General features: G+C 42.3%; 1 protein-coding gene across 2 annotated transcripts; it reads right to left on the bottom strand.

Moving 5' to 3' along the window:
* Positions 1–26912: 26912 nt before the first annotated feature.
* Positions 26913–66899, bottom strand: HMGCR (3-hydroxy-3-methylglutaryl-CoA reductase). 2 transcript variants are annotated; one of them, XM_060235819.1, is made up of 20 exons: positions 66816–66899; positions 62392–62584; positions 59650–59761; positions 58958–59045; positions 56521–56605; positions 55012–55117; positions 52326–52432; positions 51123–51239; positions 50174–50325; positions 49196–49440; positions 48915–49087; positions 37145–37339; positions 35412–35570; positions 35143–35300; positions 34925–35030; positions 33800–33970; positions 30728–30868; positions 30479–30637; positions 28925–29079; positions 26913–28798 (listed from the first exon to the last, which is right to left on the bottom strand). In XM_060235819.1, exons 2-20 carry the CDS (start codon positions 62554–62556, stop codon positions 28744–28746), a joined length of 2649 nt encoding a protein of 882 aa, XP_060091802.1. In that variant the 5' UTR covers positions 62557–62584; positions 66816–66899; the 3' UTR covers positions 26913–28743. The 2 variants fall into 2 exon arrangements, with proteins under 2 accessions (XP_060091802.1, XP_060091803.1); XM_060235820.1 differs by lacking the exon at positions 66816–66899 and adding an exon at positions 66553–66632.
* Between the last annotated feature and the right edge of the window lie 5190 nt (positions 66900–72089).

Genomic DNA, 72089 nt, shown 5'->3' with positions numbered 1-72089 from the left:
GTTACTAATACTATTCTTCCAGAAGTATGGGAGAATTACCATATGGCATTGTATGGGACATCAGATGAGGTGGTTTGCTCCCCGGAGGATTGTCAGGAACTGCCAGAGTGGCCTCCGGTTGAGCCTTCAGAAATAAAATCTTTAATTGGAGCCCTGAAGCTTAATAAAGCACCAGAACTTGACTTAATCCCGGCTGAACTAATTAAAGAAAATGCTGATTGGTGGGCTCCAGTACTTGCCAAATTATTCTCTGAAATAGACAGGACAGCGAGGGTACCCATGGGCTGGGATACTGGAATTATTGTACCTATTCATAAGAAAAGAGACAGAAATGATCCAAATAATTATAGACCTATTAGTCTTTTAAGTATTCTAAGCAAATTATACACCAGCCATCTTAAAGAGAAATTGTGGGAGTGGATTGAGTATAATAACATCTTGAGAGAAGAACAGGCTGGGTTTAGACCGGGATGTTCCACTTTGGATCATTGTGTAGTTTTGGAACATCTTATTACCAAATATTCCTTTAATAGCACCGCTGCTCTATACGCTGCCTTTATAGATTTCAAATCTGCCTTTGACATGGTACAGAGGGACATACTGTGGGAGAAATTGAGAGGGATGGGAATCGATCAGAGACTACTGGCATTGATAAAAGCATTATATAGGAACACCAAGATCAGGACAAGGATAAATCCGAAGGGACATCTTACGAAAGCTATTAAAGTAGGGAAGGGAGTTAAGCAAGGCTGTATCTTGGCCCCACTCTTGTTCAACCTCTTTATAAACGATCTGGGGGAACATCTAAGTGGTCCAGAGGTGCATGCTCCAAAGATTGCAGATAGGCATATCCCGCTCCTGCTATATGCGGATGATGCAGTGCTGATCTCTAGGACCCCAATTGGGCTAAAGAGAGCAATGAAAATTCTAGCGCATTACTGCCAAGCTAACCAGGTTGAAATAAATTACTCAAAACCAAAAATTTTAGCCTTTGCAAACAGGCCTAAGGTATATCATTGGGAGATAAACGACAGGGCTATTGAACAGACACACTGCTTTAAGTATTTAGGGGTAGTTTTTCAGGCCTCAGGGGCAAGGAAGGCACACGTGGACTATGTCACAACAAATGCAGCAAAAAGCTCAGGAGCCATAGAGAAATTTTACTGGACCACCGGGGGGCAGAATGTTGTGAGGAAAAGCCCCCTACTTTTCATACACATGGACATCATGATCGCCAGTGTGGTTGCCAGGGTGCCTGGAGATTTGACTCTCACACATCTGCTCTAAGAAGTGGACTTTGCTTACAGTTTCTAAGGCTTATATGGCAGCTTTGCATTCTACATCTCTGAAGAGTGTTAGCCAGAACTACAGACATGCTCCAGCTGCTCCTTGTGTGCCCAGTCTTGGCCACTGCAGTGGAAGAAGCCAGGCCACCATGTTTCCAGCCTGGCTCCATGGACCTAAAGCTAACAACAGCAGAATCCATCTTGCTTTCCTGACCCAAGCATACCCCACCAGGCTGAACTCATTCCTTCTTAGTGGGAAAGTCACACGTACACACCCTAGCCTGCAAGCAACTCATTTACCTCATGAATGGATTAATAGCTCCACTGTTGATCCTAATTGCTCAGCAATACCAGAACAATAAATCTTGCCCAGCAGAAGATGAGATAAGAGGAAAGACATCTCCTGTCTTCATCAAGCCTTTTGTCTAACCCAGGTGGTACCTAGGCCAGTATTTGATTCCCTATTGTCACCTTCCCAGCTAATCCCATTTAACCTTAAGTATCCAGCCATTCCCATTCTCACCCCAGTCTAATACCTTACTTACTTTACTTTACTTTATTCGATTTATATCCCGCCCTACCCCACCGAGGTGGGCTCAGGGCGGCTTACAACAATAAAAGCTAACAAAGGTCGATTTAAATACAATTAAAATTATACAATAAAATACATAAAAGCCTAAAAATACATAAAACTCACATCGATATACACTATGCTACTATTACTTAAATCAGTCCTTCAAATTTCCAATATTCGGTAATCTGATGTTTAAGTTTTAATATTCAGGCATTCTGCTCACAGTTAATTATATGCCAACCGGAAGAGGGTTGTTTTACAGGCCCTGCGGAACTGTTCAAGGTTCCGCAGGGCCCTCACCTCCTCCGGGAGCTGATTCCACCAACAGGGAGCTGCAATCGAGAAGGCCCTGTCCCTGGTCGCTTTCAGACGGGCCTCCTTTGGCCCAGGGATTATAAGGAGGTTCTGAGACCCCGACCTCAGCACTCTCTGGGGGACATGTGGGGAGAGACGGTCCCTAAGGTAGGCAGGTCCCAGACCATAAAGGGCTTTAAAGGTCATAACCAGCACCTTGTACCGAACTCGGTATGTTATCGGCAGCCAGTGCAGTCCTCGAAGCCCCGGCTGGATGTGCTCCCGTCTAGGGAGCCCTAACAACAGCCGGGCAGCGGCATTCTGCACTAGCTGCAACTTCCGGGTTCGGCACAAGGGCAGCCCCATGTAGAGGGCATTGCAGTAATCCAGCCTCGAGGTGACCGTTGCATGGATCACTGTTGCCAGGTCGTCGCCCTCCAGGAAAGGGGCCAACTGCCTTGCCCGCCTAAGATGAAAAAATGCGGACTTGGCAGTGGCTGCTATCTGGGCCTCCATAGTTAGCTTAGGCTCCAGTAGCACCCCCAGGCTCCTAACCCTGTGTGCCGCTGACAGAGGCACACCATCGAGGGCCGGTAAGGGAATCTCCCTCCCTGGACCACGGCGACCCAGGCAAAGGACCTCTGTCTTCGTCGGATTTAGCTTGGAGCCGCCCCAGGCAGCATTGCAGCTTGGAAATTTCCAGCTTCACCAGACTAAGGTGAAGTTCATTGGTCAAAACTGGCATCCAATTAGGTGTCAGCAAGGAATGTCCTGCCTCCTTGGTCATCATAGAGCCTTCCCCTGCTCCTCCCCAAGACCTCCCAGCACCTAAGGGGTCTAAGAGAGTCTATTTAACCTCTGACCCAACTCCACTCATGTGTGCATCTAACAGTATCCCAGTTCCACTGTCTAGATCCATCCCCAATTCTGGCCACAGTTTTGGGTCCATTTCCCCTGTCCTCTTATGTCGCCATTGGAAACCTTCCCTGAAGACGACGATGGTAAATATGACCCTGTTTGTCTACCCATATATGTTACCCCTATCAGTCTATCTGTATTTCCTTAGACCTGTGTGAATGTGTGAGTGTTTTGTATTTTTACCTTGTATGAAAGAAATATTATTCTAAATAAATTACAATTGGTTTTCATTAAATTAGAGTCCATTTTTATTGAGCATCACTCTCTGAATGGTTGAGCCTGGTATACATAGATAAAAAAGATTCCTATTAAAGCCAAGTGTCCATTAAACTAATTCCCCAACCTCGTTTTGAGGGCATTTGGCCTAACAATGTGGTGGCTGCAGTCAAGGTCTTTAAGGCCAAGGCCCTCACCCAAATATTATATGGGGCACCTTTGAGTATAACACCATATCAGCATCTCTGACAGTTAGCGGAGAAAGTGCAATCTAAATCCCTTAGGCATATATTACAAGTCCCTCCATGTGCTTCCAACTCACTTATCAGAGTAGAAACGGGTATGGTTACAGTGAAAGCAAGATTGTGGATTGCTGCTATTCTCTACTGGTACAAACTAATGACCCAGCCCACCAGTTTGGCGGGGCTGATAGTAAGAGATTCGTTTGTTCCTCTGTGGATCAGAGAAACGGAGTCCAAGTTGGGTTATTATGGACTATCTAAACAATTTTTGCTCAATATGGAGCATAATCTGGTTAAACCCTTCCTTAAACAGAGGATCTTGGATGTCGAAAGACAGCATGATCTGAATCAGCTTAAAGGTTATTTACCAGGAATAGAGGAGCTACATCAAATAACACTGATGCCGTACTTGCAAAATCTTGACAAAGCAGAGTATAGGAGAGCATTTACTCTTCTCAGATTTGATATGTTACCATCAGCTATTATTGAAGGCAGATACACAGGACAATTATACGAGGAGAGATTGTGTATCTGTGGGGACAATAAGCCGGAAGATAGGGAGCATGTATTATTCCAATATAAATTATATCAGCGCATTAGGGCCGATTATATACTCCCGATCTGTTCCAGTGTCCCTGGAAGAAATATTACATTTCAGCTAGATAAATTATTGGCTGATAGGAACAAAGGAACCACTTTATGTGTGGCAAAATTTTCTTCGTGAGCTATAAGTCTCCAGAAGCAATTCCTAAGGGAAATACCCAATTGAATGCCTTGGTCCTGGAATTTAACCAGTGTTTTAATCAATGTTTAATCAGTGTCTCAATTTAATCAGTGTTTTTGGAAGGAAATCATATTTTATACTGTGTATGTTTTATTCTCATTATAGTATTACCTGATTGTATTTTATCAAGTTATTCATATTTAATTGATTGGTCTTTGACCGTATTAAACTTTGACTGACTGACACGACCTGCTGCTCGGCATCTCTCAGTACAGGTTGTTCCCATTTCCCACCAGCTCGTCTTCCCAGGACATCTCACTTAACTCATCTATTATGATGGTTTCTTCATCCATGGAAGTAGCGGCTACGTGCTCCCTTTCGCTGATTCTTTAGGGCGACTTGCGATCTTCTTTGATGTCGGTGCACTGGGCTTTGAAGTAAGGGGGGGCCCTCAAGGTCACTCCAGGCAGTTAGTGGCCAGATGGTTCAGGTCCCCAAATTGAAAGCAGCGTTGTGGGGTGGTCGGTTTGTTGGCTCCTCCCGTGGGGTTAACTTTTTCTCCCTCTGGCTTTGCCCCCAACCAAGATTGGGACGGGCTTGTTATAGAGCTCGATCCAATACGCTCGCATTCAGGCCCCTCTGGAACTGCTCGATTTTCATCAGCTCGTCCCACCTCCGGACTTTGGCCATATTTGCCCAAAATTTGGCTGCATACTCATGCACCGATTTGACCCCTTTCTCCATCCCATGCATTATCTTGTAAACCTCTATCATGTCACCCCACAGTCGATGTTTCTCCAAGCTAAAGAGCCCCAAGCGTTTTAACCTTTCTTCATAGGGAAAGTGTCCCAACCCTTTAATCATTCTAGTTGCCCTTTTCTGCACTTTTTCCAATGCTATAATATCCTTTTTGAGGTGCGGTGACCAGAATTGCACACAGTATTCCAAATGAGATCGCACCATCGATTTATGCATTATGATAGGACCTCCTCTCTTGTCACCTCAATCTGACTCAGATCTTTCAACACCCTTTCCAAAATTAGCTCTGCGTTGGACTGACATTGGGCTAGAGGGCGCCTGCAAGAAGAGGCCATTCTGGCCCTCAAGTGGGGCGGCGGGGGTAGGGGGCAGATGGCTCCATTGCAGACAGGGCAGGGTAGGGTAGGCTGGCACACACAAGTGGAGGTCCCGGCTGCAGTTTGGGGCTGGGGATCAGTGGAGAAGTGATGTTCATCTGCAGGGGTTTTCTGGCCTGGTCTCACTGGTCACCCGACCGAGGGGGTGGGAGTTACGCTTGGGCAGCCTCAGCTCGCCCTACGACAGGAAGAAATCTGAATTGAAGGTCTTGTAGCCCCAGAAGTCAATTGCGACTTGGTGGCGCCTTCCACCCCCACCCCCCTTGTCCCGCTGGGCTTGCCTAGCTGGATCATGCTACAGGTAAGGGCAGGAGCGGCACGTATCTAAACCTCTGAGTGGCTCCCCACCAGAGCTGCTGGAAGAGGGGTGGAAAGGGATCACCTTTGGGCAGCTGTGGGGAGGGGAAAGGCTGTATGGCAGTGAGCTGGCAGCTTTCCTCCTCAGCGGTGGTAGGAGAGAAGGCCATGGAGGTTGGGGCCACTATGTGCTCCCTGAAAAAAATCAGGGTCCTCCAATTCTTCAAATCCTGGCTACAAGGCTGGTTAGCACCTAGGCAAAAGGTTGGTTAACTTATAGAAAAGGATTCTGGGCCCTAGAGCCAATCACAGTCCAATAGATGATGATGTAACCTCTTTCCCACATTACAGGGGAACATGACCATAGCTGCAGACTAGTGGTCTCATTTTCCCAGTGTGCAAGGCTGTGTCTTCAGCTGTAAATAATTTGCCAATAAAGAAGCTCTGTTAAGGATGGTATGGGCTTCATCCAGGGGCAGACAGTCTGCTTGAAGGTCACTATCTCCGTGAGAAAATATTTGTGCAGCCAAGAGGCCTAGTCAGGGCTTTTCTATATAGGCCCTCTTGACCAGAGATCTGCAAATAACTAAAAGTCTTTACAAGCAGTTTCTGTCAGAGCTCTCAGCCCCACCTACCTCAAAGGTGTCTGTTGTGGGGAGTGGAAGGGAAAGGAGATTGTAAGTCACTCTGAGACTCCTTTGGGGTAGTGAAGGATGGGGTATAAATCCAATCTCCTCTTTCTCCTCCTCTTCTTCCTCATTATATGCTTCCTGTGTGTAACTCTGACATAAAATAAATAATAACATAGCAGTTTTAAAATTTATTTTTTTTGTATCCCACTTTTCACCCCATGGGACCCAGAGCAGCTCACATAATTATCCTCTCCTGTGTTGTATTTTCACTACAACCCTGTGAGATTCATGGAATGTTATCCAATCATCTTTTTCCTTAACATTTAACAATGCTTAGTATTTGTATTGTGCTTTCATGCAGTCTGTGACAGCCTGTGTGTATTATCTTGTAACAACCCTGCTTCTGAGAGGGAGTAGCTGGCCTAAGGTTATCTGGAAGTTCACGAATGTTTGAGTTTTGAACCAGAATGGCCTCATTTGGACATTAATCTCTTAGCTATTGCTCTACATCAGTCTTACAAATTACATGTAGCTGTGCAAGATACATAATTCTGGAGATAATAGTGGATCTCCAGGGCAGCTTTATGACATTAAAACTGAATGGATTTTACAGGCTAAAACTCCTTCTTTACTTGTGGACCCACATTTGTCTGGGACTTCCATTGCATAGGTTTGTAACATGCTGTTTTCGATATATATTGTGTACGTGTGTGTGTGTGTAATTTTTATGTAAACAAACAAACAAACATTGAAAAGGGTAAGGTAACATAGAAATATCACAACATTTCACTTATATATAGTCATTTTTTGGTCAACAAGAGTGTAAGTAAGTGAAAGAAACCATTTATAACAGTCAATATTATCTGGTAAATTGTGACTAATAACATTTTTCTATTTATAAAATTGTTAAACAAATCTTATGTTATTTATATACTTTAAATTATTTATATACTTTTGTTTTGGCCTGCATATAATTACATTTTAATTCCTAACATTTCTAACCTTGATTCATTGTAAGCATAAACATTATAGACCTGCATTGCTCAGTTCTGTCTCTTAATCCTTGGGCTTTATCATTTTATTCTTATTTTAATCTTTAAAGCTTTCCAGTCTAATTTTGACCAATATATGCAAAGAGACATTCAATTTTTCTTGAAATAGTTACACAATTCCACACGGAGGGGTAAGAGGGAGGGCAGCCTTTTGATGGAGGGGGTGGGCCAGGCCAAGTGTGGAAAGCAGGCCACACCCTCAGCCTGATGCTGGCCCCGTGCGCTGTCTCTGGGGTTGGTCAGAGGGAGGGCCAAGCAGCAGCTACTGAGGACCCAGCGCTGCCGCCGCTTGCCTTCTTTGACCATCGGATTGCTTTACTCTTGGCTTTTTTCCATTCCATATGAAATTGTTTATAGTTCTCTGCCATTTTTTAAAAACCCTTTTCTTCTATAAAGATTGGCAGCATTTGAAACCAAACAGTAAGTTTTGGTAAGGCATTCATTTATATGGCAGCAATTCTGCCTAGCCGTGAAATTTTCAGTTTGTCTCATTGTTGCAGATCTTCAATTATACTTGTCCAATCTTTTTGGTAATTATCTTTATATAGATTTCTGTTTTGTCCTGTTATGTTGATGCCCAAATATTTTATTGGTTTTCTGGTAACAAAGCATCCAGTTCAGTTCTGTATTTCTTCTTGTTCGTCATTGGTTGTATTTAATAAGATTATCTTGGTTTTCTTTTTGCTCAGTTTATATCCAGAATTAGTTCTGAAGCTGGTTATTTGTTCCATTGTGTATTTCAGAGAGGTAAAAGGCCTTGTCACTGTTATATCAACATCATCTGCATAGCTTTTCATCTTATATTTTTCCTTATCTTCCTTTATTCCAGTGATCCTATTATCTTGTCTATCTGTTGATGAGTGGCTGGCCAGTCGCCACCCCTGACCAGTTGTCCGAGGCATTGGGAACCGTGGCTGGGTGATTACAACAGAGCCGGCTGAAGCTGAATCCAGCTAAGACGGAGGTCCTGTACCTGAGTTGGGGTGGGTATGGGCATCAAGCTCTCAGCTTTAGACTGTGCCACATTGATGCCAGCCCAACAGATAAGGAGCTTGGGAGTGACCTTGGATGTCTCTCTTTCCATGGAGGCCCAGATCACAATGGTTGCCAGGTCTGCCTTTTGTTATCTTTGGCAGATCAGGCAGCTAGCACCATATCTATCCCCCCAGGACCTGGCTACAGTGATCCATGCAATGGTCACTTCCAGACTAGACTACTGTAACTTGCTCTATGCTGGCTTACCCTTGAGACGGATCCGGAAACTGCAGCAGCTCGCCTGCTGACTGCACCACCTTTATGGGTGGTCATTCAGCTGGCGCTCTGCAGTCTGCACTGGCTGCCCATCGAGTACCGGATCCGCTTCAAGGTTCTAGTGCCAACATTTAAAGCCTTATGTGGCCTAGGACCAACATACCTGCAGGACCGTCTCTTTCTATATATGCCCAGGAGGTCGTTACGTTTGACCTCCCAACATCTGTTGGCCATCCCTGGCCCAAGAGACGCCCGCCTCGCCTCAATTAGGGCCAGAGCTTTTTCAGTCCTGGCCCCAACCTAGTAGAATCAGCTTCCTATTGAGATCTGGGCCTTACCTGGTTTATTAGCCTTCCATAGAGCCTGTAAAACGAAGCTGTTCCACCAGGCTTTTAGCTGAGGCTGTGTCTGACGAGGAACTTCAAACAGAGACGGATCATAATGTTGCAAAATTAATCAATTTATTTGAAAACAATCAGTCTACTATAGAAGCAAGTTGAGTTTGATAACTCCCAAGGCCATGCCTTGCCTTTTTGTGCATTTCAGAGAAAGGAAACACAATAGCATTTTCACACGTCCAGAGACAGTCGGCGCTTCCCATACTCCCTTATCTTTCTCCCAGGAAGCTACCCACTAGTTGCCTTGGGCATGCTAACTTCAAAGGCCCAGATGGCTTCTAGGCCGAGTGTGAAATTCCTCTCCCTGCGGTTTGGGAATTGCTTTGGGGAAGACTACAGGTTGCTGTTCTCACGGTTAGTAAAAGCAGGGTCACAGCAGAGTACAATATGGCGTTAGTCATGTCAAGCAGTACATTACACATATCATAATACTACAACTAAGTTACACGTCTGACAGGCTGCAGGCGTCTATTCTTGATCTAGTTGGCCTCCCCGGCCAGCACTGTGCTAGAAACTGGAATAAAAACTGCCATCCCTATGAGATATCATGATGTGAGATGGCTAGGCTGGGCAATATGTGATGTCATGGTAATCTGAGTGCTGTTGAGTTGTCTGTATTTTATTGTTTTGTTACATGTTGCACTACGCCCTGAGCCCTGAGGGGAATGGATGGAATAGAAATTTACTAAAATAAATAAATAAATAAATTTTATTGGTCATTATTTCCATTGCTAGAATAAATAGTAGCAGTGATATCGGGCATCCTTGTTGAGTTCCTTTGGAGATCTCAATTTTTCATGATAAAGAACTGTTCACTAGGACTCTGGCATATTTATTGATGGGTGTAAATACCTTTAATCCAATTTAAAAATTAATTTCTACAGTCCATGTTTTGTAAAACTTTAAGTAGAAGCAGCTAAAGCACGTTATCAAAAGCTTTTTCAGCATCCAAAACATATATGCTGTTTTTCAACCTTTCCTTCTAGAATATTCAACTGTATTAAAGAGATATCTGATGTTATCCTTCATATATCTTTTCAGAACAAATCCCGTTTGATCTTGATGAATTAATAATAATAATAATACATTTTTATTTATACCCCGCCCTCCCCACCGAAGCAGGCTCAGGGTGGCTTTACAGAATTAGTTCTGGAATAAATTTTCTTAGTCTCTCTGCAATGATTGTTGCAAAGCTCTTGTAATCTGCATTTAGCAATGAAATTGGTTTGTAAAATTATGGTAGAAGTGGATTGTTCCCTTCTCTGTGTTACAGCAATATTGGCTGCTTATCATGTTCATGGTAGCTGCTTTTTTTCTTGTAAATTATTCATTAGTTTTTGGAGCGATATTGTTAAAATATCTTCAAAGGATTTATAGTATGTTACTGTAAAACCATCTGCAGCTCTTGTACTATTGAGCAAGCCTGACAAGGCAAGCTGTGATGCAGCAGGAAGCAAGAATGAGGGAGAAGGAAGCAGATGACAGCCAGTTGCTCGGAAACCTGATAGAGCCCTCCGGGGGTCTGATTTGGCCCCTGGGCTGCATGTTGGACATCCCTGGTTTAACTGGTAGTGACTTTCCCAGTGCCAAGAGCATCCCAAGAAAGAAAGTGTGGATTTTATACACCAGATTTGGTATATCTTGGGAAAAACAGACAGAAGAGACAAGCACAAAGGATATTTATGTTTTACAGGTCTGGATGGGTGTTGATGAGAGCACTTTATTTGGAAAAACAAAGGAACTGGGACACAATCATGTGCAAATGTTACACCCGCTTACCTGAAGTCATGGACTCTAATAGCAGGTTATACTGAAGCTAGTTGTGAAGTTATTGAATGCATGCTAACTCTCCTGTCTAGCTGGACTGCAGGTAGGAAGGGAAAAAAATCAAATGCAAATCAGATTATATGGTTTAACATCAGAGCACCCCACCTGCAATAAAGCGCTGGAATTAATTGTCATGTTATTTTTCTGTCTGTAAAAATTACATGGCCACCCAGAGAGAATACGGGCCTATATAGATAGACAGATAACTTATGTTGAGCATAAGGAGCAGGATTGCCTAGGAATAGTAATAGTCAGTAGTCAAACTTGGGAGATTAACAGCACTAGCAGTAGACATTTAATATCTCATGAAAAATTCCTATGGTCAAGTCTTATAATTGAAATATGTACTGAGTTGTGCAACAAATTCTGGTTTGAAAAGCCTGAAGAAACAGAAACTTGCTAGTGTTAAATCTACACCTGAGTTCGCCAAACTGCTTAAAAATGGCATCTGGATATCAATATCAGGCTGGTTTTTAGAAAACATTGATTCTTCAAACTGGACTGCTATGAGTTTACAGCATTGCCTGTCACACAGAAGCAATGAGAATTGGTTTACCAGCAACAACAACTACTGTGTATGTCTTCTCAGTTATTAAAGAGTGACTCAATGCATAGTGTCCAATGTTATGGGCAGATTTCAAACTAATTATTTGGCACAATATGTGACACCTCCTTGCCTACAAAGAAGACCCATTTAGATTTACAGGGCAAACACATTTAACTTTAGCCAGCTAAGCATCATAGTATGAACCAAATGAATGATACTGTTTAGAAGACTCATTACATTCCATATCTCAGCTGATGTCCTCTGGGGAGAGGTACTATTTCATACATTTTAGAGCTTTGAATAGAAGTGTTGCAGACTGTACACCTTGCATTTTATGGCCTTTTAACCCTACTGTTCATATTCCCACCCCCACCCCCCATCTTCCATAATAATGTGCGTTCATATAGCTGCTTACTGAGGAATCACTGCATGCATTGGATGACATGGACACTAGGTCACAAAAGATAATGCTACAATTAAACTCTTAGTTATTAAAATGCCACAAGACTTTTTGTTTTTTGTTTCAACCAATTATGTCTGTAGCACTGTAAACAAAACAGTAAAATAAGGACATTTCCTTCATTCCTGTATGTAGCCCATGCTATGGAGTTCTGTTTTATTAATTCATTCATCTGAATTAAAATAATCTATAAAGGAGATACAACCATATCTATGCAGAGCTGAAGTCCTATCTATAGCACTTTACATATTTGCTCTCACTGTAAGGGTCTAGTAATGAAGTGTTGAACATCTGACTCTGCACAACTTAAGCAGATACTTATTTAGATATTAATGGAGATCCATGTGAAGACTTAGTAGGAAGGCAAATGCTTTCTGCTGAAGCTACGGTGGTCAGAGGAATAAAACCCACCCACCAACATAGAAGGCAGTGAGAGCAGAGCAACCAAAGGAGCTTAATGCTGGGAAGCAGTCAGTTAAGCCAGTTTGGTGTAGTGGTTAAGTGTGCGGACTCTTATCTGGGAGAACAGAGTTTGATTCCCCACTCCTCTACTTACAGCTGCTGGAATGGCCGTGGGTTAGCCATAGCTATTGCAGGAGTTGTCCTTGAAAGGCCCACAGTTACGAGGGGGCCTGTGGGGGCACAGCCTCCAGTGCCTCGGCTGCATCCTTCTCCATTCTGCCGTCATCATACACTGTTGCTTCTGCTTGCTTAGGGGCTGGAAGAAATCTCTGACCCCTCAGCAAGCAGAAACAACGGAGCACTTTCAGCGCCCAGGACTGAAAGTTAAGCTCCACCTTGCTTCTGCTTGCTTAGGGGCTGGAAGAAATCTCTGACCCCTCAGCAAACAGAAACAACGGGGCACTTTCGGAGCCCAGGACTGAAAGTTAAGCTCAAAGTTGCTTCTGCTTGCTTAGAGGCTGGAAGAAATCTCTGAACCCTCAGCAAGCAGAAACAACGGAGCACTTTCAGTGCCCAGGACTGAAGGTTAAGCTCCGAGTTGCTTCTGCTTGCTTAGGGGCTGGAAGAAGTCTCTGACCCCTCGGCAAGCAGAAACAGTGGAGCACTTTCAGTGCCCAGGACTGAAAGTTAAGTTCCCTGTTGCTTCTGCTTGCTTAGGGGCTGGAAGAAATCTCTGACCCCCCAGCAAGCAGAAACAACTGGGTACTTTTAGTGCCCAGGACTGAAAGTTAAGCTCCGTGTTGCTTCTGCTTGCTTAGGGGCTGGAAGAAATCTCTGACCCCTCAGCAAGCAGAAACAATGGAGCACTTTTAGTGGCCAGGACTGAAAGTTAAGCTCCACGTTGGGCTGACATTGGGCTAGAGGGCGCCTGCAAGAAGAGGCTGTTCTGGCCCTCAAGTGGGGCGGCAGGGGTAGGGGGCGGTGGGGGTAGGGGGCAGATGGCTCCATTGCAGACAGGGCAGGGTAGGGTAGGCTGGTGCACACAAGTGGAGGTCCTGGCTGCAGTCCAGGGCTGGGGATCAGTGGAGAGGTGATGTTCGCCTGCAGGGGTTTTCTGGTCTTGTCTCGCTGGTCACCCGAGTGAGGGTGGGAGCTGCGCTTGGGCAGCCTCGGCTCGCCCTCTGACAGAAAGAAATCTGAATTGGAGGTCTTGTGGCCCCAGAAGTCTGTTATGACTTGGTGGTGCCTTCCACCCCCCACCCTTGTCCCGCTGGGCTTTCCTAGCTGAATCATGCTACAGGTAAGGGCAGGAGACCGTGCGGCACGTATCTAAACCTCTGAGTGGCTCCCCACCAGATCTGCTGGAAGAGGGGTGGAAAGGGATCACCTTTAGGCAGTTGTGGGGAGGCTGTATGGCAGTGAGCTGGCAGCTTTCCTCCTCAGCGGTGGTAGGAGAGAAGGCCATGAAGGTTGGGGCCACTATGTGCCCCCTGAAAAAAATCAGGGCCCCCCAATTCTTCAAATCCTGGCTATGGGGCTGTTGAAAGGGCAGTTGCTGTGAGAGCCCTCTTAGCCCCACCCACCTCACAGGGTGTCTATTGTGGGGGTAAAAGATATAGGAGATTTTAAGCTGTTCTGAGTCTCTGATTCAGTGAGAAGGGCGGGGTATAAATCTGCAGTCTTATTAATTTATTTATTCATTACTTCACATTTCTATCCCACCCTTCCCAGGTGGGCTCAGGGTGGGTCACCTCAAGAATAAAACAAATAACACAATTTCTAAAACAATTAACTCAAACTTAAAACCAAACAAACCAATTGACTAATTATTAAGATTACAGCCATTTCAAAATCCTGGTCCCTAGCTGAACAATAACAATAGGTCATGGGTATCAAACATGTGGCCTGAGGACTGAATTAGGCCCCTGGAGGGCTCCTATCAGGCCCCCGAACAATTGGCTCTTGTCTGCTTCCTTCTGCATCTCGACTTGCTTTGGAAGGCTTGCTCAATTGCACAGGAGTTATAGAGCAAAACCTTGATTTTCTCCATTAGTTGAGACTCCTTCCCCTCCTGGTCCCCCTGGGGAGAGAGGGAAAGAGCCAGAGCTTTCTTTGTCCAGTCCTCTAGATCCCATGGGAGAGATACAAAGAAAGTACCTTTAAAGCCAACAAGTGCTAATGTTTTAAGCATGTTTTATTTTAAGTTTTTTAAAAAAATCTTTAGTCATGTTTGTCTGTGTCCTTTAAAAAATTTATATCTCTGCTACCTATTCTTAAATAGGTACACACATGGCCTGCCCAGCCTGATACAGCCCGGCCAGATCTCATTTATGTCAGATCCAGCCTTCATGAGTTCAACACCCCTGCAATAGATGATAACCAGTTGCCACCCCAAAGTGGTCCAGAATATGACAAAGCAATTATTGGTGTTCAGTGATGTCCACCTCCTCAACAGCTCTGATTTACAGACCCTGTGGAATTGCAGTAGTGTAAGGAAAAGCCCCCTACTTTTCATACTCATGGACATTGTGATCACCAGTATGGTTGCCAGGATGCCTGGAGTTTTGACTCGCACACATCTGCTCTAAGAAGTGGATTTTGCCCACGGTTTCTAAGGCTTATGTGGATACTATAAGCCTCAGCTTTGCAGCAGCATTCTACATCTCTGGATGGGTGTTAGCCAGAACTACAGACGAGCTTCCAGCTGCTCCTTGCATACCCAGTCTTGGCCGCTGCAGTGGAAGAAGCCACGCCACCATGAACTGTACAGGCAAACAGTTTTCAGCCTGTTTCCACGAACCAAAGGCCAACACTGCCAGAATCCTGACTCCATATCCAACAGCTGCTTCAACTTCTGCATAAGGCAATCAAGCTTATCTTAGGCGTGGATCCTGCCAGACTGCCTAAGCCTTTGTCCAATGGAACTCAAGACAAAGACTGGTGCCAAGAAGAAGACTAAAGAAGAGGAAGACCATCTTCGGTCAGAGCCAAGATCCTTTGTGTAAACCGGGTGTTACCTAGGCAATGATTTGGCTCTCTATTGTCACCCTTTTAGATAAGTTTAATAGTCTTAAGCATCTCCCCACCCAGTAATCTCTCCCATTCTTCTCCCCAACTGTCATTTTGGAGCCTCACCCTGGCCCATTGCAACCTGAAAGTTCAACCAGGTATCCATGGACCATGCTTGTTCATTGCTCAGTCATGGGCACCCAATTAGGTGCCACCAATTAACTTGCTATTGGCTACTGCAGAAGTCCAGCCCTTATGGTCACTGCAGAGCCTCTCTTTTTCTGAGGTCATGTACTAGCTGACCATCTGTCATCCACCCCTGTACCTCCCATCCCCTAAGGGCTCAAGGTAGTCTTTATAACCTGTGACACAGCTCCCCACATGTGTGCATCTACCAGTATCCCAGTTCCACTGTCTAGTTCCATCCTCGATTCTGGCCACAGTTTTGGGTCCATTTCCCCCATCCTCTTGTCGCCATTGGAGCCTTCTTGAAGACTATGATCGGTAATTATCACTGTTTGTCTACCCATGTGTTGTCTCTATATCTCTATTTTTCCTAGGACTGTATTTATGTTTCATGAGCACATTGTCTTGTATGTATGCCTATATTTTCTAGAATAAATTTTGTTTTACTTAATTAGAGTCCCTAATATTTTAAGCATTACTTTTCTGGACGTGTTAATCCTGTATACACAGGTAAAACGATCCTGAGTGAGCCAGGTGCCCACCTGACAATTCCCCAACCTCGTTTTGAGGGCATTTTGGCTTACAGTAGACTCCACAGGGCCCAGATCTCTGGTGGGAGCTTGCTTTACCATGCAGGCAGTATTCCCTCTGAGTTAGTGTGAGCTAGCTCACAGTTTTTTAGCCTGAAGCTCACACATTTTTGTTTTAGCTCAGGAAATGTGGCCTCAGAGCAAACTAATTTATGCAGTAGCTCACAACTTTAATGCCAGTAGGTCACAAAGTAAAAATTTTGCTCAGAGGACTCCACAGCCTTAGAGGGAACATTGCCAGCAGGGGCCAGGACAGAAAAAGCCCTGGCCCTAGTTGAGGCTAAGTGAACATCCTTTGGGACAGGGAAAATCAGAAGATGTTGCTCAGCAAAGGAAAAAGTTCTCCTGGGGGTATATGGGGAGAGGCGGTCCCTTAAAAGAATGGACAGTTGAGTTCTGACAGTTGGAAGTGGTCAGTTGGAGGTAGGGTTGCCAGGTCTGTGTTGGGAAATACCTGGAGACTTTGGGGGTAGATCCAGAAGAGGGTGCGGTTTGGGGAGGGGAGGGGAATGCCTCAGCATGGTACAACACCATAGAGTTCACCCTTTAAAGCAGCCATTTTTTTCCAGGGGAGCTATCTCTGCCAGCTGGAGATCAATTGTAAAAGGGGGAGATCTCCAAGCCCCACTTGGAGGCTGGCAACCATAGGTTAGAGTTTGTTGAATGAGTAGCTGTACAGGATAGAGGGATAAAGAACTCAATTGGGATTTAATTTTTAATTAAGTATATACTACCTGAGAAACTGAATATATACCACCTGAGAAACTGAATATAGATGGTCCTCAGTAGCTGTTTATTTCTAACAAGTTTGTTAGTCTGCCAGAACAAATTTAAAAGCTAACATCTCATATCTGGGTATCTGTTTATACTTTCCTTAGTTTGTATTAATGTCTTAAAAGAAAAACTGTCTTGTCTGTCAGGCTTACCTCACAGCACAGCTCTCTAACATAGGATTAGGTGGATATCACATCCAAGCCAGATCGTTCTAGAACATTCCCACTGGCCTCAGTGCAGCAGGGAGGTGGGAAACTGACAAACCCAAATGTTGTCTGGTAAGGCAGATTTTATGAAAAGATTCATCGCAGGAAACATCACAGATGCACCTTCTGATAATCATCTGGTACCATCTAGTACATCAGTCTTACCTGCAGTCATAGCATGATGCCTGTGCTGGAATTAGCTTATATGTGTACATATTCAAGTGCTTTAAGCCCTTTACATAAAAAGGAACTAATTTTTCCCTTAAAATATTAGTACATGGAAGAATCTAGTGTAAATATTAATGTCCAAAATGGACATGATTATGGCAAGACAGAGGGAAAAAAACAAGGTAAAAGTCTTTTTCTCTTTGTAACAAAGTTATGATGATGTCAGGGGTGGCCAAACTGTGGCTCAGGTGCCACATGCAGCTCTTCCACAGATATTGTGTGGCTCTTGAAACCTGCACTTGGCCAGCTTGGAAAAGATATTTATCTCTTTAAATAATTTTGCCACGCCAGCCAGCAGCTTGGAGAATGCATGTAAAGTTAAAGTTTTATTTCACCTCTCTCTCCATCTATTTTCTTTCAACATTAGTTTTTTTTTGTAATAAAACAATTTTATTGGTAACGTATAGGTAATAAATCTACAACTTTAAAAAATTTATCTACCCCATATATTACTTTCCACCCACCCCTCCCCCCGTTACTTGACCCCCGCCAGTGTTATTTACTTAAAAAAACAAATATTACAGGTACCCTTAACTATTAAAACAAAAATTTATATTCTTCTTTTTAAAACTTAATCATTATCAAAAATTGTCCAGTGTCCTTTTATTTTCCACTCTTTTTCTACATATCTTCTAAACTTTTTCCACTCTTTCTTAAAAACGTCTAAATCATAGTCTCTTAATATTTTTGTTAATTTGTCCATTTCACTCCATGTCGTAACTTTTATAATCCAATCCCATTTCTCTGGTATTTTTTCTTGCTTCCACAACTGTGCATACAATGTCCTAGCAGCTGAAAGCAAGTACCAGATTAAAGTTCTATCTTCTTTTGGAAATTTTTCCATTTGTAATCCCAATAAGAAAGTCTCTGCAACTTTCATTACGTCATATCCCAATATCTTAGAAATTTCTTGTTGAATCATTTGCCAATACTGTTTTGCTGATCCCAAAAGACTCTACAAACCCTAACGATTTGCCAATACTGTTTTGCTCTTTCACAAGTCCACCACATATGGTAGAAAGAACCTTCATGCTTTTTACATTTCCAGCATCTGTCTAGCATCTTGTTATTCATCTTTGCTAATTTTTTTAGGAGTCATATACCATCTATACATCATCTTAAAACAATTTTCTTTAATACTTTGACATGTTGAGAGTTTCATAGAGTTCTTCCACAGATATTCCCAAGATTCCATCTTTATTTCTTTATTTACATTAATTGCCCATTTGATCATTTGAGATTTCACTGCTTCATCTTCTGTAGACCATTGTAGAAGTAATTTATATACTTTTGAAATTAATTTATCATTGTCTCCAAGCAGAACTTTTTCCATTTGTTTGCTCTTTCATTCCTTCAGTTTTAATATCATTCTCCACCAAGCTCTTTATTTGTTGCATTTGAAACCATCATATTTATGATTCAACTCTTCAGCAGTTTTCAGTTCTATTTTTCCACTTTGTATTTTTAATAATTGATTATATGGCAGCCACCTTTCTTCACTTAGCTGTTATTTTTATTACTTCAGCTGGCACTATCCATAACGGTCTTCTCTCATCTCCATATTTCTTGTATTTCATCCATGTATTTAATAAATTACTTCTTATATAATGGTGAGAGAAAAAACCGTCCATCTTCTTTTTTCCATAATACAAATATGCGTGCCAGCCAAATTTATTTCCGTGACCTTCCAGCACTAAAAGTTTTTTGTTTAACAGCGTTATCCATTCTTTCATCCACACTAAACAAACTGCTTCATGATATAATTTTAAATCTGGTAGTTGAAATCCACCTCTCTCTTTTGCATCTGTCAAAATTTTCATTTTAATCCTTGGTTTCTTCCCAGCCCACACAAATTCTGAAATTTTCCTTCACCATTTATCAAATTGTTTGCCATCCTTTACAATAGGAATAGTTTGAAACAAATACATTATTCTTGATAAGATATTCATTTTAATTGCAGCTATTCTACCCAGCAATGACAAATTAAGCTTGTTCCATTTTAGCATATCTTCATCCATTTTACGCCATAACTTCTCATAATTATTTTTAAACAGATCAATATTTTTCATTGTTATCTCCACCCCTACGTACTTTACCTTAGAAGTGACTTCACAGCCCGTTAGTCTCTGTAATTCTTGTTGCTTGTTCATCTGCATATTTTTACACAGAATTTTTGATTTTTCTCTATTTATACAAAGTCCCACCAACTCCCCATATTCTTGTATTTTAGCTAACAGCAAAGGTGTAACTTGTATGGGGTTTTCATTTATAAGCATTATATCATCAGCAAAAGCTCTGTATTTGTAAGTAAATCCTTTTATTCTTAAACCTTCTATATCTTTTTCCTCTTGGATCTGCATCAGTAATATTTCAAGAGTCATTATAAATAACAGTGGTGAAAGCGGACAGCTTTGTCTAGTACCTTTGCTAATTTTCATATCTTCTGTAAGATCTGCATTTATACACAACCTTGCACTTTGTTCAGAATATATTGCTTTTATCATTCTTATAAAACTTTCTCCCAGCTCCATTTTTTCCATTACTGCAAACAAAGTCCCAACTTAAATTTTCAAATGCTTTCTCTGCATCTGCAAAGAATAATGATACTTCTTTTTCTGGATGTCTTTCATAATATTCTACAATATTTACAACAGTTCTAATATTGTCTCTTATTTGTCTTTTGGGAAGAAACCCTGCTTAATCTTCCTTTATAAAGTTTATCAAATGTTGTTTAAGCCGTTCTGCCAAGATTCTTGTAAATATTGTATAGTCATTATTTAATAGCGAAATTGGTCTATAATTTTTTACATTCATGACATCTCTATCTTCCTTGGGTAGACAAGGAAGCTTCTTTCCATGTGTTTGGTACATTCCCTGTTATTCTTATCATATTCATCAGCTTCTGCAATTTTGGTATTAATTCATCTTTAAAGGTTTTAAAATATTTAGCTGTATATTCATCTGGCCCAGGAGCTTTCCCGTTTTTCATTGTGTTAATTGCTGCTTCAATTTCTATTCTTTCAATTGGATCATTCAAAACTTTTCGCATATTTTCAGTTAAGGGCTCTATTTTTATCTTTTGTAAATACTCATCCATCTTCTCTTTCTTTATTTTAACACCTTTAAACAATTTGGCATAGTACTTAAAAAATTCTCTTTTTATCCCCTCTCGAGTAACCACTTCTCTTCCATCTACCACAATTCTATTTTCTCTCTTTTTCTTCAATTGCCAAGCCAAATACTTTCCCAGTTTATTTGCTCCTTCAAAGGATTCCTACTGAAGTCTTTTCAAACTCCATTCCACTTCTTTATTTAACAAATGTCTTAATTGAGTTTGTAATATTGTAATTTCCCTTAAGATTTTCTTTTTCCCTGGTCTTTTTCTCAACTCCCCTTCCTTTTTCTTTATTTCATTTTGAATGTCCAACAACTGTTTTTCTTTCATTCTCTTATCTTTATTATTCAAAGTAATCAACACTCCTCTCATTACTGCTTTATAAGCATCCCAGACCGTCTGAAAATCAATATCCTCTTTATCATTCACTTGGAAAAAAGCTTTAGTTTCATTTTTTAGGTATGTCACTGTTTCTTTATTCTGTAGCAAATCTTCATTCAATCTCCATCTTCTCAATTTCTTGGACAATTTTGTAATCCACGTTATTGGGTTATGATCAGCCCCAATTTTAGGTAAAATCTCTATCTTCCTTGTTATAAGACCTAAATCTTTGGTTCCCCACAGCATGTCAATTCTAGAAAAAGTTTTGTGTCTTGCTGAAAAAAAAGTATAGTCCCGTACTTCAGGGTTGAATTTCCTCCATATATTTTCCAAATTTTCTTGTTTAACCAATTCAAAAAAAGACTTTGGCAATTTCCCTTCTTTACAATTATTTTTTTCCCCTCCAGATCTATCCAATGAGTTCTTAACTGTTCCATTAAAATCTCCCATTAACAACAACAACAAACAACAACAAATTTTATTTGTATCCCGCCCTCCCCGCCGGAGCAGGCTCAGGGCGGCTAACAACATAGTTCAGGGTTAAATTATACAAATGAATAAAATTACATTAAACATTATAAGCATTTAATTAAAATCTGGTTAAGTTTTAAAATTAAATTGATTAATTTTTAAAAGTGCTAATGCTAACAATACTTGATCATAGGTCTGTTCATCAAGCTGTTGTGTAATGTCTTTTAAAAAAGCATCCTTTGCACCATTAGGCGCATACAATCCCAATAACAACATTTTTTTCCCATTTAATATTGTCTCTATTGCTACAAATCTTCCATCTTTATCTTTAAACACTAATTTTGGCTCCAATTCTTGTTTAATATACAAAACCACTCCCCTTTTCTTCTGTTCAGCTAATGAAAAAAATTCTACTCCCAATTGTTTGTTCCATAAAAATTTATAATCCTTTTGTTTAATATGCACTTCTTGCAAACAAATTATATTACAGTTTTGTTTCTTAATCCAATGAAATGTTGCCCTTTTTTGTGGTGAATTTAGTCCATTAACATTCCAAGACAATAATTTGTAATCCATCATGGTGCAAATTCTTTATTTTCTTCAAAAAATCTACGCAGCTCCTGGGCATTTGTAATTGTGATTCTCTTCCCCTGGAGTTCAAAGCTCAAACCTTCAGGTATTATCCATCTAAACCTCATGCCATTGTCTCTCAATTTTTCTGTCAGCTTTTTATATATTCTATAATTTATCACTTGCCTTGGCAGCTCCTTCGTAATTCTCACTTTGCTGCCTCCCACTATCAATGCCTTTTCAAAGTTTTATTCATGATCCTTCCCACCATTTCCTTTGTCATATATCTTATAACAACATCTCTTGGAAAATTATTTTTCTTGGCAAAAAGTGAATTCACTCTATACATATAATCATACAAGTTTTTAGTCTCTTCAGGGTCTTCATCTAAAAATTCTGCAATTATTTTTATTATATAACCTTTTAAATCACCATCCTCCACTTCAGGTACTCCTCTCAGACGTATCTGAGTCTCCATCAATTTGCAGTCATGGATTGTCACTTTTTCTTGCGTTTTCAGGAAGGTGGAATCATATACTTTCATTTTGCCTTCTACTTCCTGCACTTTCTTAGATGTTTCCTCAGTTTCCTTTCTGAGATCTTCCATATCTTTTTTAATCTCTGCAATAATTTCTTTTTTTGATTCATCTATCATCTCTCTCACCCCTCTCATCATTCTGGCCTCCATCGCCTCTAATTGGTCTTGCATTTTTTTCCAATGAAGTAGCCCTTGTTCGGGGCTGCTTGTGTTCAGACATTTAAAAACACCAAAAATTTTAATCTCACAGATTTCGAATTTGACTGTCAGATTCAAAAGATTAGAACTTGCTTTTTATAATAAGCCCAATTTCACCTTCCTCAGAGCTTCCTAGACCAAAATATTAATTTTTAAAACTTTTAAACCCTTCAAAAAACAACAAAATTTTGGACCTCACCAATTTTCAATTCAACTATCGGGTTCAAAGGAGTAGGACTTGCCCTTTATAACAAGCCCAATTTTGCCGTCCTTGGAGCTCCCAAAGTCAAGATATTTATTTTTAAAGTTTTTAAATCTTCCAAGATGGCGGTCGCAACTTTTTACTGCTCCTTGCAATTTTTTTCCCCTTTAAAAATTTCTGAGAACCACACAAATAATATGACCAATAGTGTTTATCTTCTTACCCTCTTTTCAATTGATTCCAACAATTTTTAATGTCCCGAATTCTTTCAAAACTTTGTTTTTATTTTGGCCTCCCAGCAATGGCCGCCGATGTTTCTCAATGGTATATATTCCTAGAGTAGGTTTTCTTTCCACTACTTCCTGCTTTTGTTGCCACGAAGTCTCATTCACACTGGTAAGGAGATCTCACGATGCTTGACGTATTTCCTGTCTTGCTCAGATGTGCTGCAGGTCTGTTCCAATATGACGATGGTGCTTTTTCTTCCAAAACCGCAAGTAGACAAAACAAATTCTTTTCCACTTTTTAGCAGTTTTTAACACTGTCCTTTATATTTAAAAAGTCCAAATTTCACCTCTTCCTTCCCTCTTCTTCCAGGCTCTCTAAATTTTCTTTTCCCACCTTTTAAATTTGTCTCTTTAAACTATAAATAGCTCCAGAATGAAAAATAGTCTTCTGTACTTTTTCTTCCAATTATCCACGTTTCCACTGGTCTTGCAAAGCTTTAGAAGTTTAGCAATGTCCAAAAAGGTTAGGATCCTGTCGAGCTTATGTCAAATAAATGACTCTGCAGATGATGAATATGCAACTCTTCCCTGAGACCCCTCAACGCCTCAAAGAAGCCCCCCTCCCCGGGACTTCCTTTTAGCCAAGGTAAATCTCAAAGTTTCCTGTGCATATCTTGGACTAATCTCTGAGAAAAGTAGGCAGTAGGCATTAATTTGCCTTTCACTACCCCGAACAGAAGTTCCAGCCTGCTCCCATTACGGGAGGCAGCTCAGCTCGGCATTTTCCTCCCCTGGAACATTAGTGAATGGTAAAGTACAAAATGTTGCTTACTTAAAATATTTGTTGTAAACAATATTATGAAGTCTAGATTCCTTTGGATGCTGATGTTATGGCAGAAGGATGGTAAGATGACGTCCTCTGAAACAAAGGAAAGCTCAGAACTGCTGACTATCACCATGGAAAGTACAGGATTCCTTCCTGGTCAAGAAAGACTCCTAAGTCAGTAATTGGTCAGGCTGTTGATAGAGCCCAGAAAGACTGCTTTGAAGGAAATGATAACTAACTGAAACAAATCCAATTAAAGGATTCCTTTGAATCCTATATGCAAACTCCATGACAGATCAAGATGGGTAGCCATGTTAATCTATCTGTAGCAGTAGAAAAGAGCAAGAATTCAGTAGCAGCTTAGTCTAACAAAATTTGTGACAGGGTAGGAGCTTTCATGAGTCACTGATCACTTCTTTAGAAATCTGAAGAAGCAAGCAATGATTCATGAAGGCTCCTACTTTGCCACACATTTTGTTATGGGTCTCTTGCTTTTTTCTACTGCTCCATGACAAAAGTATGTGATACAGGAGACTTGATCAGCAAAGCTCCCTTCAGGAGATGGCAATAAAGTTGAAAAATACGCACTGTTAGCAGGAAGAACAAGTTAGGTCTGTTTGCCCAAATTGTTACTAAAAGTGAAACTGGAGTGCAGTTAAAACACAGAGCAAGTGGAACTAAAAAGGGACGGGATTCTCCTAGCAGGTTCAGCCCTGCCACTAGGCAAACTAGGTAATTGCCCAGGGTACTGGTCTTCTGGGGGCGCTGAATTAGGCACCCCCATGTGACTTGGTGACGTTGTCAGTGTGGGGAGGGGGCACCAGAAGTTAGCCTTGCCTAGGGTGCTAGACAGTCTAGGGCTGGCCCTGCCTCCTAGTTTTTCTCCATTGAAACTGAGCAAATATTAAACAATTTAGGGATGCCCTTGTCCACAACTGCACTACGGGAAACAGACTACCCAGAGAACTGCATTAGTGTTCCCCCACTGGCAGTCACTATATGTAGTTCTGACAAATATTTTCATAATAAGATTTTACTCTCAGCATGTGCAGTTTGAGTAGTTTCCATGTGAAAAAAACAGCAATAGGTGATTTCATGTGGGTAGCCATGACAAAGTTTATGTCCAGTGGTACCATTAAGACCAAGTTTTATTATCAATATAAGCAGGATAAAACTTTGTTGGTCTTAAAGGTGCCACTGGACTCAAAATTGTTCAGCAGTAGGTAATTTTAGGATTAGGAAAGGGATTGAGAATAAAACAGCTGATATTGTAATGTCTCAGTATAGACTGATGGGGTAGCCTCATCTGGAATACTGTGTACAATTCTGGTTGTTGTACCTCAAAAAGGACATTGAAGAGCTGGGAAAAGTACAGAGGAGGGCAATAAGATGATAGAAAGCTGGAGCACCTTCCCTATGAGGAAAGGCTGAAGAGTCCAGGGGCACATGATAGGGATTTATAAAATTATGCACAAGGTAGAGAGTTGACAAAGAGACATTTTTCTCCCTCTCCCAAGATACTAGAACCCAAAGACATCCAATGGCGTTGATGGGCAGTAGGTTAAAGACAGACAAAAGGAAATACTTTACATGAGTGTGATTAAAATGTTAAAATACATTGTTATGTTCATTTTTTCCCTATATCACAAGAATCATGGGCTACAGGTGGTACAAGATACAGCAGTTTGCAGCCCCCTGTCCCTTTCAGTAGATTGGGGGCATTTGTAATTTGCTTGTAAAAAATATAAATGCTTTCATAGAATCAGAGTTGGAAGGGACCTCTAGGTCATCTAGTCGAATGCCCCGCACAATGCAGGAAATTCACAAATATCTTCCCCCTCCCCACACATACATCCCGTGACCCCTGTTCCATGCCCAGAAATGGCAAAAACTTCCACGATCCCTTGCCAAAATGGTATGGAGAAAAAATGCTGACCCCAAAGTGGCAATCGCATTTCCTTGGGCATGTAAGAAAGGGCCACAAGAACTAAACACTGATGCAACCCTTTCTGCCCATCTTCCCATGATCTGCCTAATTCACAGAATCAGTATTGCTGTCAGATGGCCATCTAGCCTCTGCTTAAAAACCTCCAAGGAAGGAGAGTCTACCATCTTCCGAGGAAGCCTGTTCCACTGAGGAACCACTCTGTCAGGAAGTTCTTCCTAACATTTAGCCGGAAACTCTTTTGATTCAATTTCAACCCACTGGTTCTGCTCCAACCTTCTAGGGTAACAGAAAACAACTCTGCACCATCCTCTATGACAGCCCTTCTCTACTTGAAGATGGTGATCATATCACCTTTCAGTTGTTTCCTCTCCAGGCTAAACATCCCCAGTTCCTTCAACCTTTCCTCATAGGTCTTGGTCTCCAGACTCCTCACCATCTTCGTTGCTCTCCTCTGGACATGTTCCTTCTTAGATTGTGGTGCCCAAAACTGAACATAATACTCCAGGTGAAGTCTTAGCAGAGCAGAGCAAAGTAATACTGTCACTTCAAGTGATCTGGACACTATACTTCTGTTGATAGAGCCCAAAATCGCATTTGCCTTTTTAGCTACACACAGTCAGCACACAGCTGACTCATGTTCAGCGTATGGTCCACTAAGACCCCAGATCCTTTTTGCACATACTGCTGCCAAGACAAGTCTCCCCCATCCTATAATAATGCATTTGATTGTTTTTTCTACCTAAATGCAGAACTTTACATTTATCGCCATTAAAATTCATTTTATTTGTTTTAGCCCAGTTTTCCAACCTATCAAGATCATTCTGTGTCCTGTCTGTCTTCTATTGTATTTGTGAACCCTCCTAATTTAGTATCATCTGCAGATTTAATAAACATTCTCTCTATTCCTTCATCCAAATCATTTATAAAGATGTTGACCAAAGCAGGTCCCAGGACAGATCCTTGAAGCACTTAATATTCTATATTTCATAAGTACACCAAAAAGTATTATTTTGTCTGTTGATTAGACTTAAATTCAAAGGATTGTGATACGATTCTTCTCTCTTCAAAAGTCTGGGCCCACAGAACCTTCTCCAGTATCAACCTGCCCATTCATAATCACATCCACGTATGCCAAAGTACAGCTCAAGTTAGTAATTACACTTAAAAATATCAGTGCTCAGCCAAGGTGCTTTTTGCATTGTTTTACTGAAACTGAAAAAGTATCTGTACCAAAATGTACATAATTTTGAAATAGTACAAAATGGTTTTTTTAAAGACAAAATGTCAGTTACATTCAACAAAATGAACACTGAACCAAACCATTTATTGCTGGCTCAGTGTTGCATTAAATATTAAAATGAAGCAGTTCAAATGCTGCATAAATAAGGAAATGGTAACTGCTGGACAACAACACTGTAGGGAGACACATTCATGATGCTATTTACAAGTAGCTACAGCACATACCTAGCAAGTAGTACGTGTTGGCTTGCATTAGCTTTACAAGCCCAACACATAAGAATTAGATTTGATGTATTACAAACTAAACGACCACAGTTTATACTTGCACAAAAAAGGGCACACTCACATTGCATTCCAGTGAGAATGCTAAGAACCCCAGTCCTGAAATCATCTTTCTAACAATTTGGAACAGTGAGATGTCACTGCTCGTGACAACACCCAAGGAGTGTATCTGTGCTCTTGCTCCCCTTCTGCCTTGCTGTAGTTACACCTGGATCTCCTGTGCCACATTACTCCAGAATGCAGCTACTTTTGTTGCATTAGATCTGCTCTTAATTAAAACAAGAACTGTAGTCAGAACCAGCTCCAAAATAACTTATTGTTTTATCAGGAACAGAAATAATAAAGTATCAGTAATAAGGAAATATGAATTTGTCAGCTCTTTCTAGCCATGCATCTGTTACTGCAGAAGTGCACACTAGATTTAGGATTAAGAAATCTTGTAAACATATTTCTGACTTGGTTATCCGAATCCATTCCCATTAAATAACCCTACTCATTCGAGCTTTATAAGGGTGTTATCCACCAGGAAGCTCTCCCATGAAAGCCCCAGGAAAGTGACCTGTGCTCTTGTACAGCTGTCATTTCCAAAGGGATTGTCCAAGAAACCTTCCCAGTGGATTGTGTCTGAAAGCTTTATTCACGCCAATGCAAGCAAGACAAGTAGCTGAACAAATCATTTGAACTCAGTGGTTTTACATCCTGAAACATGGCCTCTACCAAGCAACTCTTTGTGCAGTAATGCATATTTTTTTCTTTAAAATGAGAGTTTATCCCAATTCAATAATTGACACTTAAGAGCTGGATATATTGTTAAGCACTGTGAAAGAGGTTTCTATATATTACTGTGATCATGTTACCAAACTGGGCTTAAAGGTCTCAACGAAGTTAAAATAATACCTTCAGGAGAAGCAATGAGACCACTCTGTCCCCAAATCTGCCATCTTGCTCAAATGAGCATTTGCGTGTCAATCACATGGCAGGTGAAACTGAGTGCCTGGCAATTTCTTTGACCTAAAGGAACTGTAACTTGCATCTACACAGGTTACTGCTGCCAACGCATATGCCAAACATACTGTGTTCAGCTGAAAACAGAGAGGAAACCATGAGAACTAAAAAGGAAAATAAAAAGTAATGGAACTTGCATTTCTTCTCAGCAGCCTGCTAGCCAAATTATTTTCAACCCAAAAGGACAGAGGCTAAAGCCTTTTGAATAATTTGGTGGACTAAGTGATATCCCACCCTATAAAACCATAGGGCTCAGGAAAGGTAGAACTTCATGTTAAAATTAAGACCATCTGAAGTATTTTCCTTAGAAATATCCCTTTATGGCAGAGGAAAAGGATGCAAGTCAGCGTTTGAGAACAACATGGACACTGATCCTCTCAAGTATCTTCCCAACAATTCTGAAGATTATCTTTCTCTTCAAATTCACACATCATACATTGTTTCTGTTGTCAATTTGCCACAGCAATACTTTGCTTCAAGTTCCTGTTAATTTTAAACAACTTTTTTGGTACATGTTCCTTGAAGATCCTGTAGATTGATTTTTGATCTATATAGGGAAAAAAAAGCAGAAAGAAAAACAAATTTAATTATGTTTTATGTTGGATTTCTATGATCTGTTGGCTGATAGCTAGCAGGATGCTATTAGGACAAGACAAAGCTGTTCCCATCTTACCTATTGTGAATCATGTGGCTTTTGACCAAATGCCCTGCAGCTAAGGCAGCCATTAGAGATAATTCTCCTGCCATTACTGTAGCACATACAATTTTGGCAAGCTGACGAGCATTTTCCCCAGGGTTGTCTGGACTGGCTCCCTGGACACCAAGCATCTGTAGCAAGAAAAATCAACATTATGCTTTTAGCAACAGGTACAAATATGTTCCTTGCAAAAATGCTGCAATCCTTGCCAGTAGGGGTGTGTGCCTGGTATATATAAAGCCTAATAAATACACAAAAAATACTTTATTGGTATTTTCTGGGTATTTACTGTCAAACACAGATTAAAGAATCTGATTTGGCTACCAAAATAACGATGCCCAAATACAAGCTAATATTATTCAGATTTTATTCTGGCACAGCTAGGAGGCATTTAAAGAGATTATAGTCTCTTTTTTCTTGGTTTCTTTTTTCCTTCATTGGTTTCAGAGCCCTGAATAGCTCTGGATTGATTCTTCATTATACCCTATAGGGATGGTCCTCACAGGGTATAATGGAGCCAAATAAATTTGGGTTTCCTGAATATTTACCCAAATCCCAATAGAATACTGATATAGGGATTCATGACTATTTCGGATTGCTGATATTTTATGGGTTCAATAGACCTGAACTGGTAAAAAAAAAAAATTGCACACCGCTACTTGTCACTTTACAATGAACACATATCAATATAGAAAATAAAATGTAATGTGAAGACTTTGACAGCTCAGTTATAGTTTTATACATATGTAGTCTCAGGTTCTTTGGCATCTTCAGAAAGAACATTAACAGGTAACAGGACTGCAAAAGACCTCTCTGCATGACAACCATGGAGAAGTGCTGCTAATCAAAACCAACAATACCAGACTAAATGTGCCAACTGTCAGAACCACCTATAAAGGCAGCTTAACATCACCATGACGTGTGGGAATAGGCCAGGTAGGAGGATGTCTGGGGCGCCACCTGGCTGCAGGGCCAGGCACCCCCTCCCCGCTGACAGAGTTGGCTGAGTAGCAGCCACCCACATGCTTCTTCCTCTGTTCCGATTTGGAATGGATGAAGAAGCACGCGGGCAGCTGTTTCCCAGCCAGCTGAGTCCCTTTGAAGGGGACAACCCTCCCCCACTCCTTCAGAGGGAGCTGGCTGGGGGTAGCAGAGCATGCCAGTGCGATGACATCACTTTAGGTCCAAGTCCGGGGGGGGGGGGCGATGTCACTTTAGATTCAAGTCCTGTGGGGGGGAGGGTTGTTCTGCCTATGGCGGCAAAACCTTTAGCACTGGGCCTGCATCTTATGGGTCCCCACTTGTATTGTTTTAGATAGGCAGACATTTGTTGTTTTTCTCTACAAAGACATACCAAAATTTGTCTTAATTATACACCTCTGATAAATAGTATCAGAAAACAATGGAGAGGCAGGCAGAATGGAATAAACTCAGCTGTCAAAGCATGGGTCTATAAACAGAAAATTATAACAGGTTTCAGCATACGATAGAAGTGGGAAGGGTAATTATGTTTCCCTTGATGCTTCATACCTGCAAACAAGCCTGCTGTGGTAACAGGTTGGTTCCTCCACCCACAGTTCCAATTTCTATAGAAGGCATTGTGCAACTGATATACAGATCTTCATTGGTAGGACCAGTTGCTTCCATCAGTGTGATGCAGTTTGAACTGCCAACATTCTGTGCTGCATCCTACAATCAGTGCAGAAGTATATTTTAATAGGTTTTCAATGAAACTGTTTCTGAACTGTAGATGGTTCCCCCATACCCAAAAGAACATACCTGTCCACATGCAATATAGATAGCTGTGACAATGTTTGCTGCATGAGCATTATAGCCCCCTATGCTACCAGCCATTGCAGAGCCAATCAAATTCTTGTTTATATTGACCTCAATCATGGCTTCTGTTGTGGTCTTCAGTACCTAGGACACAAATAAGATTTTGATATATTAATCATGAGTTCAAGTAGGAATTCTACATTGCTCAAGAACAACTCCATTCACCTTTCAAATAAGTATGAGGATAAAGAGAAAGGGCTTGCAGCTGGAATATATGCAATGATGGATGTATCAGAGGTTAGAACTACAAGAACAGACAGGGAAAAGATCTGCTAACTGGCATCATGGCCAATATCTGGATTAAGTTACATACTGTTTTTGTTGAACAGTGACAAAAGATGCTCTGAATACATAGAGATGATACTGCATACTGGGCAATAATAGCAAAAATTATGCCATCAGCCTCAAAAATCTGCTGGCACAGGATTTTTAAAAAAGATCTGGAGGCCAAAGTCATGCTGGCTCAATGTATTTAAAATTTAAAGAAACCTCTCCTTGTCCCTTGGGGAAGGAAGGAAAAAGCCAGAGCTTCCTTTCCCCAGTTCCCACCTTTGGGAGAGATACAAAGAAAGTACTTTTAAGGCTAGCAACATTTTATTGAAGGTATGAGCTTTTTGCCTAGAGAGAAAAAGTGTGAGTGTTTTGTTGGGCTAGTTATGGGTGCAACTGGGTTCCCTCTCCTTTTTCACTGTATTCATGCCCTCCATGGTCTTTCTCAATAGGAAAGCATGTGAACTATTTAGAAGAGCAATAACAACAAGCCAGGATTAATCTGAGAGTGTGTCCCCAGTCCAGGTTTACTCAGCAAATTTCCCTTGATTTTTCTTTCACATTTTCCTTTGATCGAGGATTTTGAACTTACACTCCCCAGATAGTAGGCTGATACTGACCTCCAGTTCCAAGGTCCAGGCAGTAGGTGATGGGAAACACCTCTACCTGAGGCTCTCAAGACATGGCTGTCTCTCTGTTTTTGCACTGCCACATAGGAATTGTAGTTATTTTGCTGGGGAAGACTATAGTTTTGTAGACAAGCACATTGCTATGCTGCCTTCACATGTTCTTAACCAGCACATGAAGCAACTTATGTACAAAAGCTCACAATGCCCAGCTGCTTCATGTTTTCCTCTGGGTCTTAGGCTCAAAGCATTGACCATGAGATCTCTGCAATTAATGTCAATAAATCAAAAGTAGGTTTGCAACTTACAAATGTAAACACCTGAACAGCATATTCAAGACTGGTACAGCACAGACACTGTCTGTAGTTTTGATGCAATAATTCATACCAAGAGATAACATTTATCAAAGACTGTAAAACAAAATACTGCAAATGTGCTAATGTTTTAAGCATACTTTATTTTAAGTTTTAAAAAATATTCAATTGTGTTTGTTTGTGTTTCTTATAATGTTTATATGTCCGCCATCTGGCATTACATTTTATGACACACATGGCCTGGCCTGACAAGGTCTCATTTATATCAAATTTGGCCCTCATAACAAGTGAGTTTGACGCCCCTGGACTAGACAATACTGACAATGCTGATTCAGCACAGGGCAGCTGTGTGTGTATATTATTGTATCAATTAGACAAGTAACCCTGATATTACTGAATCTGGGGTTTTGTAGTATACCTGTAATATTTTAAAGTACTCCATATACAAAATTGAGATGAAAAAGTTAACATTAATAAGCTCAAAATGTATAAATTTTTTGCTTCAAAAAAGGAGATATGGGGAGGAAGAAATGTCTGCTGATTGTCTCCTCCAGAATTTATCATTTAGTGCCAACTTAATTCTATTTGTGTTACTGACATTTAGCTATGATGCTTATGTGAAAGAACTCATATATTTGGGATGTATTTGTTACCGCAAACCAAATCCCAATATAATACCTAGAGGTAGTCAAGCGCCTCACAACAGAAAGGCAATGTGTTTCAAAACTCTGATTTTATTTTGTATACCCAAAGGCTACACACTTTCATATGAAATTAAATGTGTTTATTTTTGTTTTCAAATTGCCTTCTGTCCCCAGTCATGACAATTGGGGGGGAGGGGGGCACTGTATCTTTCCAGAGCACAACGATGCCTCAGTCTCCATTCCAACTCATATCTGACAAAGGGAGATTTGAATCCTGAAAGCCTGAAAAATCTTGTTGGTCCCTATGGTGCCACTGGACTCTAATGTGGGTTTTGATCTTGTGGGGTATTTTTATTGTACCTCATGTATAGTTCTACTATTTTGAAACAAAGTATACCCCAACGGCAAAAAACAATAGCTTTATTGAGAGATTGTTTTATGCTCAGGTACTTTTTTGTTTACTGAAATAGTAAAAGTAGCTCCTGTGGGGACATTGTCCATTAATTTGTCTGAAGGCAGCTGAAGCTATGCAGGTTTGCCTTAACAGCTGCCACACAGAGATCAGTCATATACAGCCTGTTGCCAGTGTTATATAAAATTAACTTCAGCTTAGTGAAAGCCAGTTAGGAATCTTGAAATCCTATAAGGCCCATAAGCAACTCACTGTCATCTGCTTCCTTTCCTCTCTCTTGCTTCCTTTTACATCACAGCTTGCTTTGCCAGTCTTGCTTAATCACACAGGAGATACAGAGCAAAGCCTCTATTTTCTCCAATGTCTGATCAGCATATGAAGCAACATGTACAAAAGCTCACAATGCCTCTGGGTATTAGGCTCAAAGCACTGACTATGAGATTTCTGTAATGAATGTCAATAAATCAAAAGTAGTTGCAACTTACAGACATACAACTGAACAACGCCTGAACAGCCTACTCAAGATTGCTATGGCACAGACATTGTCTCCAGATTTTGATGCAAAAATTCAAAGCAGGATGTGTCAGTTATCAGAAACTGTCAAATAAACAAAATATTGCAAGAATGCTAATATTTTGTTTGTGTGTGTGAAATGTACAATAAATAATGGGGCGGGAAACCATGATTATTCAAAAAGTTAATTCAGCATCATTAATAAGCACATATTTCTTCACACATCAGATACTTACCTCTCTAACAACCTTTGCTGGAATGATAGCCTCACAGACAACAGACTTCCCTCTTCCCTCTATCCAGTTAACAGCAGCTGGCTTTTTATCTGTGCAGTAGTTACCACTAACAGCTAGGATATGGAGGTCAGGAAATTCTTCTTGAAGCCTTGCAAGTGCCTTCTCAGTACCCTATTAGAGGGGGGAGGGATTTTTTAATAATAAAGTTCTTGTTACAGAATCTGACTGACAGCAGGAAATGGGCACACAAGAGAAAGAGTTTTGTATTATAATCCAGCGAACCTTAGCTTTCATACTCCAGAGGAATCATTACAAAAATGCTCACTCAGTGTCAATGTTTTCTATAACTGCATCAACCAGTAACATAATTTTTGTGACAGTATTTGCTTATAAGAAGTTTGTGGATGGAATGTTTTATCAATTGTTACATTTGAAAGGATTAAACAAAACTTCATGTAATTCACAGCCAGTACCCTGCTACCCAACAGGATTGAATTCTGGTAAATTTTATTATGAATACTGACCCATATTGGTCCGTGCAGAAAATAAAATGGGGGCAGGAAGAGGACTAATTTATTTTATGGGGAATATGAAATAGTCTTCTTTCAAACACCTATCTAGAAAGGTTAAGTGTTCAAAGAGGACCCACTTAATTTTCCTAATTTTCCTTGCCCCATTTTAAAATGGGAAACTGAACAAAACATGAAACGCTTTAATTCAGAGAATAGGGTTTCTCCTCACATGCATGTGTGTTTGCACATTTGTGTGACTTAATTTTATATGCAAACTAAAAAAGTAGCTATATATTAGGATACCAGTATATAGACTCAGAGTTGTCTCTCTTTTTTTCCATCAAGTCACAGCTGACTTATGACAACACCATGGGGTTTTCAAGGCAAGAGACACTCAGAGGTGGTTTGCCATTACCTGCCTCCGCATCCACACCCTGGTATTTACTGGAGGTCTCCCATCCAAATAGTAGCCAGGGCTGATCCTGCTTAGCTTCTGAGATTTGACAGGATTGGGTTAGCCTGTGCTATCCAGGTCAGGGCTGTTAACTCTGCTAAACCTCTTATTTCAAAACCAACATGTGTTTAAATGCCCCTAGGAAACTCCAGAGCTTACTTTTGATATCATGTTCATTCCCATTGCATCACCAGTTCTAGCCTGGAAGCGAATATAAAGGTTGCGGCCAGCCAAACTGATAAGTAGTCTTTGTAGACGAGCAAACCTATGAAGAAGGATTTTAATTGAATTAATTTAGGCTCTCTGGATTTATTTTTGAGGCACTGCTTTTCATCCAAAATGTCAAAACAAACAAACACCCTACCTCTACTACTAACCTGCTTGTGCTATCAAATGCATCTTTAACTATCTTAAACCCTTCTGATGTTTCAAGCCACGCCTTTACTTCTGCAGACTGGCAGGCAGTGGGCAGTCGAACGATCGGCCCTCGTGTCATTCCATCTGCCAGAATACGGCTACTGGCACCTCCACCGAGCTGCATTCAAAAAACAAAGATTTTGGAATGGACAACCTAAAGAAACTCAGAGTTCAGCAGTAACTGTTTAAACAGAATCCTACCAACCCTGTCTTTGTGACTGATACTTACACATATTGCTCTGCAGCCTCTGTTTGTGCTTGCCACTAGACAGCCCTCTGTTGTTGCCATTGGAACTTGAAACTCTTTCTTATCCAGAAGAAGGGGCCCGGCTACTCCAACAGGGACTGGCATGTACCCAATCACATTTTCACAGCAGGCACCCATTACCTTAACAAAGAAGCAAACATGTAATTACTAGGAGCAGCCTTGCCATTATTTTACACTAAAAGATATATCTTCACGACAGCTAAATCAGAACCTTTACTTCAATATGTTACAAAATATAATAAGCACGTGAGCCTGGTTTAGAATACCTTGATATGAAGAAAAATTAACTCACCTGCTCTTCTTATTCATCTCAATTACCAAATAAGAGTTAGACCAGGGGTGGCCAAACTGCAGCTTAGGAGACACATATGGCTCTTTCACACATATTGTGCGGCTCTCAAAGCCTCCACCAACCCATCAGCCAGCTTGAAGAATGCATTTAAAGTTGCTTTCTTTCCAGCTCTCCTTTCCCCATTATTTTCCTTCCTGCTCTCAAACATCAACTTGCAGCTCCTAGACATCTAGCGTTTATTCTATGTGGCTCTTATGTTAAGCAAGTTTGGCTATCCCCAAGTTAAGCTGTTTAATAATTAAAGGTAAAGGTAGTCCCCTGTACAAGCACCGAGTCATTATTGACCCACGGGGTGACGTTTCTTAGCAGACTTTTTATGAGGTGGTTTGCCATTGCCTTCCCCAGTCATCTACACTTTACCCCAGCAATATGGGTACTCATTTTACCTAGCTTTATATAAAAACATAACTATATAACTGAGAGCAAGATCCTCTTTAAGAGTTTAGAACAATGTGACTACTTCCTTGGCTACTGCCCCTAGAATCAGATATTTCTTCACCAGACCGTACACCCCTTGTGGATAAGGTTTCTGGAAAAGCTTCAAGATCTTTCCCCCCAACGAAAGGCCCCTGACAGTAGTTGGTGGTATAATCGTCCTGTCTGAACCTATTTTATGATTTTTATGGATGACATTACCTTTTAAATGTAATTGTATTTTTAGTGTTTTGTATTGTGCATTTATGTAAATAAGAGGAATATAAATATTCTAAAATAAATTATATTATTTTCCTCAGGCTCTTGACAAATATTATAGCAAAACTTAAGCAAATTTTCCTTTAAGGGTAACCACTATGCAAGTAAGTATGCAATGGGAGAATACAGGAAATAAGTTGTTCCTTCCAACATATTCAGTTCACTCCTATGAGTATTTTCCTGGCAACCACTGCTTTTCTGATAACAGCAGCAATTAACCAACATGAATGTACGTGTTAGAAAGTTGGACTAAGATCTGGGAGGCCCAAGTTCAAACCCACATTTGTGACACAGAAGTTAAGTGAGTGAACATGGGCCACTCACCCTTAGCCTAACCGGCCTCACAGGGTTGTGGTGAGGATAAAATTGAAGAGGGAAGAACAATGTATGCCAGCCTGAGTTCCCTGAAGGCCAGGATGAAAATCTAAACCCTAAAAAGCATCCAAAACCCCAAGGCAACACCATCATTATCAAGTGCACTAAATACTCACCATCAACTAGACCTGAAGCCCTGCTGCAAACCTATTAGCTGTCATGGATGAGTGAACTCAGTTAACATTAATCTGAATCAAGATTTCTTTCCCCACCACCCCAACTTTAGGAATCCTGTGATTAAAAATGTCTGCATGCTTAGCACTCCAAAACTCACCAAAGAATAATTGTAGTGCTTGTAAGGAAGATACTGTAAAGAAGAAGGTTCAGGAAGCTTCTGTGATAACAGCTGCCTACGAATGGAGACGCCACGTTCCTGAGTTTCCATAAGAGTTTCCAATTTATATGCAGGAATATGCTTCGCATTGACCAAGCTAATAACTTCAGCATCAGTAAGGAATTTTGCACCCATCTATAAGAAAATACATTTGTTGGTTTATTATTTATACTATTGTGGAGTTACTGCTCTACCCAAATGGCATTTTGAAGTGTTATACAACAATAAACAATCAGTACAATGACACAACAGTAAACATCAGTACAATAAAGCAAACCAAAAATCCAGCAGCAGTGAGCGACCCGCAGAAAAAGTGCCGCCACCCTTACTGCCTTCCCACGGGCCCAGGAAGGAAGTGGGGAGGCAGTAAGGGCGGAGGCGGTTTTTCTGATGGTTGATCGCTGCTGCTGCCCCAGCGCTGATTGTGAGTGCGTCAGAGGGGCATAGGAGTCGAGCAGCCAGCCTCCTGTGCAGGTTTCCCACTGATCAGCTGATTGTCAGGGGTGTGAGTGTGTCACCTTTTACAGAGCCCGGAGCTGCGCTTCATCCCTGGGCCTTAAAAGTGTGGGAGGAGGGAGGTGTCATGGGGGGGGGGGTGGAGCAGCAGAAGAGGAGGGGGGCGATAGCCACTGCAGCAGTTTTACCTGCCGATCACTGGTATTACATGATACAGTATGCAATCTTTCATTTACATGGCTCAAGAGATGGCAAAGTATCCTGGAGCCACCTGAACATTTCTGTCTAGCAGGGATGGAACAAACATTTGTAGGAATTTTATAAATTGCTATAATCTCCAGTACACTGATATGAACTTCCACCTGGACCAGCCTTGGTAGATGTTCTACCTACTAGTCAGCACCCCACCTTCAATTAGAGGCATATATGGTAACAATTAATCGGGACGTGAAGGGAGGGCAATGGAACTCCTAGTAGCAGATTGTGTGAGTCCACCACATGAAGGGAAGTACCTTAGATTGGGGATCCTAAAAGAGGCAAGATATGAACTAATGTTATAGGATCATTCTGAGCTTGTAGAATAGATCAGCAAAGGTAACTGCCACCATCAACAATAGCTGCACCTGAAGGACTATATGACAGTGATGACAGAGAAATGAAGCTCTGAGGCAAATGAGAGCATAAGAACATAAGAGAAGCCATGTTGGATCAGGCCAATGGCCCATCTAGTCCAACACTGTGTCACACAGTGGCCAATATAAGTGTGTACACACACACACACATATATACACACACACTGTGGCTAATATACACTGATGGACCTCTGCTCCATATTTTTATCCAATCCCCTCTAAAAGCTGGCTATACTTGTAGCTGCCGCCACCTCCTGTGGCAGTGAATTCCACATGTTAATCATCCTTTGGGTGAAGAAGTACTTCCTTTTATCCGTTTTAACCCGACTGCTCAGCAATTTCATTGAATGCTCACGAGTTCTTGTATTTTGAGAAAGAAAAGTACTTCTTTCTCTACCTTCTCCATCCCATGCATAATCTTGTAAGCCTCTATCATGTCACCCCGCAGCCGACGTTTTTCCAAGCTAAAGAGCCCCAAGCGTTTTAACCTTTCTTCATAGGGAAAGTGTTCCAACCCTTTTAATCATTCTAGTTGCCCTTTTCTGGACTTTTTCCAATGCTATAATATCCTCTTTGAGGTGCGGTGACCAGAACTGTACACAGTATTCCAAATGAGACCGCACCATCAATTTATACAAGGGCACTATGATACTGGCTGATTTGTTATCAATTCTCTTCCTAATAATTCCCAGCATGGCGTTGGCCTTTTTTATTGCAATCGCACACTGTCTTTACATTTTCTGTGAGTTATCTACCACGACCCCAAGATCAATCTTGGTCAGTGTCTGCCAGTTCATACTCCATCAACTTGTATTTGTAGCTGGGATTCTTGGCCCCAATGTGCATTACTTTGCACTTGGCCACACTGAACCTCATCTGCCACGTTGATGCCCACTCACCCAGCCTCAACAGATCCCTTTGGAGTGCCTCACAATCCTCTATGGTTCTCACCACCCTCACCATTTTAGTGTCATCTGCAAACTTGGCCACTTCACTGCTTACTCTCAACTCCAGATCATTAATGAACAACTTAAAGAGCATGGGGCCCAGTACTGAGCCCTGTGGCACCCCACTGCTTATCATCCTCCACTGCGAAGACTGCCCATTTATACTCACTCTCTGCTTCCTATTAATCAGCCAGCTTTTGATCCACAAGAGGACCTGTCCTTTTACTCCATGACTCTCAAGCTTTCTAAGGAGCCTTTGATGAGGAACTTTATCAAAAGCTTTCTGGAAGTCAAGGTAAACAACATCTATTGGGTCCCCTTTGTCCACATGTTTGTTCACCCTCCAAAGAACTGTAACAGGTTAGTGAGGCAAGATCTTCCCTTACAGAGCCCATGCTGAGTCTTCCTCAATAACTTGTGTTCATCAATATGCCTACTCATTCTGTCCTTCATAATGGTTTCTACCAACTTCCCCGGTATTGAAATCAGACTGACTGGCCTGTAATTTCCCGGATCTCCTCTGGAACCCTTTTTAAAGATGGGGGTGACATTTGCTACCTTCCAGTCCTCAGGAACGGAGGCAGATTTCAATGAAAGATTACATATTTTTGTCAAAAGATCCACAAGTTCAACTTTGAGTTCTTTCAGAACTCTTGAATGTATGTCATCCGGACTTGGTGACTTATTAGTTTTTAATTCTTCAATCAATTGTAGGACCTCCTCTCTTGTCACCTCAATCTGACTCAGGTCTTTCAACACCTGTTCTGGAGCGGGCAAACACTTCTCATCTTCCACAGTGAAGACGGAGGCAAAAAATGCATTCAGCTTCTCAGCCATTTCCCTGTCCTCCTTCAGTAATCCTTTTACCCCTTGGTCATCCAAGGGCCCCACTGCCTCCCTGGCTGGTTTCCTGCTTCTAATATATTTGAAGAAATTTTTCTTGTTGGTCTTTTATGTTTTTTGCAATATGCTCCTCATAGTCCCTTTTTGCCTGCCTGATCACAGTCTTGCATTTGATTTGTCTCAGCCTGTGTTCCCTTTTATTAATCTCACTTGGACTGGCTTTCCACTGCTTAAAGGAGTCCTTCTTACCTTTTACAGCTTCCATTACTTTGTTTGTTAACCATGCAGGCCTTTTCGTATACCTGTATGTGCCTTTCCTAACTTGTGGAATATGTTTTATCTGAGCTTCTAGGATTGTAGTTTTAAATAGCCTCCAAGCTTCCCCAAGGGTTTTGACTGTATTTACCTTTCCTTTCAGTTTCCTCTTCACATGCCTCCTCATCTCAGAGAATTTACCCCTTTTAAAGTTAAACGTGGTTGTGCTGGTCTTTTGGGGCAACTCCCTATTTATACAAATGGTGAAATCAATAACGTTATGGTCACTGCTCCCAAGCGGTGCGATCACTTTTACATCTCTCACCAAGACTTGGGCATTACTTAGGACCAAATCCAGGATCACCCCACCCCTGGTAGGTTCTGTGACCATCTGCTCCATAGCACAGTCATTGAGAGCATCAAGAAACTCAATCTCTTTCTCTCGACCAGAACACATATTGACCCAATCAATCTGCGGGTAGTTAAAATCACCTATGACGACACAGTTTTTACATTTAGCCGCTATCTTTAATCCTTCCATCATATTATAATCATCATCTATCTTTTGATTTGGTGGGCGATAAAGTCCCGTAGTTAAATTTCCTTTTCGGTCCTCTATTTCGACCCAAAGCATTTCTAGAAGGGAATCTAATTCTCTGACCTCAGTCTTACTGGACTGTATACCCTCTCTGACATACAGAGCCACCCCACCTCCAACCCTTCTCTCCCTATACTTCTGATATAACTTATATCCAGGAATCACCGTGTCCCACTGATTCTCCTCATTCCACCAAGTTTCTGAAATTCCCACAATGTCTATGTTTCCCCCCCAACACTAAACATTCCAACTCACCAATTTTACTTAGAACACTTCTGGCATTTGTATACAAACATCTATAATTTCCCAGGCAAGTTAGGCCTGCAACTTTCCTCCTGCTGCCTCGAGATTTTAGCAGACACTCCATACTGTTTGTCACCATCTCAGTGGACAACTCTGATCCATTACCTGGTAAAAAAGTAACAGCTAACGCTTCACCTCTTTGAGATGAGTCCTCCCAAACCAGAGACATTTCATCTCCTGTCAGCTTTCCCCCAAGATTTAGTTTAAAAACTGCTCTGTCACCTTTTTGATTTTAAGCGTCAGCAGCTTGGTTCCATCTGGGGACAAGTGGAGACGATCTCTTTTGTACAGCTCCCGCTTGTTCCAGAAAGCATCCCAGTGCCTAACAAACTTAAACCCTTCCTCCCTACACCATCGTTTCATCCACATATTGAGACTTCTAATTTGTGCCTGTCTCTCCAGCCCTGCACATGGAACAGGTAGCACTTCTGAGAAGGCTACCCTGGAGGTCCTGGCCTTAAGTCTCCTGCCTAGCAGCCTAATTTTTTCCTCTAGGACCTCACGACTGCATTTCCCCACATCGTTGGTGCCAACATGCACCATGACCACTGGCTGCTCCCCAGCACTGTCTATCAGCCTATCTACAACATGTGTAATGTCCACTACCTTCGCAGGCAAGTCACCATATGGTCAGTACGTGGTTTCGCCACCCAGCTGTCTACTTACCTAAGGATCAAATCACCAACCACCAAGACCGCCCCCCCCTCTCTGCCCAGGGATGGTTCCTTGGTGCAAAAGGATACCCGCTCACCAACTGAAGAAGAGGTCCCTTCTGAGGGCGCATTCCCCTTATCGTCAGCAGGATGCCCTGTTCCCTCTCGACCCTCATGCTCCCTGGCAGCAACAGGGCTGCCACGTTCAGAGTGGGGCTCATCTAATATATCCCCGAGAGTCTTTTCCAAGTGCCTAACTGACTGTCTCTGCTTCTCCAGGTCAGTCACCTCGGCCTCAAGGGTACGAACTCATTCCCTGAGTACCAGGAGCTCCTTGCAGCCAAGACTTCTGTCCTGTGGGCATATAGTCACACATGTGACACTCAGTGCAAAACACTGGAAAGCCCCCACCCCCCCTGCTGGCATTGTACGTTCATGATAGTTTTTTTAAAATATACAGTCCCCTTTTAAATCCTGTTTATGTGGCTCTCCTTCTGGAGGGTCTACATACCTTATTGGAAACACAAGGAAAATAGGGATCTGGTCCTTACACAGCCCCCAGGGTAAGAGCCACAGGCCAAGACCCCTTTAGCTCTTGCCCTTTGGCTTGCGCCTCTGGCAAGGTGCAGCTTAATAATGCAAAGAGGGTGGGGCCTCAGTCTGCCCAAGGAACACAGCCACTCCTAATCAATCAACAACCATCACCTTCAGCCCACTCAAACCAAACAAAAACTGGTTGCTTACCTGTAACTGATGATCTTCGAGTGGTCATCTGTGCAGTCACACACATGGGTTTTCCCGCCGGAACGAACTTGACCTCGGAGAATTTAAAGCTAGCCTAGGCGTTTATTTTGGCATGCATTCCCTCCCGCTCTGGAGACTAGGCATCCACTGCGCATGCCTGGAGCGAGGGGAAGGCGCTCCACCCACCTAGTTTCTTCTAGCCACTGCACAGAGGAATCTTAAATGTAAAACATAGCAGAAAAACCAGCAGCGGGGAAGGCTGGGTGGGCGTGTGTGACTGCATAGATGACCACTCGAAGATCATCAGTTACAGGTAAGCAACCTGTTTATCTTCATCGTGGTCTCTGTGCAGTCCCACACATGGGTGACTGGTAAGCTGAAGTGCACGGAGGTGGGTACTGGTTCTGTAAAGTAACGGCATAGATTAAGTATGCATATAGACACCCAAAAGAAATTATTGAACTTACAGGAGAAGAGACTGCAGGTTTCAAACAAAGATAGAGCGAAGTACAGCTTGTCTGAAGGACACGTCTCGCCGTTAACGGACATCTAAGGTGTAGTGCATGGTGAATGTCGATGTAGAAGACCAGACTGCAGCAGCACAGATGTCTTCAATCGGTACGCCCCTGGAGAAAGCCGAGGACGTAGAGAGAGCTCTAGTGGAATGGGCTCGTAAATGTTCAGGTACAGGCTGTTTAGCTAATTGATAGCATAACTTAAGAGCAGCCATAAGCAATTTCGAGAGTCTCTGTGTAGAAATCCTTTGCCCTTGTTTATGAGTCCCGTAGGCTACGAAAAGTCTCGAGTTCTTACAAAAAGGGCTTGTTCTATCAATATAGTAAGCAAGGGCCCGACGTACATCAAGATTGTGTAAAGTTCGTTGGCCCATGTGACTAGGATTCTGGAAAAAGGAAGGTAACGTGGTCGGTTTTCCTAGGTGGTAAGCTGAAACGACCTTTGGGAGAAAAGTTGGATCGGGACGCAGAACCACTCTGTTATGGTGAAAGACAGTGTAAGGTGGGTCTGTCCGGAAAGTACAAACATCACTTGCTCTTTGGCCAGATGTAAGTGCCACCAACAGTGCAGTTTTCCATGACAAGAGATGCAGTGGTATAGATGTCATTGGCTCGAAGGGAGGTTTCATTAGTTGACTTAAGACAAGAGACAAACTCATGACGGTTGAAGTTGCTGTATTGGGGGTCTTAAGTGCAGAATGCCCTTGAGGAATGATTTTGCAGCAGGATGAGAAAACACCATGTGTCCTTCGATATGTGGATGGAAGGCTGAAATGGCGGCCAAATGAACTTTTAAGGAGGAGTAAGCAAGGCTGGAGTTGGAGAGAGATAAGGTGTGTGATAGAATTTGAGCTATGGAAAATGATCTAGGTAAGAAATTGTGCTGGGCAGCATATTGCGTAAACCGTCTCCATTTCAGAGAACAGGATCTTCTGGTGGATGGTTTTCTGGCATTTAATAGAACATGTCGGACTTCCGCAGGAAAATTTAAAAACTGATCCTCCAAGCAGTTAGTCGCAAGAGTGCTGGATCGTGATGTAGAACCTTGCCATTCTGTTGAGAAAGGAAGTCCCGAGTTTGAGGGAAGTAATGAAATACGCTGTTGGAGAGAAGGAGAAGTGTGGTGAACCATGGTTGATGGGGCCACCAGGGTGTTATTAATATGCAATTGGTCTGATCTAATTTAATCTTTTGGAGCGTTCTTGTTATTAGTGGAATGGGTGGAAAGAGGTAATGAAGTGGTCCTTTCCATTGGTGGAGAAAAGAATCTCCTGCAGACTGAGTAGAAGGGGGACCTCGCATGTAAAACTGTGTGCATTGGGCATTGTCCGGTGAAGTAAATACCGTATTTTGCAGACCATAAGACGCACTCCCCCCCCAAAAAAAAGTGGGGGGGGAGTGTGTGCGTCTTATGGAACGAAGGGCCGATAGGACGTACCTTCCTCCGGGGGGGGGCCATCCGCTGCCTCCGATCCCAGCGCTTCCCCCGCGCCTGCCTGCCTGGCTCCAGCTTTGCTTCCAGGAAGCGCTGGGATCGCTCCACGCTGCCCCCACCGCAAACCCAGCGCTTCGCGAGCGCTGGCTGCGGAGGAGGCAGCGTGCTTCCTCCGTGCCTGTCTGCCTAGCTCCAGGCAGCGTGGAGCGATCCCAGCGCTTGCTGGAAGCAGAGCTGGAGCCAGGCAGGCAGGGGCGGGGGAAGCGCCGGGATCGGAGGCGGAGGCAGCGGATCGCCCCCCAGGAGGAAGGTGCATCCTATGGTCCGAAGCGTCTTATGGACCGAAAAATATGGTAAATCTATGACTGGAACTCCGAACATTTTGAACGCTGGTTTGAGATAAGATCGTTTGAGTGTCCATTCATGATCGTTCATGAGTTGGCGACAGAGTATCTGCTTGGATATTCTGGATCCCAGGTAGATGTACAGCTGTCAGATGTATGTTGTGGGCAATGCTCCAATACCAAAGAGCTAGAGCTCTCTTGCACAGACGGGTAGATGCAGTACCTCCTTGTTGGTTGATGTAGTATACAGTCGCAACATTGTCTGGTGTGACTTGAATGTGTAGACTGTGAAGAGATGGCAGGAAAGATTTAAGTGCCCTGTGGACCGCCAGGAGTTCCAGACAGTTGATATGGAGGGATTTCTCGTAAGCTGTCCACTGTCCCTGCACTGTTAGGGTGTCGAGATGGGCTCCCCAACCCCATCTTGAAGCGTCTGTTGTGACAATGGCTGATGGAAGTGATCTCAGGAATGGCATTCCTGCCAGAAGGTGATCTTCTATTGTCTACCATTCCAATGCTGGAAGAATGTGATGTGGAACTGTTAATAGGGTTCGCTGACTTTGACGGTGTGGATGGAACGACCGAACGAACCACAATTGTAGGGGTCTCATGCGAAGCCTTGCATGACAGAGGACAGAAGTCGTAGCCGCCATAAGACCCAGCATGTGTTGGAAGGTGAAAGCTGTCTGGGTTGGGTGAGATATGATGGTATTGGCTAAGGTCTGAATATTGTGAACTCTGTCTGCTGGCAGATAGGCTTTGTGCGTTATCGTTGATAGGCGTGCGCCTATAAATTGGATGTCCTGTGTCGGGACAAGATTTGATTTCTGAAGGTTGACTTGTAGGCCTAGAGAAGATAGGAGCGTCAGTGTGGTGGAAATGTCCTGTTGAAGCTGCTCTTGGGATTGAGCCACAATGAGCCAGTTGTCTATGTACGGGTATACGGAGATTTTCCGTTGACGTAGCGACGCCGCCACCACCGCCATGCACTTGGTGAAGACCCTTGGTGCTGTTGATAGGCTGAAGGGAAGAGCCTGGAACTGATAGTGATTGTTCCCAACAGCGAACCTTAGAAATCTTCTGTGGCAATGGGTGATGGTAAGATGAAATAGGCGTCTTAGAGGTCTAAGAGTGCCATCCAAGCGTTTTTGGGAATTAGAGGGAGGATACACTGCAGGGTGATCATGCGGAATTCTTTGTATCGGATGTGATGGTTGAGTTCACGAAGGTCCAGTATTGGACGTTGCCCTCCATCCTTCTTTGGGACCAGAAAATAACGGAAGTAAAACCCTGTGCGATGGTATTGAGGTGGTACTGGTTCTATGGCTTCCTTGGCCAGCAAGGTAGCGATCTCTTCCTGAAGAGGTAGAGAAGAAGGAGTAGGTATGAAGTGATGGAGCTTCGGGGGCAAAGCGAACTCTAGGGTGTAACCCCTGTGGATGATCGCCAGGACCCATGAATCCGTTGTTATGGATTCCCACATGGGGTAAAAGGGAAGCATCTTTGTTGTACTGGAAGGAAGATGATGTATCGGTGGTGGTGGTGACATCAGCAAGTCAAAGAGACTGTTTTGTGGCCGTAGCTGCTTTTTTGGTCGACTGTAGTCGTGGACGTTGATGGAATGGTTGCTTGGTTGGAGGAGAGCTTTCTGCCCAATATATCTAACTCTTTTCCTTCTTTCTCTGGTGGAACAGGGTGACGTGTCTGCTTCGACTTTGAAGAGGAATGGATAATCATCGAATTTGGAGAAGGGTGACTAAACAAAAATTTTGAATCTGGTGCATGTATCTTGTATAAGGATTCAATACGTTTGGACGTTGGAGGAACTGATGCCGGCTTGTCCCAAGCTTCCTTCAATGTTTCTAAATGGACAGGTAGCATTGGTAAGAAGGATCCTGCAGGCAAGTCAGCATGGACCAGGTCATGGACCACGTCTGATACCCTCGGCAAGTGTGTGATTAATTTTATGTTGAGTGTGTTTGCCATATTCGTGAGTAGATCCAGATACGCCTTGGATCCCTCAGATAGAGATAGGTCAGATGGCTTTGTAATGTCAGATGCCGGTGATGCTGGGGACGAGACTGAATGTAATGACTCAGAGTTTTCGGCTTTGGAGTCCCCTTGGACTTCTACTGGAGTTGAGGGTCTGTCAAGTACCGGTGTCATCACAGATAAAGGTTTTGTCACTGTGGTAGCTTGGCCTGAATGTATGAGATTTGGTATGTTTGGATGCCGATGGAGCCAGCGACGTCTGTCTCAGTTCCTGTCGGTGCTGATAGTAGGCTTCATCCTGGTACCTGCGATGAGGGTCTGCAATGTGCTTGTGATGGATGGTGACCGGGATCGAATCCGTATGATCTCGTCAGCAATCACATCAGTGGGCATCGAAAGTTCTGCTGGAACAATTGGTGCCATAGATTTCGATACCAATGTTGTAGTCATGGTGTCAGAAGTTGTAGGATCCGACTGGGTCCTCAAAGTCGACTTCAATGTTTTCGACTCCTGCTGTCGCTTTGACGATGGTTCCAAGTGATGTTTCTTCTTGGAGTCATCCAGCTTCTTAGTATGCTTGCTGGACTTAAGCTTACTGGGAACCGATGCCATTGAAGCTGCCGGTTTTGCCACGTGCCTTTGCGGGGTTAGGGAAGGTGGTGAACTTTGGGACCCAGAAGCGTGGGACATCACAGGCCGCAGTGAAGATTCTAGAAGATCTCTTCAGCCTTGTGGCATGGTTTTTTCTTGCCTGTTTTCCGAACTGGCTGCAATGGATACAGGCATCGGTTCTGTGGACCTCCCCCCAAGCAAAACAAGCACTGAGAGTGACCATCTGTCGAGGGGATTTTCATCCCGCAACGGGTGCACTTTTTGAAAGTGATTTTTGGATCCTTTCCTTCCATACGCCCGGGGGGTGGGGGTGGAAAGGGAAAGAAGGTGAAGAGATAGTAAAGTGGGTAAGATTATATATATATATATATAGAGAGAGAGAGAGAGAGAGAGTAAGATGAAGGTCGAGGAAGGACGATGGTAAGAGGTAAGAAGGCTAGCAAGTTGAGGAGATGCAACGAGGAAGGACTATCCTGGGCGGTGGTTAGAAAGATCCACATATCTGAATTGCAGCGTTTTTTATAAAAGTGCTTGTACACGGAGGCAGTGTTCCTTTCACAGTCAGCTGTGACTGCTGCCTCTTTTGTCACAATGAAGTTTCATTCTGTTCTCCTTGTCAGCAACTTACCAAGCATCATAACTAATTTGCCCACCCTAGGATGGCTCTTTCGGAAAGTATTGTATTGGCATCAGATGCTATGGATTAGTTCCCCTCAGCTCTTGCCAACACCAGACTGATCTGTTCAATTTATGTACCTACAATATTGTTTTTTACTTCTGACCATCTGGGCCAGCGTTTGTTCTTGGATTGGGGGAGGCACACCTATCTGCTCTATTCTCTTTCATCCCCCACAGCAGCAATTCTGTACAGTTTTACTACTTTACTATCTTATTGGCTGCATTTTTCCTTTCTGTAGCTGATCCACAAACTGGGTGGGTGGAGCGCCTTCCCCTCACTCCAGGCATGCGCAGTGGTTACCTGCTCCCCAGACTGGGAGGGAATGCGATTTCCAGTGGTATTGCTGCTGTGGGATATGAAAGAATGGAGCAGATAGGTGTGCCTCCCCCAATCCAAGAACAAACACTGGTTCCCTCTGCTCACAGAAGGTGGAGTTAGTGTCTAAAATCTTAACCTTTTCATTTTGAATTAAAATGAATCAACTGCAACAAGGTTGTTGTTTGGGTTTTTTAAAATACACTAAGAATTTCAGCTAAACACTAACTAACATGGACTGGAAAAACAGGCAAAAATTCCTGAGATTAGGCTGCAAACAATAAAACACAGAGGAGACACCGAGAGTCATTTTAAGCAAATAACCAAAGCATAAAGATTCTGAACAATGTAAAAGCACTAGACGCCTGCATGGGTCACTTTCCTTACCTCACTATTCTGAAGCATGTGGAGACATTCTTCGACAGAGCGTGGCTCTTTAAGCATCTCAGTGTCAGGTTCTATTCTCTTGATAACTGAGGATGTTTCTGTGGGGGTACAATTGCCAACTACAAATGTGGCCTTCGTTGGTGACTCTGGTAGGTGAGGGTTTACGGATTCATCTGCATGACATGAATCAAAATGAGAATTTGAGAAATACAACCTTTTTTCTTTCTCCCTAACTCCAGAAGTTATATATATATATAATTTAAAACATCATGAACTTGTACCTTTTCGCTCTTTGGCAACTGGAACCCCATCTAATTGTCTGGGTTTGGGATTGTGTTTTAAAGGTAAAGACAATTTTCTGCAGCAGTTTTCAGAGATATTTTTCTGGATCACTAAAGGAGATGTTATAGGGTTCTTCAATGACAGTGTGGATTCCATTTCTGTCTGCTCAAAGAAGATGTATTTGACAGCAAGCAGAAGAGCCAAGCCAAGTGTAATTACTTGCTCAATGTCCATACTGGCCATTCTAAAAAGAATGAAGTTAGAGGGAAATCATTTCTTACAGTGCTTTAGCTTTCACTGCCTTAAGAAGATCTAGTTAAACCAAGAAAAACCACAACATTGAAGAATTGTTGCCAGTCCCCTTTGCCCTCACTTCTCTGCCAGCATTTTGCTTATATATAACCACCAATGCTATGCAAAATATCAGAATTATAATAATACTGTGTGTCATGCTAAATTTTGTTCTTTTCCATAGAGACAGCATAACAAATTATCATAGAAACTACATGGAAGAATTCCTGTATAGGAACAGTGGAATTAGTATCTGATGGACCACCCAGCACCATGCCGCATGCTGGGATTCTTGCAAAGAATGCAGGACAAGGTAGCCCTTGGTCTCACCCAGCAAGACACCTCTCTCCTTATCCAAGAGTGCATACTCACTTAACAAAATCAGTTGTGCCACAATATAATTACAGCATACACTGTATCTGTAAACTGAAATTAACTTGTAACCCATGCAAATAATAGTTCTGTTTGCTTTTTTAAAAAACTGGATTACTGTCAATATTTCTGCTTCAAAATTAGAATACCATTTTGAAATTTTTGATGAAATGATACAATGTAGGTGTTATTATACCATCATGTAGGTGTTATTATACCATCATGTTACATAATCTAGAGTTTTGCAAAAATATGAAGTGAAATCCAGTACGACAAATGCAATGCAGTGTACTAGCAACACCCTGTAATCATACCTAGAAAGGTAGAATTGCCATAGAGAAACATTAGGCTCAATTCTCTTATGTGCAGTTTCATCTAGTCCCATCGAAATTTCTGATGTGCTGTTCTGAGCAGATGGTTCTGCTATCCAGCGACTGTGAGCATGTACAAGAACCAAACCTAGAGACTTAAATTTTAAACAGACATTCTAATTAGTTTATTCACCCAGTAATATGAACCAATATCTGAAGTACTGTACACATATGAAACTGAAGCTAACCACAACACTAAAAAATGGTAGATGCTATTTCATGGTTATTTTCAATGTACAGCAATCTTTTACAATATAGACTGACTTTGCAAAGAAACAGTCAATACAAGATCTGTGTTCAGTTATTTATTCTTTGTTTGTTTGTCTGCAGTTTACATACATTTAACATTTTTAGGTTATTATAAACTCTCCTCTAGAGAGCCAGTTTGGTGTAGTGGTTAAGTGCGCGGACTTATCTGGGAAAATCGGGTTTGATTCTCCAGTCCTCCGCTTGCACCTGCTGGAATGGCCTTGGGTTAGCCATAGCTCTGGCAGAAGTTGTTCTTGAAAGAGCAGCTGCTGTGAGAGTCCTCTAAGCCCCACCCATCTAACAGGGTGTCTGTTGTGGGGGAGGAAGATAAAGGAGATTGTGAGCCGCTGTGAGATTCGGAGTGGAGGGCGGGATATAAATCCAATATCATCATCTTCTTCTAAGCTAGAGCAACAGAAACATTCTGCTATTGACAGCATATGCTAAGAGTAGAGAGTATAATTTACTAGAATTTTTTACACGTCAGGCTTTGAGTCTAGCCATCTTGTTACTTTTCTCTTTTTAATCTGTACACTTGGGCCAACTTGGTTATGCTCTGAATTTGCTACACTTCGGTAAATCTCAATCATTCTTGATTGAGAGCAGCTGCCATTTTTGTTGTAACAAAAGCAAAAAACCTTACCATAATCATTTTGACTCTCTGAGTAACAGGATTTGGTTTGTTTTCTTCCTCTTCTAGAACTCGAGCAAAGTGACTAAGCTGCCATATGGGACGGCCTTCACGACTTTCCCGTGAAAGCTGCAGGAACACAAAGTAGTTTTATTCAGCAATGATTCCCAGGACTCTCCTGCTCCACCATCGTATTAAATGCTAAATGGCATTAAGTAGAATTTTTGGTTAATATTTCAAAATGAAAACTAAGTAACATTCTAGAGCAACTGGTTTTTAATTCTCTTGAACATTATACAATGCTGATTATTATATATAGGAAAATGTATAAAAACGGTTTCCTAAGCTCTCAGAGGTTTAAGGCGCCCAATCCTCCCCTCCTCTCCTGTTTTTTCCCTTCTTTAATTGACATTCTGCTACTGTCAACAAACCACACTGGCTGGAATATATCTCTAATGAGGCTTTTTTAAATTTACAAAGTCATATTTTGTTGCATACCTAGAAAGTGCCACAAGACTGTAGTTACCGGTCCCTTATCACATGTGCAACCATACTGTATTGCTTTCATTATTCACACAACCCACCTCAGTTTACTATTGGATAGAGTGGTTATAATGGTAGCTAAGACGATCAGTATACAGGTCAATCCAACACTTCTGCAGATGGAGTTATCTGGGGTATGGAACCTTTGACACCTTCACCTTCTCAGTGAAATCACACATACCTCCCAAAAGCCACTCTTGAGTCTAGGGACCCTTTGGGACACCATAAGATGAAGTAAAAGCTTCCACAAAGGTTGGGGGCAACTTCTGATTCACTCTTTCAGCAGCAGTCCCACCATACTGCATCCCATACTGTTGCTAAGGATCTCCTGATCCACCAGAGCTTTAGTTGTGGCAGCAGTGGAGAGAGGGGAGGGCGACAAAATGTGGACTGAACTGAGAAAGGAAAAATAGCAAATCTCTGTTCCATCAACTTACTCCATTTGCAGAACAGCTGAATCCAATTTGGGTTGTTCATAACAAAATAAAGCATATGCATTAATTAAGATAGGAAACAAGCCAGTGAAAGGCCTCCCACACAAGCAACCCTGGAACAAATAAGAGAGGCACCCAAGTATGTCATGCACAGCTTCCACTTATTTTAATGGGGCCTCTAAGAATAATTTCCCACTAGATTACACATATACTACAAATGATGCTGAAATGATCTCACCTCCAACACCAAGGACACACAAGCAGGAAAGAAGGTCATAAAAACAAAGTAGTTGGCAAGAACAGACAGACACCCAAAACAGCACATGATTTCAAGCTGTCTCACTCCTGTTAAGGAAACAAATACTGAACCATTAGAATCAGTGGCAGAAGTCATATGAATACATGACATACCCATCCCAAAACCCTCTGCTTTTAGAAATTCTGTTCCCCTCCCATATGGCAAGGAAGCAAACACTGTACCATAACAGAATCACATGATACAATATGGAGAAAAGACAGTAGAGGCCACAGCGAAAGAGGTAAAAACCTCTTGCTACTTTGATTAATAGGGGTGTTTTTTAAGTTACTGGCAGGAAACCATAATTAAGCTGATTTTGGTTTCTGTAGACAAGAACAAACTGCTAGAACAATGTTCATTTTTTCAATGTAGTGGTTTCTTTCTCCAAGGTCATATATACTCCTCTTCATACCACTGACAAATGTTGTGTGCATAAATATTTGTGTTAAAAAAACTGTGACCACAACTGGAACCCCGGCAAGCTGTGGGTCAGTGTTTCAAGTAACACTTATTTAAACAGATAAACACAGCTTTTGCTAAAGGCCTACATTCCTGCAGAATCCTGTCAAGGCAATCAAGAGGGGAACAGAAAGACTGTTCCCCCCCTCCCTACTAGAAACAACTGTGTTCCAACTGCCCAACGCCAGGCCCGTAGCCGTGGGGGGGAACGGCCCCTCTATTAAAAAACCCCCTCCCCCTGTAGGGCGCCTCCATTGGAAAGCCCGGGGGGGGTGGAGTTTGCACTGAGGGCTCCTCAGCCCTCAGTGCAAACAGGTCCATCTTCCCAGCGGGGCGGGGGGGGGGGAAGGAGTTTGCATCAAGGCCTCCTCTCGAGAAGCCCTCAGTGCAAATGGGGCCATCTGCCCTGCTGGCCTTTTCTGCGCTGCCGGGAAAGCTCAGCGGGGGAGGGGCTCCTCGAGAGAGAGAGCCAGCACGAACAACAGGTGGACACAGTAAGAGAGGTGCAGAGAGAGAGAGAGACAGAGGGTCAGAGTGAGAGAGCAGCCAAGCGAGAGAGAGAACATCAGCCCAAAAGACAGGGGAACAGAGTGAGTGGCAGAACAGCAGTATAAGAGAGAGGAGGACAGACAGTGGCAGAGAGAAAGAAAGCGGGAAAGCAGAACCGTGCCCCCCCCCTAATTTTTCAGCTCCGGGGCCCCTCCACTCAAAATTTTCTGGCTATGGGCCTGCCCGATGCCCAGGGACAGACATAGGAGAGAAAGAATACTGTGTTGATCTGATCTATTGTAAGTCGATCTGGAGATAATTTGAATTAATGGTAAAAAAGTAAATACATAACTGATAACGGACACACATACCAATCACTTTAAAATTTGTCTGTAACTACTAAGGAAAAGAAAGGGAAAAGCTATTTGTTGTTGAATTATTCTTTATATCATCAAGTGCATCAAATAAAACTGGCTGACTAAATACTGTAATTGCACATTCACAGTAGATCATTTGATTAATTTGTGTCATGACAGGTATAAGGTCTCTGCCCATAGCATACTGATGCCAGGCTTTACCTTACTCTCTTGTACCTCCAGAATCAAAGTAGTTAGGCTGTCTTTCAAAAAATCTGCCCAGCTTTTCTTGTGGTTTATGTGCATATATATTTTGCATATATACCATTTGAATATGCACATAAACCACAAGAAAAGCTGGGCCCATTTTTTGAAACCCAGTCTAACTACTTTGATTATGGAGGTACAAGAGAATAAGGTAAAGCCTGGCATCAGTGTGCTGTGGACAGAGAAGAGATGAAGGGGGGGAATCAAAACATCTTTTTGCCCAGTATTTGCAAAAGCAGACAGCCAAATGTTTGCAGAAGTCAGAAAGGCATGAAGATCTGCCTCAGCAACCATTAATCAGAGCTCTCTGTGATGGGAGATTTCACTGAACTGTCATGCCTACTGTAACTGCTCCAAAAAACAGGATCTTCTTCCCCCTGCTCATTTTAAAGCAAACTATCTCAGTGAATACCTAATTGATGAACCAAAATCTCCTTATTTAAAACGAAGGTACTTTGGCAGATGGAGGCTGTTGCTAGCCTGGGACATAACAAATCAACAGGAAAAGGACAGTATGTTTAAAGCAGGGATGAGAAAAACTAGTACCTAAGAGATGAATGTTTTTGAATCTCTATTACTAGCAATCTGAGGATTTGGATACAGATATAGTTCCTTTTCCCCCTAGAATTAGAAAATCAGGGCACTATATGGCTTATGAATGGGATTCTAAAGCAGGAGAATGCTAGCTGTATCACCAGGTTAAGAAACTCTTCTTCTGGTATTTCTCACCATATGTCACACACTGACCATTGATCAAGGACGGAAGACAGAGGACTACAAGAAAGCAGCACTCCATAATCTTCCCCTTCCATAAAAGGATGGAGTAAAAATCATGAACCCATTTTGGGTCCTCAAAGGAGAACCCTACAGCAACAAAACCCCAAACGACACTAAAGTCAGCACTTAAAAACACACATACATGCACACAAAAGGGTTTCCAGTTCAATTAAATTGCAAAAGTGTCATAATGCAGTCTGCTGCTTATAATACATTGTCAGGATTCTGAAACTTGCAGCAAAATTCCTGTTCAAAGAACTGAGCACACTCAAACTTACCAGACATTGTACCAACACCAATGACAAGACACTCAACAAGAGCGTCAAGTGTAAACGTAGGGCCCAGAATTGCCATTCCACGTGAAATATTGTCTCTCACTTCATCCTACCAATAAATAAATGAATAATAGTCATTCAGATACAAAGGGAAAAAGAGTCATCTAAACTGACAGAGAGAGTAAGCAGATCAAAAAAATCCAGCTGCTTAACATATAAACATCCCCAATCTGTACCTGCTCACAAAGGATTAGATGGCCTAAGGGCAGGCAACTGCAGCACATGCTGTGAAGAGGTAAGGTACATAACTCGTAATCATTTTGCGCTATGATTTAAGACACTTGCTGTATATATGGTCACAGGCCACTGAAGTAACAGGCCCAAAAATGCTAAACCAGTGTGAAACAGCATGAAAGCAAACCCACAATTTGCTCAAGTGGATGAGTTGGATGTCAAAAACTGCATTTTCTTTCAGACTATGAAATCAAGACTGAAGATTTCACACATGAGAGAAACAGTGCAAGTTTGAGGGCTTCCTGGGTTGTTCTCATGATATCTGAATTTAATCATGTTTAGCTTATCACAGTTTACATTTCCGTATTAACACCTAGAAATAATAATTACAATTAGTTGTTTCTTGTTGTCATTATTAATGTTGCAGTTGTTAATGGTAAATCATTGCCATTTAAAAGTCTGACTGACACCTCTCACCAGCCAAGAATGTAAATCAATTTGTCCATTATGTAATTCACATGCTTTTTGAAAATCTGGACACAAATTGATTGACAAGGATTAAGTCACATTAATCTGCTATTAAACAATACCTCTGAGCTACTTAAAAGTATATTTCAAGATCTTCCATCAGTCAGCCTACATGCCTTTTCCAATTCAGAATTAGATATGCTACCATACAACAAATAATAATAATAGTTAAATCTGTGTGGAACAATAAGGAAATCAACATATTTCTGTTTTCGCAAACATGCAAGGCCACTGACAGTTAAGGCTGCAATCTCATTCACTGTTACAAAGGAAATCCATTAGCCCCTGACAGGCTTATTCATCATAAATTCAACTAATCCCTTTTAAAGCCATTTAAAACAGTTGCCCTTATCAGTGGGCAGCAAACTCAATACAACATGCTAATTGTGGACAGTATTTTCTTTAGTCTGACAACAAGTACAGACCACTGGTTATAGTACTGGACCAAGGGAGATGGGCACTTAAACTTCCACTCAGTCAGAATTGTGGGAATAAGAGGGAGACTCATGGACCGTTTGAAGGAAAGGCAGGGTAAGAACAGAATAAATGAAATCTCTTGTAGTCAATTTACAAAGTGACCCTGAATGCAAGTGTTACTAAATCTTTTAACCATCCTTGGAGAAAAGGAGCACCAGCAAGATTTAAGTCTACTTTATTTGTACATTTTTTTAAATTAAAAAAGCAGTCCTTCCAATCTTATGCTCTAAAATTCAGTTTTCTTGTTACAGAAATGGAAAAAAACTGGCTTACCTGTGAACTGGAACTGAGTGCAAATTTGGCTAATGCACTGGCTCTGGAAAGGTCAATCAGAAGCAGGAAAAATGGCAAAGCTTCACTGAAAAAAATGTAAAAGTATATTGACTCTTTAAAATACACATACAAAACTAGAAAATGTATATTGGGAGACTGTTATTTTGGGCCAAAGAATTTACACCAGATTTAGCTGTGCTTTAGCTTTTAGACTTCAAACACGTATAGAACACAGCTCTGTGAAAGGTTCTGTGGACTAGGTACATTCATTTGGCACACCTGATCTCCCATCTGTTTGCTGAATAGAAAAGGGTATGGAACTCAGAGACTATGGACACAGAATGGTACAATTTCTGTCTTTTGGGGGATGAGGGACTCTACCAATGATTCCAGTGTACAAATAAGATTTTGCAGGTCTAGGCCAGGACATCCGACAGCAATGGGAAACATGAAGCAAAAACACATGGGAGGGGGATGATGTCATGGGGAGGGTCACCACTTTGAAAGTGGGATGAGTGGGTCATCCATAACTTTCAATCACAGAAGTACCTGTTGTTAGCCTGCCTAAACTCAGAGAGGCCCATATGGTGCCCTCCTGAGGGAATCTGTGGTTAGCGTGGCTGTGACCTACTGGAAGCTTCTAACCTCCTTTAATGATTTGGCTTTACATCCTCCCAAGCTCGCCGATCGGCATATTCCAGTTCTGGCGTATGCTGACGACGTGCTTATACTATCCAGGACGCAGATTGGTATGCGAAGAGCCCTTCGCCATCTAACCCAGACCAGTCTGCAGGAAAAGTTGGAAATTAATCTAGATAAAACCAAGGTTTTAGTTTTCGTCAAACGTTTCAAGGCTCATTGTTGGTTTCTAAATGGTAAACCCATTGAGCAAGTAAAAATTATTAAATACCTGGGGGTGATTTTTCATTATCAGGGTAAGCGTTTGGCACATAAGAACTATGTTACACAATCTGCGCAAAGAACAGCTGATGCCATCTACCGTTTTTATACCTCCAAAGGGGCCAAATTCTTGCCTGCAGCATTAAGGTTGCATACTGCAAAGACCAGGGTCCAGTTGCTCTATGGTGCTGAAATTGCCCCTTATTTAACCACCAAGCTGTTGGAGATAGTACAAACTAAACTCCTGCGCAAGCTTCTGTTTGTTCCCAGTTGTGTGCCAAACACTGCCATCAGGTTGGAATCTGGCGTCCCAAGCATCGAGACGTCTATGTGGTTAAACACCCTTTGTTACTTCTTGAAGGTTCTCTCAAAGCCAGGTGGCCTTCCCCATCTGATTTTTTTCGACTCTTTTGTGGGAACTTGGGAGAAAAGGTGTCTAGATCATTTTAGACTCTGTGATCTCTCCCGAGTCCCTAGCAATGATGGAACTGAGGGATGCGAAAGAACTTCTGCGCCTGAGGTTGGTGGAGCTTGAACTGAGATCTGCTAGAGCTAGTCTTTCTGCACACATTTTCTTAGGGAAGCAAGCCGAAGTACTGTCCCCAGCCAATCTTTTCAACATCACTATCCCAAAATATCGGATAGCTTTCTCAAAAGCACGACTCAACGCACTTTTCTCTTCGGTGCTTTTGGGACGTTACGCTGGGTACCCATATCTGGAAAGATTGTGCCCCTGAAATTGCAGTGAGGTTGAAACAACTCTCCACATCGTTTTGCACTGCCCTAATTATAATGACTTGAGGGCAAGATTAATCTCTCCGATTCTTGGGTCCTTGGCGGGCAGGCAGGAGGATGAGCAAATTGCCTTCCTCCTGTCTGACGCTCATTCTGATGTTTCATCTAAGATTGCCCGTTTCTGTTATGCTGCTCAGTTGGAAAGGACGGAAATTGAGTGTAAATCTTGGTTATGAGTTTTAACAATATGTGTAATAGTAGGAGTCAGGAATTTTGTGTAAGAGGTGATGGGTTTGTTTTTATGATTTTGTTTTTGTTTGTATTAAGCTGGTCGGATGACCGTGAATAAAGTACTACTACTACTGGAAGCTTGTAGACTTTTCAGCCACCACCCTTCAACTGAGGAACTCCCTCCTCCAGGAGGAGAGGCTGCCCTCCAGATTAAACCAGACTCCTTTCTTTTCTAAAAATCCTCTGAATCAGACTGATAATGAGATGGTGCTTGCTGAGGCTTATTCTTCTCTGCTGTTTAGATATTTTTATGTCATTCTATATTGCTTCTGTTTTAACTTTGTTGTGAACAGCCTTGAGAACCTTCAGGTGGATAGGCAGTTTAAAAATATGTCAAACAAAAAGGCAAAATTATTCCCAAGTGGTTTTGTGGGCATGCACACTTGCTTTGCTGCATTCCACCCATCCAGATCTATAGAACTGGAATAGTTGGTTCAGCTTTATTCAGTCAGCTGAACTGCCCCTAAGCAACTGAAGCCCTACTGTTTAGAACATGAGAATAAGTACGTACTTCAAACCTGTCAATTCCTTATCAAGGAAATGAATCACCACTGTACTGAAGACAAAACTGGAGAAGATTGTGAAGAGTCCAGCAATACCTATATAAATGATATGTAAGAGCAAGGCATTAAACAGAATGCTTTCTAAAGGGAACACAAACTGCCAGAATTGAGACACAGATGTGTTCTTACCCATTATCATCCAGACCTGCCCAAATAGCTATGCTGCTGGATATGAAGAGATCACAATCCCTAACATTAATTTATTTGTGGACAGTAAGCTTATTCCTTAACATTAATTTATTCCTTTGTAGATAAATCTACTTTTGGTCTGAAGTATTTATCATAATTTACAATATCCATTACAGACACTTGCTTCTTTCTGTGGTACTGAACATTAAAAATGGCTTTAGTATATGGCTAGAAAGCACAACAAGCCATACTAAAGTCATGGCAGTGCATTCATGGGAGACCTCCTGGAAGCTTCTTGAGAGCAGATAGATTCTGTTTAGCAGTATATTAACAGACCCAATTCAGCAACCTTTTACATGTACTGGACTCAAGTTTGAGTGATTCACAGGCAAAAACTTTTTCCTGCACGGCTCATTACTGCTGACTGAAAACACAACAGCCAATTTTTTTCCTACATTCACTGATTCTTACAGATATGTAAAAATCACCATATAAAATCAAAATACTTTACCCAAGATATACTTTGATCCAAGCTGTCGCAGATTCTGAAACTGGAAGTATATATAAAGGATTGCTATACAGCGTGTGATTGTCAGGATTATGATATCACTGCTCAAAACATCCTGTAAGAGATAAATGTAATACATTTCAGAATGGTAATGGTGTCAGTCTATTCTAGCAAAGTAAGAAGAGAATCTTGCAGCACCATAAAGAGTAACAGAATGACTGTGGCATAAGCTTTTGTGACTTTATTAGTTCGGAAAAACCAACAAATCCTAGCTATTCCTCTAAAGACTTATTGCCTTCCGGTGGACTAAACCAGGGGGCATTGCAGAGCAGTGTCCAAACCCACATGAGGAAAAAGAAACAAAGGTTATAGAAAGACAGGACTTATATGTGTAAAGTGGACAGATAGGTGCTCTTTTTATATCCCCACTGGAAACACCAGACCCAGTCACCCAGGAGGAAATTGTCCCACTGAAAGGTGGAGCCAGAATACCTTCAAGGAGAAAGTGTTCCAAAGCTGTAAAGCAAAAACACACACTAAACTACGCCTGGAGCAACAGAAGTCTTGGAAGCCTTACTGGATCTACCTTTCACTCCATAAGAAAGGAAGGACATCTTCTAAATGACTTGGATAAACTCCACTGGCCCTACTGACATCAAAATAATGCCAGTCCCTCTGATTAAGATAGCTGAGCTTGAGGCAGAAAGAGGGCAAAACAAGCCCCTGGGAAAATGACAATTAACCTTAAGAATAAAAGATGGATCTATCCAAAGAACAAAACCTCTCTTGGTTAAAAACACTACAGCCAGGAAAGCCATCTTGATAGACAGAAAGACTAAGAAAACTTTCAAGAGGGGCTCAAATGGAGCTCCGGTTAACACTTGCAAAACGATGTTAAGACACTAGGTAGATACTAGGTGTATACAACAGAGGTAGCTACAGCAAAAGAAATTGCCAGATGTGCAATTAGAGTGCTGGGGAACAGCTGAATTCAGAGACTTAAGGCCCAGATATAGATGCCCCTGAAAAAATTCTAAAAGAGGGAAGACAGAAGCCGACAGAGGAGGAATGCCTTTTTCTTGGCCCCAAGACCAGAGGATCTCTGATATACAACTATGATCATGACAGAACCAGTTAAGAACTGGATATCTAACACATGCTCCAAATGACTCAAATCTCCTAGCTCAGCCCTTCCACCTGTACAACTGAAGGTAATCTGGTTTTTGCTAAAAGAAGGGATCTTGGCTGAGATGATCTATCCAAGTTGGTAACTTCCTAGAAGTATAAAGTGGGAATCTGACAAGATCCACAAAGCAGGGCCAATGGCTCAGGCACCTTAGAGTAATCAAGATGATGTTTGAACATTCCTATCAGATTTTGCAAAGCATTCTTGAGAGCGCCAAAAAAGTGTGTGCAAAGAAGAGGAATATACAGCCAACTTTTACAGGAGCTTTGGAGGGCTATCATCATTAGTCTGAAAAAAATCTCAAGATCTTGACATTGCCCATGAAGGCAGACAGACTGACTGTGGGGTTTCCAAAGTATAAAGATAAGTCATCTGAATGCTGAGAGCCCTTCTGCATGAATGTTGTCCATGCTTTTAGTGTGCAGGACCTGATGTTATGAATCTCTGGAAGAGGGCAGCCTCTCTCCACATCACTGAGCACTGGAAATCCTGTTTGTTCACATAAGCCAGCTGCTAGGCTGCCTTGGTGTATCTTCAGATGAAAAAGTCAAGGCCTCACACTGACAAAGCATATATATAAAACATTTCCAATTTCTCCTAATTATCTTCCTCTTCCTTTGCCTTGTTAAATTTTGGCCTGTGTTAAAGGCAAGACAGCTGCAAAAGGAAGCAGGGGGCAGACCATGAAGAATCTGCAAACATTTACTGGCGAGGAAGAAGATAACAAACCTTATCAGGAATGAGGCATAAGCCTCCTAGTTCAGCCCTAACAAAATCTTCTTTTCAAGAGCGCCTGCTCCCTAGTTGTTAAAGAGAACACCCCATGGTCTGTTTCACTGGAAGGTAGTAAAGGCAGAACTATTAATCATTATGGTGCCATAAGAATCTGGTTTCTCTCTTTTACTCCTTGCCATATTTGGTGAACTGAATACTTTTTTTTTTTTTTATTATTATTTTTTTATTTATTTAAGATTTATATCCCGCCCTTCCCACAAGTGGCTCAGGGCGGCTGAGGAACACTTTTTAAGCAAGGAACACTTTATCGTTATGTCCAAATCAGAAATTAGGGTTTCTTCTCTTCTCTCCTAAACAGAATGCCATACAATAACATAATTTTGGTGCATGTGTGGGGAATTGTGGTTCAGCTGTAGCAAGAAGTGATGGTTTGCCAGTGAAACAGAATATGTAATTATTGACTAAAGATGTGAAGTTCAGACAAAACCTGGGTCACAGCTTCCCGAGGATACTGTCATTCCACATACCCATCATGGAAAAACTAGAAATCTTAAAGAATGCTGAAAATATTTCTGTTTTTGGAATGAGAAGAACAGTTTTAAAGACAAGGTTTTATTCAGTTAAAATGTAATATGAAGATTTTTATGTAAGATAATCTGCAGTTAACAATTTCTGTGTAAAATGGTAGACATGTACCATCAATTTACAAACTTGAGCTAATTGCTTGCGTGTGACTTATTTTGTCCACACTCACCCTTGAAAATGAATTTCAGATAGCATAATTATATAGATAAGACATTTCAGTAATATATTTAACTTCTTACTTCTTCAAGTTTGGGGCATTCATAATTCCATCCGCAGATCTTATCATTCCCAGTGAACATCTTCATGGACATCATGCAGATAGTAAGAGTTACAGTTCCCACAATGACCTCCCACGGATGAGAGGCCACAAAAAGCCCATGCATTTGGAAGAGACTTGACAGCATCTTCGAACTTGTACCTGCAAATCTAGGACTAAATAAAAAGAGAGCATAAAATACTATTAAGCAATTTCAGGTAGAATAAAAATGAAGGAATTCCTCAACAGATTGCAATCTGAAAAAATCCTACATTATTGGTCAGAAAACAGTACTTAAATAATTTATTTATGACAATAATACACAAAGAACTACAGAAGAGATCTCAGAGACTTTAGAGCAGGGGTGTTAAATGTGCGGCCTGTGGGCCAAACTAGCCCCCCAAAGGCTTCCATCAGCCCCGCGGGGCTCTCCTCTCACCCCCCTCCTGTCCTCATCCTGCGAAACTCCTATGCTGCCGACAGAGGCTAAAGCGGGAGCAAAGTTGCAAAGAAAATGTGGAATGGATTTCCCATTCAGGCCCACTGGCAGAGCAGACTGGAATGATGAATCCAAGCCATGTTTTCCTTGCAACTTTGTTAAATGGAGAGGTTTAACTTTCCAGCGTTCCTATGTCAAGCTGAAGCTTCCTGGAGTTGTGTGCTTGCAAATCAAGTGCCTGTGCTCTGAGTCAGCTTTGTCTCTTTCTCAGTGGAATGAGAACGAGTGCCTAGTGAGTACTCTAACTTGGGAACACACAGCCGAAGGAGATATTACACAGCAGAGCCATTGCTAATCTGAGTAGACCTGAGGGCGGGAGCTTGCAATGCCTTGCCATCTCATGTTTTTTCCAGACTGAGAGCATTTTTAAATAGTTTTCTGCTGTGTGATCCTTGTGCTTTTCCTTGATGTTTTATTTTTAAAATTGCATTGTAAAATCCCACTATTCCCCCACCTTTCCATTTTAAACAAATTACTGCAAGAGTTTTAAGCATGCTTGTATTTTAAGTTAAAATAATATATTTAATTGTGTTTGCCTGTGTCCTATATAAAGTCTATATCTCCTCTATCTGGCATTTTAGGACATGCATGACTCGGCCCCACAAAGTCCCTTTAATATCAGATCCAGCCCTCTTAACAAATTAGTTTGACACCCCTGCTTTAGAGGTTATTATACGAGATCACACAGAAGCTATTCTTACACACAGCAAGATGTAATTTACTCTGACTCCTAAACCTTGTAACCCTTATACCACCCTTTTTTATAATAAGCATTCTGGCAATTAGGGGTGAGCGCTCCTAAGGACTTGCAAAGTGAATGGAATATTTTTCAACTGCTCTGCAATTTGTTGGCTCTAGTATCCTAGGCTTAATTCTCAACCTGTCTGTCTTTCATTATTGTCATCCCAAGGATGCCTGAGAAACAGTCCAGGTTAATATAAGATGTAAAATCATTCAAATATGGGAGACAAGTTTAGACTCTTCTTTGTCATATTGTAGAAGAGAGTTAGATTTATAAGCTGCATTTCACTCAGAGTGGCTTACAATCTCCTTCCCATCCTCTCCCCACAACAGAGAACCCTGTGAGGTAGGTGGGATTCAGAGGGCTCTGAGAGAACTGCTCTTCAGAGAACAACCCTGGGAGAACTGTGACTAACCCAAGATCACTCAGCTGGCTGCATATGGAGGAGTGGGGAATCAAGTGGGGAATCAAGATTAGTATGCCACTCTAAACCACTACACCAAATTGGCTCTCTGCCTGTTGTCTGCCAGCACCTGGGGGACAAACATACACATGCACAACCTCATCAGACGCACTGTGAAGACTGGCATTCTGATTCCAGGGATTGCCTTATCAGACACTATGGAACAGCACAGCATGGTTGCATTTACTGTACCAAGCTTTCATAGCATATGAATATATGACAAACACAGTTGCCAACCCATTACTGTGTAATATTTTCATGGCTATGTGCATACCCTGACACTATATGTTATAGGTAACATTCCAAATCAGAATTTTGCTGGTCTCTCTCTCTCTCTGTATGTTTGTATGTATGTATACAGCAACCCCAGAACTGCACCTCTAGGATGACTACTTCATGTATCCTCTCTTCAACTTGTTCAGACTTCAAAACAAGAAGCACATATGAAGCACAGCAAACACTCTGGTAGCGAAATTTTACAACTAGTCACTTCTGTGGATGCTTGTGAGGCTGATGTGAGTAGGAAGGTAGAATTCTGAATGTCAAACAATTTTATGGTGGGCGGAGCTCAAAGCTTTACTCTGCTTTATTTTATTTTAAGATGTAGTTTTCAAATACTTGGTGGCACTCCCCCAGGTGGAAAAACCCCTACATTAAGTACTTAAAACTGTATCTTAATATGAAAAACACTTATTCCAACATAAGTTTCAACTTTTTTTCATTTATACACAGTTGCCAACGAAAGTGGCAACTGTGTATAAATGTGATGGAATGTACACAGAATACGTAAATAAGTGCACATGCACATTACATATATCTGAACACCTGTTAACTACATATAGTGAGAATTTAGAGCAACATAGGCAAAATTCTTTTATTGAAAGAAGTTTTTATCTTTTAATGGCAGAATAATTAAGGAGTAGTTTGGAAAGTTATTTTCCAGCTGACAACTGTAATCTTTGGTCAGTATGATCCATGAATTACACTGAATCATACATTAATGTCTCAGTAGAGAAAGCTCTGTAATAGAACAATGTTTTCAAAAATTGTTTAATTATCTAATAAATCAGATTAGTTAATTTCAGCCTCTCCAAATGTGTCATTAGCCTTTTCTGGACTATGAAGGGAAAACAATAGGTATGATTTACTCTGCGCTCAAATTAGTATGTTTTATAGTGATATCTGAAACCACAACACATTGAAGGTCCAGAATATTTCGGGTTTTACAATGCAATTCTAAAAACACTTTCCTGGGATAAGCACCGCTTAACAGACCTGAGCAGGATTCTGAATAGACTTGTTCTATTAGAGCCATACAGTCCCCTACAGTGGACTTTCAAACAGTCCATCCACTGTGGAGAAGATGCTCCTTAAGAGAAGGCCTTGGAAAAATCAATAAGGAGCACTTTGCTGTTACTGTTTGATGATGTCTTTCACTTATATTTAAAACAAAACCCTTTCTTACTCAATTCAATCAGCCTCAAAGCAAAGAAGTTTGTTAAACTCAGTGCCAATAGATCACCTATACCAGGAACAAAACACATGACTTGAATACACCACACTGAATAAAAACAACAATTTTATCTTGAACTAATTAAGCCTCTCAACTCCTTATGCACATACATCAGTTCTACAAATAGAGAAAAATTATTTAGCAGAATTAGGAGTCAATTATGCTACACAAGGTGTTAAAGCAATACTGATAAATGAATTTATTTTGTATAGATTCAGAAAGTGTTACATACGAACATTGAGGTGAATACTTTGAGACCATGCCAAGAAAATCCCACTCAGTCCTCAAAAGTCAAAATAGTTATATTGTTCAAGACTGGTTTCTTTAACTAAACGAAATAAAAACCACTTCCAATAGACGCAAAACCCTAATATGCTCGGAGACCCGCTGCTGTCTAAATCTTACTTTGCTGTTCACTCCACATTTTCAAAAGGCAAACGTAAACCCGAGCGAGGAAAATAACAATGAACAGGAGTTACCAAACACTCCTTCATTTAACCTAACATTCTTGGCCAGTATTGTTGATAGCCTTCTTCTGCCTCGGAACATCCGAAGCCACAATATTCTCGAATATAAGAATACTTGTTCTTTGAGAGCCTGACTCTGCCTCCTCTCACAAAAGCACAGCGGCGTTAGCCCAGGGAACGTACAGTCGCTGCCCCTTGGTGCGGACCGAGTCATCAAGGATGCGCTGCCCTCCCACAAAGGGACTAAATAGGGAAAGGGCGGTATATAAAACGCAGGGTGGAATACGTGAGGGTGGGGAGGCAGAAAAGCCGCCTGCAAGCCCCCCTCCCCCAAAAAACCCCAGGCAGTGGGATTTCAGGAGATCACGCCTTCGGGCAGCGGACAAGGGAAGGTGAGAGCGGCCCCGCCCGGAAATCGGCATCCTCAGAAGAGAGAAGAAGCTCCCTCCGCACGTCTTACCATCGTCCAGCGACCGCGTCCACTGTGCATTGGTGCTCCGAGAACGCCAAGGCCCGACCGGGCTCTGAGGCGCCGACGCTTCCCCAGGAAAAAAGAGGAAACAGTCGCTTGACCGACCGTCCCGTGTAAAGGTCCCCTCCTGCCATTCATAGGGCTGCCTACACCGCGCCTGACAAATTCAGCCCTGAGCCCCCAAGAAATCGCACTCCTTCGCATCGGTTCTGTTCATGGCCACATTAAACACCCTGAAGGGCATCGCCTACCTCGTTCAGCGATCAGCTGCCGGCTGGCAACTAAGCAGCCACCTCCTGCCCGTCTCCCTTTTCTGCCGCAGACTGAAGCAGGCGCTCGCGCTGTAGCAAGGACACCCGGCTGGCAACGCCACGGCCGGTGCCATCGCCCGATCGTGCAACCAATGGCAAGCGCCCGGGCCGCCTAATTTGGTGCACGTCATCGGCTCCGTCGCCATAGTAACCGGCGAGGAAAGCTGCGCAGCGCCCGACTGATCAGGAGGGGGCAACGCGCCATCTCGCCACGGGGACACCCGCCAATGAATCGCGCAGCAGATCAGCTCGTGTGTCCTTACTGGTCCGTCGCCTTTTGACTTATTTGCATTTGGGCTTCCGCTGTCCAATTGGTTTTGTGCTTGGCAGCGGGAGAGAAGAAAGCTCGGGAGACTTTATTTCCATTTGTAAAGCAGCGATTCTTTCTACGCTTTGCTGTGTAGGTCCGCGTACTGGCCAGGCTACGAATAGGCTGCCAGTTTTTGTTCAGCAAGCACAATTTTAGTACTTTTCCTGTGCTTTTGCTGATGCATGGCGAACAGAAATGCAGTCCACCCTGCTGAATTTCTGCCTGCCACGTACCATGTGAAGTCACAAGAACACTGCCAGACTAAAGGCTGCAAACTTACAATTAAAGCACATAACTAGACTGCCCTTGACAGTTGCTGCTGTCGTCAATCTCGCCCAACTTTTCAGGCCTTTCGGGTGCCAGGAAGCCACAAGGTGGATTTCTGGCTACTGTGTTTATCACTTGATAACAGGGTTCACAGACTATAAGGAAAGTATGTGTGTATACAATTCAGTTTAATCCTTTCTTATTACAGAATGATGCAACCTTCAGTTTCCATCTACCCTGGTTTAAGTGGGCTATTTTTTCTTTATCTTTGCTTGGGATCGGAATACTGCTGTATGTTAAATGTTTTATAAAATAGCAGACCCTATTTGCTATACAGTACTAATGTAGGCATATCTAAGTAATTTACACTGCAGATGTAAATAGTTACACCTAAGTCCATTCAAGTCAATGGCAGTTTTAACAAATGTAATTATTGTCAGATAAGGTTAACCAGACCCCAAGTGGGAGCAAGAGATCTGATTTTGAGGGCTCCTATCTGCCACTGGCCAGCTGGTTTGGTTCCTGTCTTTAAGAGTCAGTGAAACTCAGAAACCTATGCTTAGCAGTAACGGAAAAGAAAGCCTCTCTTCTCAAAGTTTTAAAAGACCTTTTTGAAGAAACAAATTATCTGAAGCTAGTGTGATTACAAAATTACCTAAGTTTTATTATGGGTTTGTCCCATATGTCCTACACCTGATTCCACCTGTCTTATTCTCCCCTAATTTAAATAAAACATGTTTATTTTGAACTTTCAAAAGCTTCTCATGTGCCATTTCAGAAGGTGAATATATGAAGGTGATTGTGTCTCTTCCCTCTGTTCCCCTGACTGGGCCAGTATTAATATCTATCAATTAATTGACAAGAGCCCCATGGCGCAGAGTGGTAAAGCTGCAGTACTGAAATTGGAGCCCTCTGCTCATGACCTGTGTTTGATCCCAGCGAAAACTAGTTCAGGTAGCCAGCTCCAGATTGACTCAGCCTTCCATCCTTCCGAGGTCGGTAAAATGAGTACCCAGCTTGCTGGGGGGAGAGTGTAGATGACTGGGGAAGGCAATGGCAAACTACCCTGTAAAAAGTCTGCCGTGAAAACATGGTGAAAGCAACATCACCCCAGAGCCGAAAACGACTGGTGCTTGCACAGGGGACTACCTTTACCTTTTTATCAATTAATTGATCAATCAATAGATATATAAAAGTGACTGGTTGGGGCCGTCATAGAAAAAAAAATAGATAGAGGCAGGGCTTTTCTTTAGAAAAAGCCCAGCAGGAACTCATTTGCGAAGAAGAAGATGATGATATTGGATTTATATCCTGCCCTCCACTCCGAGTCTCAGAGTTGCTCACAATCTCCTTTATCTTCCTCCCCCACAACAGACACCCTGTGAGGTGAGTGGGGCTGAGAGCTCTTACAGCAGCTACCCTTTCAAGGGCAACCTCTGCAAAAGCTATGGCTGACCCAAGGCCATTCCAGCAGCTGCAAGTGGAGGAGTGGGGAATCAAACCTGGTTAGGCCACACACCCTGATGCCAAGCCAGCTAAAACTGCATTCCTGTGCATTCCTGCTCAAAAAAAGCCCTGGATTTAGGGGTTGATCAGCAAGAAAGAATAAAAAAGGGAAAATCCTGTGCATGAGGGAGGAAAGAGGATTGCCATAGCATGTAATTCTCCCATTATCAGCGTATCCCCCATATATCCATCTGATCTCCATTAAAAACTGTGGATGCAGGTACAGTTTCTACTATAGTCTGTTGCTGTGGTGCAACACTAAAATATGTTTTAAAAAAAAAAAAGGTAGTCCCCTGTGCAAGCACCAGTCATTTTCGACTCTGGGGTGACGTCGCATCACGACGTTTTCACTGCAGACTTTTTAATGGGGTGGTTTGCCATTACCTTCCCCAGTCGTTTACACTTTCCCCCCAGCAAGCTGGGTACTCATTTTACCAACCTCGGAAGGATGGAAGGCTGAGTCAACCTGGAGTCGGTTACCTGAACCCAGCTTCCACCAGTCCAACAGGACTGCTGTTGAGTCCTGGGTGGTTAGGCCAGGCAGCAGCAGCAGGAAGGTGCGCTCCTCCCCGGGTCCCTGTCCCCCAGCGCCCCAGGCTCCACACAGCAGACTGAGTGGCGGCAGGGCAATTCATCACCCCCAGAAGTCCAGCGCCCTAGGTAATTGCCTAGTTTGCCTGGTGGCAGGGCCAGCCCCGAGGCTTTGGTTCCCCCAATGCAAGTTAACTTCCACTGTACACCAGTGAAAGCAACATGGAGCACGACCATCTTGGTTGCTCAACTACAGATCTTTTGCATCACTTATTGTTGCAGTGAAACAAACACTTCAAAATAGGATGAGGGGCAGGGTATGTGGAACTGAGCAGATGGAAATGACAGAACAGAGTACCAGTGCAACTCCCAAGAACAGGAGGATGAGTATTGTTAATGGCGGTCGATGATTTATTGTTTAACCAATTGGGTTTTTATAAAACTTAGTCATCCTTGCAATAAAAACTGAGCATTAACACTCAACATATAAAAACAAATCAAAATTATGCATATGCGCACTATGGGAGAGATTAACAGTAGCAGAAGTGACCATTGCAAAAGCACAAGGGAGGGGGAGTGAACATCCCGCAAAAGAAAATCTGTGTAGTCTCCCCCCCCCCCCCCCCGCCCCGGGAAAAATTAGAGATGAGAGCACAGGGCTCAAGTAATCCCAACTGCAGAGTGTCACTCATTCTCCACTGCAGTTGGGAATAACTAGGTCCACACCTGCTCATTACTCACATATAGTAGCAGAGTCCCACCTGGGTCCCAGAACAATTAGAGATGGTAATACAAATAAAATTTAATAGCCCTGAAAATCTAAAGAATCATTGTTTACACCAGGCAAGACCAACTGTGTCAAACTTAAATAAAATAATATTTCTTTAACCTAGGTAACAATTTACCTTCTGTTCTGATGAAACTAGGGCATAAAGAAAATATACATTCTTCAAGCTGCCTACATCACTTAACTAACCCAGTGAATGTTGTGATAAGGGGAAGTTTTTTTTTTTTAAACCACATTTGTACAGATGGTATTCTTTTCAAAGTACAATATATATTCTTACGATTGCATTTCCCCTGTGTGTTGGAAATGCTGGTAAACAAGTAAAAATCCTACACAGATGAAAGGAGTACCTGAATGTTTAGGCTTATTTGACTGAGATATATAATAGGATAAATAATACTTAGGTATTATAATCAGAGATCCCTTCAGTGGATCTTCTGGGTTTTATAAACTGCCCTAGAAGATAGAGCATAAATTATTTGATTAAAAGTCTAATTATAAGCAGTAAAGCTGTAATGTACTCGATGACGAGACGTGTTGAAGGCAACATACTTTATTAGCTGGTACATCACAAGAGAGCGAAACGCGGGCCAGGTCCCGCTTTATATACAATACCCGGAACAGCCCTCCAACTGGCCCAGTCCAATCCTGGCCAGTCAAACTTCCCGCCACAGATCTTAATTGGCAGAATACTTTTGCGCGCTACACCGAGTGACCAGGGGACTTCCTCTGGTCACCTCTGCCACGTTGCTGTGCAGTACTTCGGGATCTCATTGCAAGACACAACACTCATCCCCCCCTAGTCCAAGATACATAGTCCTTCAAGTAGGCCGGGGCCCTGTGTTCCCGGGTTGACCGCCTCTGGGTTATTTGGGGCGTTGGAGCTGCCGCCGTGGAGGGGGTCTCTTCTCGGGGACTTGACATCGGTGGATGGCTGCCCGGCTCTGGTTGCGGTTCCGGAACCACCAGTCTGGGTGGGTCGTACTCCCCGCTGGTTGGCCCTTCCGCTTGCATCATCAGTAGGGTCGGCGCCTGCGGGCCCGGTTCCAGGGGTTCCATTGCTAGCTCTCCCCTGCTCGCCACTGGCACTTCCTCAACCCCTGTTGGTTCTTCCGGCAAGGTGTGGCGGTGCAGCTGGTCTATGTGCCTCCTTAGGATCTGACCCTCCTCCAACGAGACCTCGTACGAGCAGGACCCTGTTACCCGAAGCACCCAGCCAGCAACCCACTCTGGGCCGCTTGCGAAGTTCTTTGCATAGACCGGATCCCCCGGAAAGAATCCCCGCACCGCTTCCCTGACTTCGGGGGAACTGCGGACGTCTGTGGCCCTGTCTGGGTGTAGCCTGTCCAGCCTCGTAATCAGTTTCCTCCCCATTAGTAGTTCGGCGGGGCTTGACCTGGTGACGGGGTTGGGGGTAATTCTGTTGTGAAATAAGAAGGCTGCTAGGCGGTGGTCCCAGTCCCCCTATACGATGCAACCCAGGGCCTCTTTGGTGGTGCGCACCATGCGCTCTGCCTGGCCGTTGGTGGCTGGATGGAAGGGGGCGGACCGGATGTGCTTGATAAGGTACCTATTTACAAACTCCCGGAATTCCCGGGAGGTGAAAGCGGTCCCATTGTCTGTGACCAGGGTATCGGGGATCCCATGTGTGCAAAAGGCCCTTCGCAGGGCTCTGACCGCTGCTGCTGTGGAGGTGGAAGCTACGGGGATCACCTCTAGCCACTTAGTATATGCATCAACCAGGATGAAGAATATTTGGCCCTGGTATGGCCCTGCAAAATCTAAGTGCAGGAGGGACCACGGCTGCCGGTTG

This window comes from Heteronotia binoei, chromosome 4, assembly GCF_032191835.1.
Source record: "Heteronotia binoei isolate CCM8104 ecotype False Entrance Well chromosome 4, APGP_CSIRO_Hbin_v1, whole genome shotgun sequence".
Lineage (NCBI taxonomy): Eukaryota > Metazoa > Chordata > Lepidosauria > Squamata > Gekkonidae > Heteronotia > Heteronotia binoei.
Note: the sequence above shows the minus strand (reverse complement) of the source record. Positions and strands in the feature narration are given on the sequence as shown.

Coding starts and splice junctions, on each gene's coding strand:
- HMGCR (XM_060235819.1), bottom strand. CDS start 62,556: ATGCTGTCAAGTCTCTTCCAAATGCATGGGCTTTTTGTGGCCTCTCAT. Junction 59,762..62,391: donor AATGCCCCAAACTTGAAGAA/GTAAGAAGTTAA, acceptor TATCTCTTACAG/GATGTTTTGAGCAGTGATAT. Junction 35,031..35,142: donor GCATTTGATAGCACAAGCAG/GTTAGTAGTAGA, acceptor CCTTCTTCATAG/GTTTGCTCGTCTACAAAGAC.